The sequence below is a fragment of the Mytilus edulis genome, chromosome 6 (genome assembly GCF_963676685.1).
Source record: "Mytilus edulis chromosome 6, xbMytEdul2.2, whole genome shotgun sequence".
Taxonomy (NCBI): Eukaryota; Metazoa; Mollusca; class Bivalvia; order Mytilida; family Mytilidae; genus Mytilus; species Mytilus edulis.
In genome coordinates, this window is record NC_092349.1 from 10211520 (window position 1) to 10283608 (window position 72089).

Genomic DNA, 72089 nt, shown 5'->3' on the forward strand with positions numbered 1-72089 from the left:
TATAAAAAACGAGAAACACTTATAAACCACATCAATAAACTACAAACACTGACCATGAGATTCCTGACTTAGGACAGGTTAATTCTAATGAAACAACTAGATGTTAAACAATTCTATTGGGTTGATAGGCATGGAATAATTCAAATGATTCAGTTAATTTTCATTAAAATTCAAGAAAGGAAAAATAACCCTGCAAATATACAATCTAATTCAAATTAAATCCTTGAAATCCTTGAAATGTTACATTCTAACATATCATGCATCATATCACAGCGGGAGCAGTTGAAGGATTTAATTTTAATTAAATTGTCAAATTTATACCCAGTGATGAATAACCCTATCAATTAATTAGAAGAATAGCCATTTCAACTGTTAGTTATCTCCAATAATAGCAAAATTGAAATGGCTTAACTCAATCAAAAGACATATCAAAACAAACAGGTTAATACACACTGAACGAATTAATGTAATCTATGACGCAACTTAAATACGAAATCAATAAAACAAGGGGTAAGATGTTTCAGATAAACAGCAATAACTTTGAACAAAATGCCGCCAAATGGAATAATGTACACAGGTATATGAAAATAATAATTTTGTTGTAAGGTTTACAGTTAATTAAGAACGGAAATGATTTTTTAGGGAAAGTATCTCTCTTGGATGTTGGCTTCAGTTAATGCATGGATTATTATCTTAATATTATAATAAAATTGAGAAAGGAAATGGAGAATGTGTCAAAGCGACAACAACCCGACCACAGAGCAGACAACAGCCGAAGGCCACCAATGGGTCTTCAATTTAGCGAGAATTCCCTCACCCGTAGGTGTCCTTCAGCTGGCCCCTAAAAATATGTATACTAGTACAGTGATAATGGACGTCATACTAAACCCTTTAATATTATACACAAGAAACTAAAATTAAAAATCATACAAGACTAACAAAGGCCAGAGGCTCCTGACTTGGGACAGGCGCAACATTGCGGCGGGGTTAAACATGTTTATGAGATCTCAACACTCCCCTTATATCTCTAGACAATGTAGAAAAGTAAACGCATAACAATACGCACATTAAAATTCAGTTCAAGAGAAGTCCGAGTCCGATGTCAAAAGATGTAACAAAAGAAAAAAATAAAATGACAATAATACATAAATAACAACAGACTACTAGCAGTTAACTGACATGCCAGCTCCTGACCTCAATTAAACTGATTAAAGATTATGTCTTCCATATGGATATCAGGCACAATCCCTCTCGTTAGGGGTTTAGTATCATACTATCATAAGATATATAAAAAAAACATAACCCGTGTCATGCCAATAACTGTTTAAAAAAAATATGTTTAGTTCCGATGCAAAGACCCTATATGTGAATCAATATTAAAGTTATACGAAACCTCAAATTAAAAAAATAATGCATATGTTTTTTTATAACTCAGTGGATAGTTTTCATTATAAAACTAGTGTACATATACTTTTTTCTGAAGAAAATTCTTTAATTTATTCATATTTAGAAGAAGTTTACTTTATTTCAATTGCTAGGAAGCATTGACAGGAAGCAATTCCCCCGATATATTATCCGTATGCAAAGTGACCTCAGTGTGACCCATCTCGTTAAAATCCGGTGATCGAAATACGCATGGATGTCCTTAAAATAAACTATTATCTGAATTTACATGTTAAACACGTGATCAATTTCCATGCATTTTTGTTGATTTTTTGTTGATTGTTGACAAACAGGTGACAATCGTTAAACTTCGGCTTCAAAACACGAACTTTAATTACCTGCCATATTTTCACAACAACACTGACCGATTGAAAGAAAAATTGACGATTATACGAAATTTATGCGAAAAAAATGAAAAAATCTTGAACAGGAGACTAAGTTTATGATGTTTGTATGCATTGGTTCAAGAATTGGAAGAACTTTATTTTCACCGGTCACTCGTTTCTTATGACTTTAAAGATATGTTTATTTTTCGTACTTGTGTCCATCCTATTTGTTATCAAGTGTGTTTACCTTAAGGACTTGTCCTGCACCGATTTTTGTGTATGATCTTTTACTTTTGTTTCGTAAAAACAATCGAGCCGTCCAATGTGAGGGTTCTGATCGAATTAATGATGATTGAGTTTTGGAGAGTTTTCTCATAGGCCACCAAACCCCATTTCCTTTGTGCTTCATATTTTAGTAAATATGCAAAATCTGCTGCTGAAAATCTAGCTATAAAACCAGGTTCAATCCACCATTTTCTACAGTTGTTATCCATTCGTTTGATGTGTTTGAGCTTTTGAGTTTGCCATTTGATTAGCGTTTTTCCGGTTTGATTTTTCCTCGGAGCTCATCATTTTTGTGATTTTATTTTTATTCCCCAATTGAATCCAATAATTCAAGCAATAAAATGAAGCAAAAAGTTTTTATTCTATGAAAACTACCAGTATAAGATACAAAATTTAATACAACTATAAGCATGAAGATACATTTTCAACACAGGCTAAATCATATAAAGCGTTATATTAAACCAAATTCATAGTTTTCAATCACCCATATTTCTCTAAAAAAACATTTGATTGACTAAAATAAGTATCCCTTATCACATGTGTCACATGATATTTGTTAAAAGGTAAAAATTCTTTCTCAAATATTTGTTTGGAAAATGTCTTTGTTGTTCTATTCTTCATACTGTTAAAATAGGTGTAATAAAATACTAAAGTTAAAAAAAAAGTGTCTTTGCTTGAATTTATCACTTTAAAGAGATTATAGAATTGGTCACACCCAATGTTCTATTGAATGAAAAATACATCTTTGTTGTTGTCTGGGAATAAAAATGACTGAGTTTCAATCATACATTCACCTTTCAGTGTACAGACATTTGTGTTCTTGTCATACTCTGCAGCAGCACAGGCTGTTTCTGTGAAGCAAATTATTGTACAATGAATGTTACTGTCCGCTACAGATGTTCCTATGACAGGACCTTCGTATCTGTACCCGATATATCCACATGCATAGGCAGTAACAATCCTTGAAGAATCTTTAATGGAAAAAAAACATCGTTAAAATAGAAAATATGCATGTTTTAATAACAGAGACTTGCAAGAGATGTCATAGCCTTCATGTACATAGTGAGCATTCTTCCCCAGACAGAGGAGACCATACGCCCTTCTTAATAACAGACACTTGCAGGGTATGTTATATTTTGGTTCTATATTGACACAGGTATCCGTCGACGACATTTGAAACATATAAAAGTGTTAATGATTATGATGGAATTGTATTTAAAGCTTTTAGCCAACTTGTGATGCATATAATGGATTATCCATTGTTCATGCAGTACGGTGATCTGTGAATGTATAATAAGTATTTGTAAATGTATGATATGAATCTGTCAATCAAGCTCTCAGTTTGATCAAGTTAAGTTTTTATTAAATGGAGGATTTATGCTCAATTCCACTGCAAAATAAAGGATAAATTTGAATATATGTTTGTACAAATGGTCGATAAGTACCGATTACAAAATCAATATGCAGATAACCTGATAATCGATTAATCGGGCTGTATTTGCGTCTTTTGGAAGTGTTTTCTTAGTTTCATCAGCAAACTGGAAGGGGACTTGATAAGTACGGGTAAAACTTATCAACGTTGGTTCAAACATTATGACGTCGCTGATATGTCCGGATCAAAGTTATTAAGGCTGGGTCAACGTATTTGACGTCACAAAGCCGGGATATTGAAACATATTAAGAGCTGAGCTGAGTGATATGGACAGTGGGACGACCGATAATAGATTTTAATGATAAATTACATCAATTTCTTATCAAGAAACATGTCATCTTAACGGATTCAATATACCAAATTCAACTGACCATTCTTTGATTTTTCTGATTGCTGCACGATTAAAATGTACACTAAATATCCAAAAAAAAATAAGATTGGCTTTTCTTGACTACCTGATTTATTGAGGCTGTTTACTGTATCCCTATAGACCTCTACTTCACATATTGTAAGGTATTCCGTATCTTTACGTTTAATCCGGACAAACCTCCCTCTTGTGTTAGGGGGGCACGTTATAGTGACTCTCGGTTGTGCCGTGGCCTGATAGTGACAGTGAATTACATCTCCTTCATCTAAATTGGTCCACCTATTACATGAACATGATGGCATGATAACTTCGACATCAAAATTGGCCAGTTGGTCAACTAAAAAATATGATTGTATTATAGAAAGTTCATATTCAATATGGATTCATTATATAACATGTAGATGATTACTGATTTGACACGTATCTACAAAGATTTGTAAGTATCTAACTTGTTAATACAATATTAATAGTTGGTATTTGGTTTCTTGAGAAGAAATATCTAGAAAGTAAGGTAAGTATTTGCCTCGTTGAGACACTAATATATAAAGTAATGTTATAACTAGATTATTAATTGACACAAATACCAAATAATAATGGTAAGTGCGTAGTTTGTAGAGACGAGTACCGTCTAAGTAAGGTAAGCATTTGATTCGTTATAAGGAGAACCCACTAATGAAGATAGGTTTATGGTTCGTTGAGACAAGTATCTGCAAGTAAAGGACATTTTCTGATAGATGAACAGTACCGATTTAAATAAGGCAAGTGTTTGGTTCTTTGAAGTAGGTATCTACAAAGTAAGATTGGTATTTGGTTCTTTGAAGTAGGTATCAACAAAGTAAGATTGGTATTTGGTCCTTTGAAGTAGGTATCTACAAAGTAAGATTGGTATTTGGTTCTTTGAGGTAGGTATCTACAAAGTAAGATTGGTATTTGGTTCTTTGAAGTAGGTATCTACAAAGTAAGATTGGTATTTGGTTCTTTGAGGTAGGTATCTACAAAGTAAGATTGGTATTTGGTTCTTTGAAGTAGGTATCTACAAAGTAAGATTGGTATTTGGTTCTTTGAGGTAGGTATCTACAAAGTAAGATTGGTATTTGATTCTTTGAAGTAGGTATCTACAAAGTAAGATTGGTATTTGGTTCTTTAAAGTAGGTATCTACAAAGTAAGATTGGTATTTGGTTCGTAGAGACAATTACTTACTATGTTAGGTTAGTATATGTTTCATTGAGACACATATCGACTAAGTGAGGTTTTAATTGATTCGTTGTTTCAACTATTCCATTATTATGGTTAGTATTTATTTATAAACAGAGTAAGAAATTGGTTTGTTGAGACAAGTATCCTCTACGAAAAGTAAGTATTTTGGTGTGGTGAGACAAGTATATACAAACAAGGTAAGTATTTGGTTTGTTGAGACAAGTATCCTCTACGAAAAGTAAGTATTTTGGTGAGGTGAGACAAGTATATACAAACAAGGTAAGTAATTGGTTTGTTGAGACAAGTATCCTCTACGGAAAGTAAGTATTTTGGTGTGGTGAGACAAGTATATACAAACAAGGTAAGTATTTGGTTTGTTGAGACAAGTATCCTCTACGGAAAGTAAGTATTTTGGTGTGGTGAGACAAGTATATACAAACAAGATAAGTATTTGGCTTGTTGAGACAAGAATCCTCTACGGAAAGTAAGTATTTTGGTGTGGTGAGACAAGTATATACAAACAAGGTAAGTATTTGGTTTGTTGAGACAAGTATCCTCTACGGAAAGTAGGTATTTTGGTGCGGTAAGACAAGTATATACAAACAAGGTAAGTATTTGGTTTGTTGAGACAAGTATCCTCTACGGAAAGTAAGTATTTTGGTGTGGTGAGACAAGTATATACAAACAAGGTAAGTATTTGGTTTGTTGAGACAAGTATCCTCTACGGAAAGTAAGTATTTTGGTGTGGTGTGACAAGTTTATACAAACAAGGTAAGTAATTGGTTTGTTGAGACAAGTATCCTCTACGGAAAGTAAGTATTTTGGTGTGGTGAGACAAGTATATACAAACAAGGTAAGTATTTGGTTTGTTGAGACAAGTATCCTCTACGGAAAGTAAGTATTTTGGTGTGGTGAGACAAGTATATACAAACAAGATAAGTATTTGGCTTGTTGAGACAAGAATCCTCTACGGAAAGTAAGTATTTTGGTGTGGTGAGACAAGTATATACAAACAAGGTAAGTATTTGGTTTGTTGAGACAAGTATCCTCTACGGAAAGTAGGTATTTTGGTGCGGTAAGACAAGTATATACAAACAAGGTAAGTATTTGGTTTGTTGAGACAAGTATCCTCTACGGAAAGTAAGTATTTTGGTGTGGTGAGACAAGTATATACAAACAAGGTAAGTATTTGGTTTGTTGAGACAAGTATCCTCTACGGAAAGTAAGTATTTTGGTGTGGCGAGACAAGTTTATACAAACAAGGTAAGTATTTGGTTTGTTGAGACAAGTATCCTCTACGGAAAGTAAGTATTTTGGTGTGGTGAGACAAGTATATACAAACAAGGTAAGTATTTGGTTTGTTGAGACAGGTTTCCAAAAGTAAGGTACGTAGTTGGTTAGTTAGGATACTTGTCTACAAAGTAAGGTTAGTATTTAGATCAGTTTGAAAAGTACTAATAAGTAAGATTAGTGCTTTGTTCTTTGAGACAAGAATCCACGAAGAAAGATAAGTATTTACAAACTGAGGTACGTATTTGATTCGTTGAAATAATTAGTCGTCTATGAGCAAGGTAAGTATTTTTAGGTAAATGTAGCTGTTGCTTTTTTTCCTTTGGCCTATCTTGTTTTCCTCCTCCCTCTCGAGTTATAAGTATCCCATGAGAATTCACTCATATATTATCTTATTTCCCTTGGGATATCTTTTTAAATTTTAAGTGATATAATTAAATCACGTGATGCAGAACAGTGGAAAAGAGCATAACAAAATGTTTTGCAGATAGAAGATGATTGAACGAAAAGATTTGGAAAATGGCATTGTATCATTGAGTGGCAAATATTATATTACATGCATATCATGCATGTTTAGGTATACTGTCACAAGATATACCTTCCATTTATTGATTTTTATTTCAAGAGTGTGACCTACCGAATTAGACTTATTCCTGGGTTTGTTATCACATGAACAACACAATAGGTGCCACATATGAAGCATGATCTGCTTACCCTTCCGGAGCACTTGACATCATTCCCAGTTGTTTTAGAGGTTCGTGTTCTCATTTCTATGTTGTGTTCTGTGTATTATCTCTTAATTGTCTATTTGTCTTTTTTCTTTTTTAGCAATGGCGTTGTTTGTCTATTTTCAATATCCCATATAAAAAAGACGATGTGGTATGATTACCAATCTGACAACTCTACACAAGAGACCAACATGACACAGAAAATAACATCTATAGGTCACCGTACGGCCTTCAACAATGAGCAAAGCCCCTTTATGGAGCTACTTTTATAGTTGATATAAATTTTTTACTGTTTCACTCCAAAGGTTGACCAGTTTGCACCCCATTTTCAAAATCCTGGATTCTCATCTGAGTGGGGCACTCAAATCATATTTAAAATGCACATTAGGTTATTAGCACTTTTGAATATAAATTGAACAAATAATTTTCTTGTTAAAATTTTAAACGGATAAAGATTCGTGTTGTTAAAATTGTTTAAAAAGTAAAAAAAAATCATTTGTAATATTAACATGTATAAAATGAAACCGGAAAAGGGACAACTTACGATCATTAGATGTCCGTCCAAAAATATCTATCACATCTATTTTGTAAACATTTTGTAAGTCGACTGCCCACCATGCCTGCTGATTAGCTACTCTGACTGCAACTGTGCAAAAAAAATCGCCTTGAATATACGCCAAATTTGTCTTGTCTCCATCGACTGCATATGTAGAGTTACAACACAGATAATCTTTTCCCTCGGTAATTCTAGGATCATGAGTAGAAGAAACTTTTGTAGGTTTCTTTAAAGCAATATTTACATCAGCAAAGGCTAAAACAAAATACATCGATAATATAGTTATACACATTGAAAATACACGTTCATGTCACAGTAAAAATTATAATTCAGTTTGATCCAGAATCCTCCTTCTACAATTACAATCCCAATATCTACGAGTATGAATTATAATTTTTATCAATACTAACTTAAATCCAGTATACCTCACAATTTCAATATCTACTACTAGAAATGTCGGTATCCAGAGGTTTCGGAGATTCTTTATTGAATAAGTTATGTTAAGAAACCAAGGTTTCAACCCCCCAGGCAAAGTTGGCATTATATTAATTTGGCTATTAATATTAGGTAGGTTTTACATATAGCTTTTCAACGGTTTCGGTACTTATACATCTGCGGATTTCAAATGTTTAGCTTTGAGCGTACCCGATGAATGTAAATCCAGAAAAGCGCCTTGTGGACGCAAGAAATTATTAAACGTGTTGTTTTCAATTTTTTGTAGGATCAAGAACATTTTGCGTAAATTTACAGGATTGTCTTCTAAATATTTTGAGACAAAACTGAAATGTCATCAACGTATATACATATATTTATCATTTTCTATTTTATAAGCAATACCTAAACTATTACCTAAAAGTATGAGTGAAGGCTCTGGGTATCTATGATTAACAGTTATAGATTACATAATCATCATTTGTTGTGTTGTTTGAACTACAAAGCACTTCCTTATGCTACTGCAACCCTTTGAAAAATGCTCTGTTGTGAAATAAATTCATAGTTATTTGGTCGTCAATTTTGCTTTTGTCGAAATAACAAGATGTCGAAAACTCTCCTTCAAAGTCACAACTTATAAAAGTAAACTATTAAAGTTCAAAGTACAGCCTAAATCACGGAGCCTTGGGTCACATCGAAAATCAAGCTATAAATGGCCCCCAAAATGTCTAGTGTAAAACTTTTCAAACAGGAAAACCAACGGACTTATTTAAAATTTGAATATCAACATTTATAAATATAATTTTAAATATATTTATTACCGATTGTTTATCATATTTACGATGTGGAATTGTAACGGACGTCTCGTTTTTTCGTATTTCCACCCTATTCGGGTGCGGAAACTGAATTTTCGAGTTATGATTCAAAACAGCATGGTACAAAATTACCAAATAAGTTGTAAGTGTTTGTGTTTATATGATAATTGAAGGCACCAATGATTTAAGTTTGCAATATTCCTTTTTTTTGCTTCGGTACCACTCATGGATTTCAAATATACACAGTATTTAAGATTAGATACTTTTCATTCTCTTTATTTGATGCAAAATACATATAAGAACCACTTGTGTGCATACCAAAAAAAATATCAATTGTACTGTTTATATTAACTCTTGCAAATCTCGTTGCCTTAAATCGTGTTGAATTGTTGAAAACGTTATTGGCGGCACTGATGACAACTCGGAGCATAACATTTTAAGATGTTCATGGTTTTTCAAGTGGAATATTTCGGCGAGTAACAATTATCGGAGCCGTTTTAGGAGATTTGGGATTTATGTAGACATTCGGCAAAAAAAGACACGTGTAATGGTGTTGGGCACGTTTTTGAAATGAGAATGTTTGGGAGTTTTGCATTTACACTTATGACATTGATTTCCAAAGGTTGATAACATTAAAACGTAGATAATACAACTAAAAATGTTAAATACTGTTATCCTATAATATAAAGGTACATCAGTGAAATAATTAAAAATATTACCACAGCAGATGAATGAAAAAAACAATCCTACAAGATCTTTGCACATCATCACAAAATATGTTTCTCACTGTTGGACAATAAATCCCACTTAAGCTACAAAATCAATAATTAACTTCTTTGTTTTGATTGGATGCCAATGAAGTAAAGGCATGAAGGGATCCGAAAAAGGAAATATTGCAAATGCATATTAAAATAATCTCTTTTATTTTAGATTGATAACACAAAATATAATGTTGAAATGGAACCACCAGTAACAATCCGTTTCAAGCACATGAATATTTTAAATCCTATTATTTTCATACAGGTATTCTGTAGCTGCTTTGATTTCAACACGGGATGTTCTATTTGATGTCGCAATCATGAAGTTCAGTAGTTTGTTGCAAAGCGAATATTACGTAATGCAAAGAGAAAGACACAAAGTTGAAAAAATAAATGATTTGTTTGTTTCATCCTTAGTAAAAAATATGCAATTCTTCTGTTTGTTTCGTCTGACCTTTAAAGTGTCTATTTTGCATTTCACTGCAAAATGAAATAATTTTCCGATACAAAACACTGACCGAATGACTAATTTTTATTTGAATACAATTATTTTCACAAAAAAAAGAGGTATAATTTTCGAAATTAGGAACAGACAATTAGAAATATATTTCTGCCTAATAATGTGAATGCTACAGGAGCTTCCTCTGTATTGTGAACATTTAAAACATTATTCAATTCATATTTGAAAAACAATTACATCTCCTTAGTATATAGTTTAAAATTTTAAAAAGTGCTGTCCTTAGCTAAGTACAATCTATAGAAAAATCTGATCAGCTATGTATTTTCCAACTGCTATTCACATATGTCTCTCTTATCTCTCGCTTTAACACGGTGTTCTAGGTTAGGAGATGGTTTGCGCTTAACCCGCAATACTCTTTATGTTAAAAGAAGGAGCATGTAATCCAGTGATTGTAGTACGTTGTTGTCTATCATTATTGTTTTGTGCTAATGATTTTTGCATTATTTGATTCGTTTGTTTTCCCTTGTTTTAAAGCATTGCTTTCCTACATTTGAAAATGTCTGTACCAGGTCAAGAATATGATAGTTCTTGTCCATTCGTTTTTTGTGTGTTTTGTTATTTGATTTTGAAATGTGATTATGGACTTTCCGATTAGATTTCAGTTCAAAAGTTCAGTATTTTTGTGATTTTACTCTTCAGAAAGTGACTTTTTTTTATACATTCTTTTGAGATAAAAAGTGCAACGAGTCGAGGAATAGACATGTAAGAAAGTTACATCTGTGTAGTGATTTACCAGCAAAATGTTGACAATTATACTCAAAATATGTCAAACTAGATTTTAGAGAAAGTTGACAATTTCTTTTTAATTTCTTTCACGTTTTGTCCAAGTAAACTATAAGTGAAAGATTTAAATGAATGTTTAAATTAGATAAGTGATTTGTACATGGTGTCAAAATGTCACAATGTTTTTTTTGTGTGTGTGACATTAACTGCTACGCAATTGTTCTGTTTTTCGACTGTTACACTTATTATGTTCACATCTATTCTTTCAAAAACATCCACATTTTATAAAATCCTGTCCATCAGAAACGAAAAACACGTAATCTGATTGTCGAAAAGATATGAGATAGTTAACAGTTATAGCTTACGGACTCGAACACAGATAATCAGTGGGTTCTATTGTGTTTCTTATGTATGACCCTTGGTAGCACACCGGGGTTACTTAGGGATAATTATTGTTACTATTGGTTTCACTCCGACTGATAGTCAAGGCTTCACTAAAGTCTATCATCCGTTTTGCTCAGCGGGATGTACATGTTCGCAGCCACCTCTAACCAGAATACAAAACATCGAGTAAAGAGAGTACTATACGTTAAAATTACGTGAGGAATATCTAATTTTAGTAGATGTTTAAACTCTTGAGTTTGGAGCATATAAATTCTGAAAATATGCTGCACAGCCCTATGATTTGACCGTCTTTAACGTCACAGTGGCGCAGTTTTAGCCGCAAAGCGAGTTTATATTATAAATTTTATTGTCTGCATTTACCGAAATGCAGCATATAAACAAGTTTTTTTTAACAAATGTTTTGTTTTCACAAATTCACTGAATCTAATCAGTTAATTTATAATGCAAAATTCCTCAAATTTACTGTAACATATATACATGTATTTTTGTTTGCCATATTAGTCATCTTATAAATTACAAGGACACGGCAAACGTTAATTTGGTTAGATGAAACATGTCTGCGCAAAATTAAAAACTATTTCCATCATCCATGTCTACTGTATTCAGCCCACACAGGTTTACGTATGCTCGGATTAATCCGACGGGTCTATATCTTTATCAACATGTTTTATTTATCCAAACATAAATCATACATTAAACAAAGACGATGTGGTAATATTTTCAATGACATAACTCTCCACAAGAGACAAAATGACACAAAGAAATAAAATAAATAAGTCATCGTATGACCTTTAACTACGAACAAAGCCCATGCCTCATAATCAGCTATATAAAGTACCGCGATGACATTATTAAAACTTTTAAAATATGTAAAACGGGGAAAACTAACGGCTTAATGTTGATTCCAAAGAGTAATTTTAAACAATGTGGGCAATCTTTGATTTAATGTATTAATTCTATTCATGAATTATTTGTGATGGAAACAGTATTTCTGTCAACACATACAGGTGATATTGAGACGGTTGAATAGATGTATCGTTTTTCGTTTTTCTTTTATTTAGGTAGACTGGGCATTCTATATATTGCAATTACTTGCTGTTTTGGTAGTAATACATTTTTTAAACACCAGTTTTAGGTTATATGATGGAACATGGAGTTAGCAACACATAAACACCAGGTTTAGGTTATATGATGGAACATGGAGTTAGCAACACATAAACACCAGTTTTAGGTATTGTAAATACGTTTGCTGATAGAATAACAATAAGTTAATTAGTTGTCCTATCATCATATGAAAATTAATCACAATCCCTCCTGTTAGGGGTTAGAATCACAATCACAATTGAAATTTGTATAAAACAAAACCCGTATCATGCCAACAACTGTTTTTTGTAATAAATGTGTTTATTTTTAGTGCAAAAAATCCTTGACAGAATCAATAGTAACTCTATCGTATTGCATGTGTAATGACTTGAAAAAAACAGTATCTTAAGTATATCCATTGTGAACAAGTCTACTAAAATGTTAGGTTAGCTACCAGACCTTCAGAGTGTAAAAAGAAAATTGCAGTATCAAAAGGTTAGCTATTTGATAATTTTGTTACAATACTTCGCGTTACAACGTTTGTAACTTAACTTTTCAAAACCACCACAAAAACAATATAATTGTAATACTAGTATTCTTTTTCCTATTTGTCTTTACGGATATCTAATCCTTTCTTCCATGAGTCATAATGACTTTAAGTCTTTTATAATCTTACAAACTCGTTGTCATACATCGGTTTGAATTGTTGAAATTGTTATCAGCGTAACTTATGAAATCTTGATTAGAGCATACATTTCTAAGACGTTCTGAGTTTTCAAGTGGACATGTTTCGAAGAGTTACATCTTAACCAATGTATTTTACACTATATCGTTGTACAATATTTCCCACTTAATAAACAAACCAATATATAACTTTTTTTATTTGATTGACTGCGAAAGAAGTAAAGGCATAAAGGAAAGAAGAACATTTGGAAATGCATTTGAACATATTCCCTTTCATTTGACTAAAATGATAAGTTACTGATTAATAAATAAGCATTGGTAAAAATATATTGTAGAAACGCAATCATTCGTAACAATTCGTATCGCATACTTGAAAACATTTAATCTGATAGTTTTTATAAAGATATTCTGTCGCTGCTTTGAAAATATTTTGAATTTCAATAAATTTATTTTCTAGTTCATTTCAAAACGGGATATTCTATTTGATGAATCGTCATTACATTCGAATTATGTAATACTTGTATTTCTGCAAGAAATTGGCTTGATAGATTATTTTTATTTGCCAATGTATATATTCTCATAACATAAAAACAGCAGTATCATTTTCGAGGTAAAATCAAACAGTCTTAAACATACTCCTACTTTACTATGGCAAGCCGTTCTCGTCAAAACTATGTTTAAACCATTTTTCGAAAAATTTACACAATGAGACTTACAACAAAGCACACTGAGATTTAAAAACTTCAAAACACACACTGAGAATTAAAAATTACACACTGAGATTCCATAAAGACTCACTGAGATTACAAACATGAAAAACACACTGATAATTGACAATTACAATCTGAGAATTGAAAATTACACACTGAGAATTGAAAATTACACACTGAGATTTCAAAAAGACTCACTGAGAATAAATAAACTGAAAACACACACTGAGAATTTGAAATTACACACTGAGAATTTAAAATTACACACTGAGATTTATGCGCACTTTTTATGCGCACATATCTAATTAGCATACTTAATCTGAGTCTATTACAAGCTTAAAACAACTAGGGGACAGAACTCGTTAGTCCGTCGATTTGGTTCCAAATTATTTATAAAAAAAACTTTAGAAATACAAGAACAAGAAAAATACCCACTTACTCTTAATACAAAATATAACCAAATGGTGAAAAACTCGATTAAAATTATAAGAATGTAGTGAAATTTTTACTCGTGTCTATTATAGCATATCAACGTAACAAAAACATGAAAGATTACCTTGCGAAATCAGGAAAACAGTTGGAAGACTTTTGAAAAGGGACCCATACTTAAACGATTTTAAGTTAAAAAAAATCCCGATACACTGGTAGTAAGGCGTTAATGAACTTTTGAATATGAGCGATGTTAAGTCTTGAAATTTATTACGAATGTTGGTTGACTGAGGAATCGCATTTCATTATAATGACAAGAGTTCTTGAGATCAAGATATTAATATGTTGAATTATTCATCTCATGAATATTCATTAGTAATTTGCATATTAATCTCAGTGTGTATTTTTGAAATCTCAGTGTGTAATTAACAATTCTCAGTGTGTGTTTTTCAATTTATTTCATCTTAGTGTGTCTTTTTAAAATCTCAGTGTGTAATTTTGAATTTTCAGTGTATGTTTCTTATTCATTTGAATCTCAGTGTGTAATTTCGATTTCTCAGTGTGTTATCTTAGGTTTTTAAATCTCAGTGTGTATTTTTTTTCGGAAAAAGAGTATAAACATAGTTTTGACGAGAACGGCTTGCCATACTTTACCGTCTGAAACCTACAAGATCGCTTTCTGTATTGTCAAAAAATCTTTGATACATCATTTTATTTACAAACATATGAAACATCTGATTGAAGTTTTAAAAAGAGCTTTCAGTGAGCTTTGTAAAAACGTAATGAGTTAAGGTAGATTTCACGTTAAACTGACATCATCTTTGATTGGACAATAGTAGTACATAATCTGTCTTCATTTCTGCCTGAATCAGCAATTTGAGGACAGATTTGCAATTTATGTGTAGAACGCTTATTTGAATGAATAAAAACAAGGGATTTCTTGGGCAATGTCTAAAATATTTCAAAATTTACTCCCATCGAACTAGGGATAAAGAATACGACATATACAGTTTAATCTGCCTCATATCCTGACTTACATATAAAAATTGACAATGAGGGTCGGTTGAAAACTAAACTTTACACGACAAAAGACATTACTTCAGCCTCCCAATTGTGAACTTTCCATGTATTATTATGTAGCACCATTCTTGCAGCGACTGCATACGGAGTATATATCTCTCCTTGATACGATATTCCCGGGCTTTTATTTCCTAGTATGATTTCTTCGTAAGAGGGTTGCTGCTCACAAGGAAACTATCAAACCAAGAGTTTCAAATGGTGAAGTTGAAATTATTCATTCGTAAATTAAACGGATGCCAACACGAGTTGGTTGACCGTTATGTAATAACCGTTTCAAAGATAATATCGGATATGTTCTTTATGTCGTAACAACAATCCACTTCCCTATTCACCACGAATGTGACTTATTGAATTAGACTTTTTACCGGGTTTTAAATAAAATGAGCAACACGACAGGTGCCACATGTGGAGCAGGATCTGCTTACCATTCCAGAGCACCTGAGATCAACCCTAGTTGCTGACGAGTTTCGTGTTGCTAAGTCTTTAGTTTTCCATGTTGTGTCTTCTGGACTATTGTTTTGATATAGAAAGATGAGATATGAGTGCCAATAAGACAACTCTCCATCCAAGTTACAATTTATAAAAGTAAACCAATATAGGTATTTTTCTGTTTGTCTTTTTATTTATTAGCCATGGATCTGTCAATTTATTTTCGAATTATGAATTTAACTGTCCAACTGGTATCTTTTGCCCCTTCAAATAGCTAGATATCGTCATAGTTATACAAAACTATTTTGTATCCCTTTAAATGGATCACTTGTATACAGTAAGGGCGTTGAGAGAACATCAGGAATAACATTTATCAACATAGTAACGTTTACCATGATAATATTGATAACAACAACTTACAAACACTGTGAAAATGTGTGACCCGATGGGAAAAACGTTAATGAAGGCATTAACCATCTGCATTGAATGTGTGTTAACAATGGCAAACACAACTATATGGTAATAAAAACAAAACACGTACACTTTGTACACGTATACGTGTATACGTATATCCGTATACCGAAACAAAACATAAAAAAAATTTAAGCAGCAGTGTTACAAGATCTAGAATCATTTTTTATAGCAGCGTGAACAACCAAAATACTTATGCTGATTATACAAATGAATACTTGACCAATAATTTTATTTAAACTCAGAGGTTTTAAATTAAAAAAAAATAGTATTGTACACGCAGGTGTAAGAGAAGAAATTAAAGATCAAGTATTCAAAATTTGAATCAACACAAAAGGTTTAGTTCTGATAGTAATCCGTTTTATTTGTTTTTCAATTAGGCGTTTAGAACCTATGGCGACCCAACAATTCAAATGTCTATTACACGTACGATATTACAAGTGGGCGTCATAGATTAGCATTCACCTAAACTGATCCAGTCAATTGATAACCTAAGCGCGCCAAGAAATGGTCTTGTCCACACTGTTACGAAGTTGATTCTATATTGATTGTAATGATTTACAAACGCAATGTTCATTTTAATATTTATCAGTTTTAAGGTGTGTAACATGGAAAACTACTGAATTCGTTGTCCTAAAGATAACCATATTGACTAAGACTGACTGATTTACATAAAAGATTATCATGAGTGTAACAAATGTAAAACCAAATGAGTTATATAGAGCAACATAAGGTCTCCAAATGTAATATACGTCACTACAATATATCAAGTTCTTAGCCTTTCAAAGTCTATAAAATTTGTGAATAGGTTGATTGAAACATTAAAAGACCGACGATATCACACCTTTTGACAGACAAATGCAAAATATGGGGATGTTCAACTGAAGTTGTTAACATCTTTTGAATATTAAGTAATCGCTTTATATACAAAATATGTAAGACGAACCAGATATTGTAAAGATATATTGTAAATTACTATCACATATTTGGGAAAAGTTTTAGTTTTACGTTTACACAAGTTTGTTTTCTTTTTCTATGTTGGCCATATGTTGTAAAACCTTAGTCATACTATGCCATCAGTGACGATTTTTTTTTAATAGTTATTTTTTCATGAATTCATGTGCATATTGCATTGTTTGAAACTGTATTTTTAAATTTCCAATCGGTGCTCTTGATCCGCAATCAGAAGATTAAATGATACCAGAAGATTAAGATAAACTCATCTAAAGATTGAGTCGAAAACATTTGGTGTGGCTATATCAATAGATTCATACTGCATGAATAAAGTAATAACATTAGAAAACAAATCTTCCTTTTTGCTTTCGTGTGTTCATATTTAATTATTTTTATCATGTTTATCTTAAGAATCTTTTTCTCAATTCCTTATCGTCATGAAGTATCTAAATCAATTTTTTCATATTGAGACAACATTTTAACTCAATTAAACTCAATTGAACTTTAATTGCAAATAAACGTGATAACCACAAACTATTAACACAGGCCAATTTTGACAATATTTTTCTGTATGATCAAATAATGGACCGATTAGGGCAATACATTGACTGGTTAGACCAACACGTCATTTTCGTGTAGAGTTGTCTAGATAATGTGATATATGTTTCTTTGCAATATTGTTTAACTGTGAGTCATAGTAACTTTCATAGTTTGAACTGACAGTTTCAATGAGACTCGATTGTTTTTACGATAAAAATCTCCTAAACAGATTTAAGAATTCAAATATTATTTATTCAATCAGAACCCTCCCAATGATCGATTCGGTTGTTTTTACGACACAAAAGTATAAGATCATCCTGGAAAATATGTATTGAAGATTCAAAATTCCAAAAAGTTGTGCCAAATACGGCTAAGGTAATCTAAGCCTAGGATAGAAAAGTCCTTATTTTTTTCGAAAAATTCAAAGTTTTGTAAACAGGAAACTTATAAAAATGACCACATTATTGATATTCATGTCAACACTTTATCACTTAAGTTTATCCACCAGCAGTGGCATCGACCCAGTGGTGTAAATAGCTATTAAAGGTACCAGGATTATAATTTAGTACGCAAGGCGCGCATTTCGTCTAGACAAGTCTCATCCGTGACGCTCATATCAAAATATTTATAAAGCCAAACAAGTACAAAGTTGCAGAGCATATAAGATCAGAAAACATCTACAAGTTTATATTTAAAGTTAGACCAAACATGCCAAGCGACCATATACGGCTAGCGGAAACCTAAACTAAACTAAGCACATTTTGGAAAACAAGCTAATAAATTTTTTTCAAAATTGAAAGTCCCAGAAAAATATATCTATATGAATAACAATTGTGTATGTGTGAAGACAAAACAATGCCTATTTTTATCTTCACTTTTTAAAATTAAAAGTGCGCTAAGAAAGGAAAGAATAAGAAACCACCTAAGATTAGAATAAAAATAATAAACAACTTTAAAATTTTAATGAATGGCACTAAAAGTAACCAAACAGCTTTTAACAACTTATCCATCGGGCTTTCATGTGTTACACCTTTAGAATTTATCAACAATGAAAGTAATTACGAGTCAGTCAAGCGTACTTTAAATAGAATGAATAACAAATTCAAAAACTATCAATCTGATAAAAGACATCCATATATGTACGCTTAATGTTAAAGGCTCAGAGATAGAGAGAAAAGAACAAGATTTTATCAATGGATAAAAAATTAAAAAAAAAGTCTTATAATTTTTATAAAAGAAAGTCACTTTGATGAAAATCTTGAAAAAAAATATATACTGAAACTAGTAAAGTTATCTTTTTTAGTAATGATACAACCCAACGTAAAGGTGTAGCCATTATAATTGATAATAAGTTAGAATGTAAAGTAATCTATTAAAACAAAGACAAAGACGGTATAATTTTAATGTTAAACATAGAAATGGAAAACAAAATGTATTCGCTCGTTAACATATATGCACCAAAAATAGAAAAGGAAAGAAACAAGTTCTTTAAAAATCTGTCTGATTTCATAAGTAATTATACAATTGGAACGGTAATAATAGGCGGTGATATGAACGATGCACTGTAAAACTTACTGATGGAAAACGATAAAATATAAAATATAAAAGAGTAAATAGTTTAAAATCTTTAATTAAAATACACAATTTAATAGATATGGCGATATTTAAATCCAAACATACACAGTTTACCTGGAAAAGACTAAAACTTTAGTCAAGCAAGCCGAATTGATTACTTTTTAATTAATAAAGATTTTGTGCTCAATACAAAATCAAGCGACATACGACCTGCATTAATAAAAAGTACAGACCACCAAGGCGTTTCTCTTAAATTACAAAGCGTAACAGCCGAAAGAAGGGGTCAAGGATACTGGAAATTAAATAATTCTATTTTAGAAGAAAAACTAATACTGTAAAGAAATAGAAAAAATAATTACAAAATACAAAACCATAATGCAACTACGGATGTGCATCTTTTTGGGACGAGATTAAACTTGATAGTAAACTGTTTAAAATAAATTATTGCAAAAGTAGAGCTTACAATAAAAATAATAAAATAAAGCAAATGAAAAAAAAAATTAAACATCTTAACTGAAAAATAACAGAAAAAATTAAAACAACGATATTTTGCAACAAACAAATCAAATTAAAAATCAGTTAGAAAAACATTATGAATATAAAGCTAAAGGCGCCCAATTAAGATCGAAACAAGATTGGGTAGAAAAAAGGCGAAACAAATACAGCTTACTTTTAAGGCCTAGAAAAAATAAACAAACAAAAAAAACCAATAATAAAACTAAAAGATGATCAAGGAAATATTGTTACAGATCAAAGATAAATACTTCCAATTGAAAAGAAATTTTACGAAAAACTATATTCAAAAGAAAATGAAAACATTGCCCCATCATGGGAATATATTAACAGTACCGAAGTAAAATATAAATTATCAAAACATGAAAATCATACGTGTGACGGATATGTTACAATAGAAGAATTAACACTAGCAGTAAATAATTTAAAACCCAATAAAAGCCCAGGTAAAGAAGGTATCACAACAAATTTCTATAAAAAGTTTTGGCAATCATTAGGCCCAATCATAAGAATTAAGGAGTGATTATAACATTTAAGGTTTTGAAATCAAACTTGACCCTAAATAACATAATTTGAAAATTTCCCAGGTAGCAGATGATACCACTTTGTTTCTTAAATCAAAAAATTAAGTTAACGCATCATTAAACGTTACTGAAATATTTGGCACATTTTCTGTTCTGAAATTAAATAAAAACAAAACGGGAGGTATTAGGAAAACTTAAAAATGGTACAGATAAAGTAGATTATATAAAATTCACAGATAAACCCGTTAAAGTGTTAGGATTGTATTTCGGCACAAATAAAGCAGAATGCCAAAACTATATTGGGAAAATAAGTTTGAAAAAGCAAAAAAAAATCATGAAATCTTGGGAAAGACATCTTGCTATCATCGGTAAAATTCTTATAATCGAATCACTTATTATTCCACAGTTCACATACTTAGCAAGTATAACAATCATAAATAAAATGTATTGTGACAATCTAGAAAGAGAAATTTGTAATTGTATTAAGAACGTTAAACAAGACAAAGTAAAAAGGTCAACTCTCATAGCAGATAACAGTACAGGAGAACTCAATATGATTGATATCGACAGTTACTTTAACACACTTAAAATTAAATGGGTATCAAGATTAATTGAGTCAAAACATGAAAATTGGTCAATTATTCTGAGATTCTTTTTTGATAAATACGGAGAAAACTTCCTTATCTTCAAAATGAGTTTAGAACAACTTAAAATTACAACTGAATTGCCAGAATTTTATCTTGATATTGTACAATGTTAGATACGGAAAGGTGGAGGTCAAACCAAATCACCCACTTACTTTAGAGAAATACTCAAAGAATTTATATGGGGTAATAAAAACATAAAAATAAAAAATAAACCATTTGGATCAGAAGCAATATAATATATGTTAATGAACTTATTGACGAAAACGGTTAAATCAACGAAAAGACAATACTGCGTAAGTTAGAAATAAAACATAACTGGATAGCCGAACTATCAATACTAAATAAAGCTATTCCACAAAGGACAGATATCCTGAAAACAAATAAATCTGTTAAAACCCGATATAGTATTAAAGAAAAAATAATCAGAATGAATGAAACAGAAATAAATTTGGCAGATCTTGGTAACAAAACCAATATTTCATAAAAAAAAACAAAATATCTCCAAATATTGGAATAATAAAATGGCAAAGAATATTAGGCGTAAAACCATTACATATTAGACACTCCTTATTCTTTACAAACAAAGACATATACATAAACAAACTTAAAGCTTATAAATAGAAATTATTTAGCTACATATTACTGAACACAGAAAATATCTAATACCTCAGAGAGTGCTTTATGTAAATGCACAGACAATTATCAACATTTTTTTATCGATTGTAAATTTTTAAAAGACTTGTGGAATAAAATAACAGAAAAAATGAATATGATAAACTTCTGTAAGAAAATAAACTTAATAGAGATAGTCTTTGGATATAAAATCGGAGACCGACATTATAACGTTGATAGGTTTTTCAATTTACAAATCATTTTACGTCGGAACAAATTTTTTTGAAGTTAACAGATTTGTAAACAAACGTTAAAGTAATCTAATTCGCAAATTTAAAAAAAATCCTTAAAACATAACGTAGAAAATATTTACTCATGTCTTTAAAATGAAATACAACAAATGCAAAATAAAAATTGACACCTAACGTCCGTAAAGAAAACCTTTAAATTACACCTATTCTAAAACTTTAAATCACAACACAATAACGTATACATTATTGTGAAAGACAATAAATTTATATTTCGATAAAAATAAACATATAATATCTTACCTATAGATAATGATCCAAAAGCGAAAAGATTATATTATCCTTCAACCATGTAATGTTACGATTATTTGATCACACTAGACACACGCACGATTTTTCTAAACGAGCAATATGTGTCAGGTAGATGTATCCAATAATAAGGATGTAAAAGTAAAGGTCAAATACGGAACAAAATTACGTAATTATAAATATGACTGATATATGCTTATAGCTTATATTGTAATATATTTCTATTTTTAATTGACTACAATTAGTTGGATATATTATAATTTATAAATGTATGTATTACAGACAAATTAAACTAACTCATTAGTCCATTCCAATTCGTCCGAACCAGGTAGATGTTGTTTATATGTTCACGTATGACTGCCTGTCCATAACACTATCACCTTAATATGCAGTTTGTTTGGTAAGGTCAAACAGTGCAGCTATGGCGTACAGAATTGTGTCACACTGCCTTTGTTCGCTTACAAACAATTCAAGCCTGGATTCATTGACAAAAATGTCGTTGAGTGTCTGCCGTGCATAACTACAACAAATGCCTCTATCAACGACATATCAGCTTCACTGACCAATGTAGATTTCTACCTCAATCGCCCAAACACCTCAGTTTCCCACGTTTGCCATGCCGACTTTTTTCCCTTTACACGAAAATGAAAGAGAGTATCACTTCCAGTGAAAAAAAACGACAAAACCGCTGATTAAGAACCAATAGTATGATCAATTTCGTGAATGGAAAGCTATCTCCCTGGTCATTTCATTTTTCAAATGCAAATAGCTTTTCACTTAAAATGTCCCAAAAAATGAGCTGATTATCAGTGTCGACTTACACCCCCTTTCAGTTGTATTCTTTATATGAACAAATATCATTGCGTCTATTTCCATGTGATACAAGGACCACTCAAACTTATTCTGTAAACTCATGATACGATAGTCGTAGTTTAGAATGGCAATATGAGTAACATCCTCGTCAGTTGAGGATGAGTTGCGGCCCCTGACTAAGGTAACAGGTCTGTGAGTAGCTCAGCAAAAAATTGATTTTAAGTATCAATTCTCGATGAATATTGAATGCAGATTATTTAAAATAGTAAATTCTACAAGCAATGATAATCTTTCACTCGTTAAATTGCATTTGCCATTTATAACTACCAAGATATTTTAGTGAACATGACCAAATCATACACTCAAGAAGAATCCAATATGGCGTCGTTTGCCGAGGTATTTAAAAGAGGTCCTAAATCACACACAACTGACTCTGTCCTCAGTAAAACCTGTGTTTGTGGAAGAATCATATGTCTTTAGTCATATCCCTAAAGAAGCCACTAGAGACTTTTTTTTAACCATATCTGAAATGTACCAGGCTGTAGGTGCAGTCGTGCCAGACAGATCAGGTATGGGCCTTCAGAGAATTAAAGGTCTGTGGAGAGTTTATCTTGACACATTAAAAGGAAAAGAATTTCTCCTTTCAGAAGGTCTTGAAATTCGAGGCAAATCTATATCTATATACTCTATGAATCCTTGAGTTCGCATACAAGAAAATTCAACAGATGTGAAAATTCGGATTAAAAATGTACCACTCTCGGCTGACGATGGACAGATTTTGAGAGCCTTAGAGGGGTCCAATTGTGTAATTTTGAAGCACTTAAGAGAAAGGTTACGTTACAATGACATAACAAACTGTCAAACTGGTGACAGAATAGTTTATTGTGAAGGTCCATTGATCTCTGCTATTCCAAAGTCTATTCCAATTGGGAAATATAGAGCAACGGTTATTTACAGAGGTCAACAAAATGACAACATTAAATGCAACAAGTGCATGGAACTTGGACACACAACCAAAAATTGTGAAAATGATTGGAAGTGTAGAATCTGTGGTGAATCAGGCCACAGGCAAAATGAATGCACCAGTGAAACGATCGGAGCAGGAGCAAGAAGGTGCCACGAGCGCACATCATGAAAATCATTATGAGCCGAGTGACGTAAACATACAACAACTAACAAACAATAATGAAACCTTGATGCTATGCAACCAAATGAAAATGAAGCACATGCAGAAAATGATTCTGTCTCAAATACAGTCACTTACGATGATTCAATAAGATCACAATCAATCTTGACTGAGGACCAGAGCTCGAGCCCTCTATGTGAACAACAAAATCAACCTCCGGTAGCAAAACCGAAAAAAAAACCAGGTCGAAGGAAAACGAACAAACCATCACATACATCCAATGAGGCTACAAGTAGAAATTCCCGTGGTCAATCACAAATCACCAGTTTCATTTACGGTCTAAATCAGTCTACACGTAGAAACCAACATCAAGATACTCCAGTAAAAACTTCAAACAGAAGTGGTTTAGAGAAGTCTCCAGTGACGCCTACAGAGAAACTACATGATGGTGCCAGTAACAACACAAATAAAAAATCAAAAACAACAAAAATCTAACTTAAGTTTTGTAGATATCATATATATTGAACATTGCAATTAACACTAAACTATTTCAATTTAGTTGATATTATTTTTTATCATATAAAAAAAAATATTAAAAAATGTCACTATATATAGCACTTTTCACTTTTTCTTTTCTCATTGCTGGTATATATTAAGGATGTAATCCGTTGTATTCTAATTTTCTGATTTTGGCAAGTGATACCTATCACGGATTAAAAAGTAAAGAAACTGTAAAATACACAGCATTTAATTGGTATGAAACTGCTTATTTTTCACAATCATTATTAAGCATACTGTCAAATGCTTCTAGTAAAGCTTCATTGAAAAAAATCCAATTTTTAGTAATCTATTCATATTCCTTCATTCAAAACCAGTCAGAGAGGTCTTCTTATCCTAAAAATAAAAATAAATATCTTTTACAATGCATGTATATAAATATTGTTCTTTTTTTAAAAATTGATTTGAATAAGTATTTCAATATGAAACACATAAATAATTGTACTTGTATTGGTTTAACAAACATTGAGTGTGCTAAAATTAAGAGGCACATGTCAATGTCTGTTTTTGAAGTCACGTGGAAGACCCAACTAATGACTCATGGGGTATATGTAAAAGAAAACAATAGATTTTATTTATCCATGAATGTATATGTTACTTGCTATTGTATGTTTTTAATAGAAAAAAATTGTGCTAACACTTTACTTGTGAATACATGTAACAAGAGTGCACACGCTGAAATGTCTCGCCTTCTATACTAATCATTGATATTATGTTGATAGTCCTAAGTATAAAGATTTATTACAACTGTCACATAAACTTAACATTAACCAAGATAACTAAACAAAGACCAACGAACCTTGAAAATGAGGTCAAGGTCAGATGAACCATGCCAGGCAGACATGAACAGCTAACAATGCTCCTATACAACATATATAGTTGACCTATTACTTATAGTTTCAGAAAAAAACACAAATACTTAACACTGTGCAATGAACTGTGAAAATGAGGTCAAGGTCAAATAAAACCTGCGCGACTGACATAAAGATAATAAAATATTTCCATACATCAAATATAGTTGACCTATGGCATATAGTATTAGATAAAAAGACCAAAACTCAAAAACTTAACTTTAACCACTGAACCATGAAAATGAGGTCAAGGACACATGACATCTGCCCGCTAGACATGTACACCTTACAATCATTCCATACAACAAATATAGTAGACCTATTGCATATAGTATGAGAAAAACAGACCAAAACACAAAAATTTAACTATAACCACTGAACCATGAAAATGAGGTCAAGGTCAGATGCCACCTGCCAGTTGGACATGTGCACCTTACAGTCCTTCCATACACCGAATATACTAGCCCTATTGCTTATAGTATCTGAGATATGGACTTGACCACCAAAACTTAACCTTGTTCACTGATCCATGAAATGAGGTCGAGGTCAAGTGAAAACTGTCTGACGGATATGAGGACCTTGCAAGGTACGCACATACCAAATATAGTTATCCAATTACTTATAATAAGAGAGAAATTAACATTACAAAAAATCTTAACTTTTTTTTCAAGTAGTCACTGAACCATGAAAATGAGGTCAAGGACATTGGACATGTGACTGACGGAAAGTTCGTAACATGAGTCATCTATATACATAGTATGAAGCATACAGGTCTTCTTACTTCTAAAATATAAAGCTTTTAAGAAGTTAGCTAACACCGCCGCCGCCGCCGGATCACTATCCCTATGTCGAGCTTTCTGCAACAAAAGTTGCAAGCTCGACAAAAATATTCAAACGAAATACGCATTTCATCATTTTTACAAAAGGATTGTAAATACAAATACAGGTAAAAAATTTATAAACATTATTTACAAAACTAACAATCATGACAATCTTAACATTGTCAATTGTAAAAATTGTATACACTATAAAATAAACAATTTAAGTTTCAAATGTGAAAGAAAAACCAATAGCTTATGCTTATTCATAAGACAAATCATAGATAAATGTCCTAGAACAGAGAAAAGTGATAAAAATAAAACAACCAAAAAGATGTATATTTATCATGTTTATAGTCTCGTGCTCTGTGAAGGTCACTTCAGTTTGACCTAATTGTATAACTCAACGGGAATTTACCTATGTTAACTTTTAAAATACACATAACACCGTAAACACGGTAGGTAAAGTGTCCGGCTAGGATCGTGGTTTTTCGAGTGATTTGGTCCATTTTTTTCGAGTGTAGTTCGGGCTTTGTCGAGTGATAAAACATGCGATAAGTTCAATTAACGGATATTTCGTAATTATAACAGTTTTCAACCTTTTCAACTTTTGATCTTCAGTGCTGTACAACTTTGTACCTTTTTCACTTTCGATCTTTTATATCTGGGCGTTATGTATTCGGGTTTAGTTTTCTGTAATTAGTTAATACTTCAGTTTCTTTATGTATATCTCTTTCATATTCATTTGATAAAATTTACTGTTTGCAATAGCATGAATTGTTCTATATAATAAGAATGTTCTTATCCCGGGCATAAAAACAATGCCGTATTTGGCGAAACCTTTTCAACTTTTTATCTCCAGTGCTGTACAACTTTGTACTTTTTTCACTTTCGATCTTTTATATCTGGGCGTCACTTGTAAGTCCTGTGTGGACAAGGCGCGTTTTTGGCGTATTGAATTTTAAACCTGATGCTTTTTGTTATCTATTAATCATGTTTTTCTTTGTCTAATATGTTCTCCTATTTATTTGTATTGTAGTCCTGTAATATTATGTTGTCATTTCAATGTTATATTTAACTTTGCCATTAAAGTGCGAGGTTTGGCATGCCACAAAACCAGGTTCAACCCACCACTTTTATTCCCCTTTAAAAGTGTCCTGTACCAAGTCAGGAAGATGGCCATTGTTATATTATTGTTCGTTTCTGTGTGTGTTGCATTTTAACGTTGAGTTGTTTGTGTTTTCTCTTATTTTTGAGATATTGAGATCAGACGTGGCACGGTACTTGTCTATCCCAAATTCATGTATTTGGTTTTCTTGTTATATTTGTTATTCTCGTGGTGTTTTGTCTGATGCTTGGTCTGTTTCTGTGTGCGTTACGTTTCGGTGTTATGTCGTTGTTCTCCTCTTATATTTAATGCGTTTCCCTCGGTTTTAGTTTGTTACCCCGATTTTGTTTTTTGTCCCTGGATTTATGAGTTTTGAACAGCGGTATACTACTGTTGCCTTTATTTAACATTACTACCCATCTTATATTGAATACTATATATGTTTTGATCAACAAAGAAGCTCAATTTCCTTGTATTAATAAATAAATCAGTGTTTGTTATTGTCCGGGTTTTTTCGAGAGCAACTGTGAATTCGTCCGGGTTTTTAGACAAATGGTCTGGGATTTTTTTTACAGAAAATTGAAGGTATTCTAGGCTTTACAAAACGACTTTTTTCTAGTTTTTAACTGTAATTAAGTGAAGGACAATATTATATATTCCCAATAAGTCATCAAAAACATATCAAAATGAATATTTTTTTTTCAATTTAATGCAAATATTCTGTTTGGTGAGCGTTATACAAATATTTTCCAGTGTTCATTTAGAAATTATAACTTGATCCTTAACAAAACGGTGTCTAGAACATTATACAGGGATCTCATATTCATTTTAACTTCATTTCATGCTACTTTTGATTTTACGGTTAATAATATTTCTTGTGGTGAACTCCGGAAATTAATAACAGAAACCTATTAATAATATAAAAAAAACCACACACACTTAATTCATCCAATTTTTATTGCCATTAAACACAAAATTTAAAAAAAAATTCAGATAAAATCAACAATGAAATGAATACATGTAGTTCATTAGCCTAAATATGATCCTTTAGCAGTGATAGACAAATACAAAATGTGTATAACATATGCTATCACCAGCTAGATTGTCCAGTGCTTCGAACGACACCAGGAACAACATGTAATGTCTTGATTAATATTCATAGTTTCTACTTTTTATACCCTTTTCTTTTACTGAAAGGAAGTTATGGTGTTTAGTTGCTGTATGACAAATTATTATATATTGTACAATCAGACTCCTCCTCACAGTTGTAGCATTTAGTCATTTTCGGTTTCCATTTCTTAAACAATAAAATAAATAATACAAGAAACAAGACAAATAGATCATGAAATATCTAAGATGCATACTCTTTTAAGAACATACACCTCATCTTATACAAAATATGTATGTACGTCTTAATTCAAATTGCCTATGCTTATGTTCCTGACCATATGAGTAATAGGACCATACGCGTATGGTCACGACCATATGCGTATTTTCTTATGGTCAAACTGTAGCGTATGGTCGGACCATATGATAGATAAAGGAAGATGTGGTATAATTGCCGATGAGACAACTCTCCATCCAAATAACATAATAAAGGTATATCATTATAGGCCAAGGTAGGACTTCAACACGGGGCCTTGGCTCATACCGAACAGCAAGCTATGAAGGGCCCCTAAAATAACTAGTTCAAAACCATTCAAACGGAAAAACTAACGGTTTAGGAGTGGGATAGGATAGAACAAAAAATTTAAACGAAAGATATATTTATGTTACTTGGCAAAAAAAGTAACAAAGTGGCGAAAAATATATTGTTTTGGCGAAAGAGGTGACGAAAAAATAAGTGCCCAAGGGGAAACCCAATTTGGAACCATATAGGTATATCTTCTCATATATGTTATGATGGTATGATACTAAACCCCTAACGGGTAGGATTGTGCCTGATATTCATATGATGAAGACATAATCTTTCAATCAGTTTAAATGAAGTCTAGAGCTGGCATGTCAGTTAACAGCATGCTAGTAGTTTGTTGTTATTTATGTATTATTGTCATTTTGTTAATTTTCTTTGGTTACATCTTTTGACATCAGACTCGGACCTCTCTTGAACTGAATTTTAATGTGCGTATTGTTATGCGTTTACTATTCTACATTGGCTAGAGGTATAGGAGGAGGGTTGAGATATCATAAACATGTTTAACCTCGCCGCATTTTTGTCGCCTGTCCCAAGTCAGGAGCCTCTGGCCTTTGTTAGTCTTGTATTATTTTTAATTTTAGTTTCTTGTGTACAATTTTGTTAGTATGGCGTTACTTATCACTGAACTAGTATATTTATTTGTTTAGGGGCCAGCTGAAGGACGCCTCCGGGTGCGGGAATTTCTCGCTGCATTGAAGACCTGTTGATACTTACATTTACATATACCTACCAGTTCATCTACATATATGATCAATTTTGAAGATTGTTTATGCCAGGGTAATCATGTCGACTAGTACAACAAGTTTTGATTCAGCTTTCTCACGGGAATTATTTATAAACTTGCCAGCAGTTACAACAAATGAATATTATTAATTGACTTAAAAATTTAGCTCATTTGGACAGTGAAGTGATTTTGACGTGTATTGAAGTAGACATTAAACATGTTAAATATTCAAATTGATATAAAATTATGTGTAAATGCAGCATTAATTGATTTAAGAAATTAAGAATATAGAAATATTAAAAAAAAGATGGACAAAATATTTGTATTAAATTTGTTGGAATTTTTGTCTTGCCAAAGATGACAGAGTCAAAAAGATAGGCATATATATATAAAGATGTGTTGTTTTGGCAGCATCAACAATGTATTACAAACATGTAGTTTGTGATTTTGTGATTAGGTCTAGTTTATGGGAGGTCTTTGATATTTGGTAACCAGTTGTGTTAGCATAGACCTGTATATCTCATTACCAGAATATTTAGCCCCACCCCCTTTATCATTGTCTATTGACTCTGAAACTTAGTTTACATGTATTAGTTTTTGATTAGGTCAGTTATTGGGGAACCACTAGTGAACGGTCAATGATATTTTGGTGTGCAGTTGTATAAAACTTGTCACTTTCAATTTCTATTGAGGATATTTGGCCCTGCCCCCTCAATTATTCTCTTTTTACTTGGAAGCTTATGTTACTTTGAAATTTTATTTAGCTTTTGATAATTTTATAATGAGGGAAACCAATCGTCGTAAGTCAATGATGATTGCCATGCAGGTGAAGAAGCATTAGTACATCTTACATAGAGGATATTTGGTCCTTACCCCTCAGTCATATGCATGATCTATTGACTTTGAACTTTTAACTAGTTTACTTGAATTAGTTTGTTATTATTATAATTATGTCAGTTTAAGATATCAGTTATCTTAAGTCAAAGCCATTTGGTATGCAAACATATTGGTATTTAAAAGTTTCATTTCCATGGATATTATATAACCCCACCCTCTCATTATTGTTCATTGATTGTCTTAGAAATTAGATATGTGTTAAGGTTTGTTTAAAGGGGACAACTTATGAAAAGTTAATGGCATTTGCATTGGTAAGCAGTTGTATAAGTGTTAGCACATCTTATTTCCATAAGGATTGTCCAGCCCTGTACAATCAGTCATGGATCATTGTCTTTGAATATATTTTACATGTTAATATAAAAAAGAAGATTTTGTATGATTGCCAATGAGACAACTATCCACAAAAGACCAAATTTATACAAACAATAGGTCACCGTACGGCCTTCAACAATGAGCAAAGCCCATACCGCATAGTCAGCTATAAAAGGCCTCGATAAGACAATGTAAAGCAATTCAAACGAGAAAACTAACAGCCTTAGTTATGTAAAAAAAATGAATGAAAAACAAATATGTAACATATAAACAAACGACAACCACTGAATTACAGGCGCCTGCCTTGGGACAGGCACATACACAAATAATGTGGCGGGGTTAAACATGTTAGCGGGATCCAAACCCTCCCCCTAACCTGGGACAGTGGTATAACAGTACAACATAAGAACGAACTATAAAAATCAGTTGAGAAGGCTTAACTCACCAGATAGACAAAAAAATACAAGTGGACATGGCCGGGTAATGCATTTCTATTTTAATTGTATTATTTGCATTATCAAGATAACAAATAGGCAAAGCATGTCTCTGCATTAAGAGCTGATTATAGATAAGACATGTACAATTATTATAAAGATAAGAAGATGTGGAATGATAGCCAATGCATCATTATGAGACAACTATATATATGTATATATCCAACAAAATTCAAATGAAGAAAGTAAGCAGTTATAGTTAGGCAACCTTACAGGCTTCAAAAAATGTTGTATCATTGCTAGGCCATTATAACAACATCAGCATTTATTGTAATATAACTTACAAGAAAATTACACCACTTCAGATAGTTTCAGCTATGATTTGATGATCGTGCATACAATGTAGGTGCACCAGCTGATTCAACTTAAACTGCTTATATGGCATACTCATACTCTAGAATATAGTTAAATTAAACCATACACCACTGCTGGACCCCATTATTGAAATTATTATTCTGAAAGAATATTCCTCCATGCAGCTTGTAATTATTAGCAAAACCTACATGTAGACTGCATATTAAGCTTAAAAAGACCAGTAAATTACAAATGTAAAACAATAAAACTAAAGCAACCTGATTGATGTACAAAACAATTATGAAAAATGGATATGATATACAGCTACAATTACCAAATTACTAGGTCCTCAATATGGACATGCACAAACTCTCCCCTTACATGGGACAGTGTACATACAGTATGTGTATAATCACAGATATTGAAAATTTAAAAAAATAATTGGACAATTTTGAAAGTGGCAGGATTGGATAGTGAAAACTTTAGCATGTTTAGGGTACAAACATTATTCAATACTTGAGAAATAGCAGAGATAAATATTTTGACCAATTTTTCCACAATATTCTTCTTAACTTCTGCCAAGTTTGCCTCTACTTTTTTTACCTAACTGCCTACAGCGCTTTTGGTGTTTTGATTTAGTCATGGTGGCCATCTTGCTTGATGTGTCGGGTCATCGGACACATTTCATAAATTATACACACTAAGTATGATTAGATTAAGGCCAAGTTTAGTTCAGTTTGGCAAAGTAGTTTCAGAGAAGCAGATTTTGTAAAAAAAAGTTGACTTTAAAGGACAATAACTCTTAAAGGTGTCAATTGACAATTTTGAACTTTTGTCTTATTTGTAGATCCTATTTAGCCGAAAATATTGCTGTTAACAGTTTATCTCTATCAATTATAATATTCAAGATAATAAAAAAAGGGAAGATGGAACTTGATCTGATTAACATTGTTTCTTGTCAGATTTGCACTTAAGGCTTTATTTAGTGTCAAAGCTTGAAGCCAAACACTGCAATTTTTTGTTCAGCCATGGCAGCCATCTTGGTTGATGGGCGGGGTCATTGGACACATTTTTAAAACTAAATAAGGATGGTTTAGGCAAAATTTGGTTCTATTTGGCCCAGTAGTTTCAGAGGAGAAGATTTTTGTAAAAGTTAACGGACAACGACGACGACCGACGACGGACGATGACGGACGACTCTGGACACAAAGTGAGGTCGAAAAGATCTCTCCTTTGTTGAGAATGCTTTAAACGAGTCGAGTATGGTTCAGTCTGAAAACATGTTCGTTTGGGTATTGGTTAGGTACAGGTCAATAACAGGTTAAGACTGTTTTAGATTGGTCGAGTAATAGTTAAGACTATTTTCAATGGCAAAGATAAGGATCTTGACATTTTCCTTGTAATATAATCAATTCAACTAACCTTTTCCAAATCCGGCTAATAGTCTAGATAAACTTCATCGATTCGCACTTTTTACACAGTGCATTTAATTCATATATTGATACGGCTAGGTAACAACATGAGTGAACATGAACAATGATAGATACTTTTATTTACACACTTCCGCTGATCACGGATAAATGTATGACAATTGTTTACTTAAAAAATGATAATTATATTGTTATTCAATTACAAGAATGTAAATAAGAAATGGAAATCGTTAAATTTAAAATTTGCTTTCGGTTTCAACAATGTCAACCTATATATCTCTAAATTGTTTCGTTACAATGATTATAATACTAAATAACGCTAAAGTTTTGAAACCATACAATTCTTTTAAAAATAATGACAGTGGCAGCTGTATACAAGTTATAAGTTATAATTTATAGTTTATCGTTGACAACATTACGTACACACTTACCCGATTTAAGAGGTCTGAACTAAGTCCAAGTTCAAGTTTTTTGTATGGAAAGCTATACGAAACAAATTTCTCCCTAAATTTAAATTAGTAACTGTATATATAAGACAGCTGTAATTAATAAGTACCTTTTACCTTGAAAAATAAAAAAAACAAATCTCACAAATTGAGTAAAAGGAACACATAATAAACTCATTTTGAAATATCTTGAACCTTTATGAATTGCTAATCAAAACCATTGAGTTAGCAAAGAAAAGCAAGTAACTTATTTTAATTGTTTAGCAAGATATTTAATGGGTTCAATAATCAGCCACCCTCATTCTTAAATCTTCATATTTTATATGTATTTCACAATTGGGAGTAAGATTGGCATTAAACGGGATCTGTAACACAGAGTGCTCGGCACCAAACAGACACGATGCATTAGATGCAGCATCACCATATGCATTCTCTTGTAAACCTCTGGTTTGTATTAACAAAAAGGGAAGAGGGTATGACACGTCATAAAAGTAATATATTAAGAAAATCCATGTTAAGTATAATTGAAAGTATCTGTACAAACTATGAAAGTTACTATGGACCATAATAAAACTATTTATACTAGAAGATCAATGCAATTAAAAAGATGTCACACGTCTGCGAGAATATGTTGTGTGTTGATAATAAGTCAATGTATTACTGTAATCAGTCAATGATGGATAACATGTTTTCATTATTGGTCGTTGTTAAAAGTGTGTTATCACGTTTATTTTAAGTTCAATTGAGTTACAAATATTCATCTTGACATACAAGTCTAATCTGTATTTGAACCAATTGTGCACCTTTAATGATTTTGAAATGGTGACTTAATACGAAAACAATGATTATGATACTTCATGACGAAGAGAAAATAAGTAAAAAAGGTATTCAACATATAGGAAAAGAATTTAGATATGAACGCACGATAAAAAAAGAGATTTTTTTCAATGTAATTATTTTAGAAAAAAAAATGGTTTATTCCCTATAAAACAATTCTGTATATGATTATTTTTTTTATTTCTTTTTTACCTTTTTACCTTCCCTTATGTTGTTTATGTAGATGCATGTATGAAACATATTGTGTACTGCTATTGAAATGCAGGCGGCAGTATACAATTAATCTATGGTAGGGCATTATATGTGCACTGAATATTGTACTTATCTTTACGGAAAGCTCTTTTTTAAAATTTCAAACTATAAATTGAAAAAAATTTGTAAATAAAATGAGATTTAAAATAATTTTCACTGTATAGAGAGCGATCTTGTGGGGTTTGGACGATCAAATAGGGAATTGTTTAAAACTATCTGTTTTACATCAAAAATGTTAATCCTATTTGTCCTTTACGAGAATATATACATAGAAATTATCTATAAAGTGATTTTTAGAAATATATAAGTATTACATAATCGAACGTAACATCTAATCATCAAATAGAATATCTCGTTTTGAAATAATTTAGAAACTTAATACATTGGAATATGAAGTATTTTCAAAGCAACTTTAGATTCCCTTTATGCAAAAAATAAGATTTAAATTATCCAAGTCTGTGTTACAGAAAGTTACCGGTGAGATTTTTCTGTATCATGTTCTTGACAGGAGATTTAGTTTTGAAAAAAAATCAATCATACTGTCTCGGAAAATTGAATGAGCATTTATACGAAATAGTTACATAAAATGGAAACCTGTTTAATGCATTTCCAATATTTTCTTACATCCTTAATATTGTTTACTCATTCTCAGCCAATCAAAATTGTACAAGTTATTTGTTGGTTTTGTTTCTTAAATGGGAAATATTGTCCAAAAATATAGTGAACACTTTACTGATGATGTACACAAATTTTGTGGGATTGTTGTTTACATTAATCTGCTGTTATAAGGTATTATTTTTTTGACGCAATTTATATTGTAGGATGACTTTATTTATAATTTTTAGTTGTATTTTCTAAGTAATAATTCTATAAGCCTTTGGAAACTAATATATATGTAACACTCCCAAACGTGTCCTGTCCTCCAAACGTGTCCGATTCCCCTAAACGTGTCTAATCTCCCGAAACGTGTCCGTAATATCCAATATTCCCCAAATGTGTCCCATTTTATAACCCCCAAACGTGTCCGATAATTGTTATTCGCCAAAACGTGTCCACTATTAAACGCCAGGACGTCTCACGTCTTTTAGCGCTAATACATGAATAAAACCAATAACGTTTACGACAACTCTATAATGGGGGGCACAGTTGATGAAGTGGTCATTTATTAGTTTTAGTTGGTTCAATGCCGGTTGTTATTGCAAATTTAACCTGTAACATATAAATCAACTTTTGACTGAAATTGCTTATATTCCAGTTGCAAGTTTTATGCTCTTTTAGAGCGCACATTCATGTACAAACAATTCTAGTTCAGTTGAATAAATCGTTTACTATGCAATTATTCTGTACTAATAAACTCCGATGATGCCTTTTATATTACAGCTAATTTCCTACTGCATGTAGAACAAAACTTAGGTTAGCTTGCTTGCTAGGTTTTTATATTGTACAATCCAAAGGATAACACCCAATTAAATTCAAATATGATATATTCAGGATAAACAATGCCTATATATATTGTTTAAAGATGTCAATCTTATTTACAAAGCTTGTATTAACAATTATACAAACAATGCAAGCAAGCCTAACAAAGTTTTACTTTGAAAGCATTAGGAAATCAGCTGCAATCCGCGAATACTGCACGGCGGGCTTTTAAAAGGATTGACTTTCTTTTTTTTTCAACAGTTCTGATATTTTATTATCATACCGGGGATTTAGGATTGTTTTAAATTTGTTTACGATTATTCGGGATTAACATTAGTTAAACTTAAAAATCCAAAATGCCAGTAAAGACCGATTTTTTCATAATTTCACTAAGAAACTTAATTTGATTCTCTCAAAAAATAGAAAAAAAACTCTTAAAATTATAAACTGGTAGTAAGGTTTTGCATAATGAACTTTTGGTTTCGAGCATCACTTAAAAATACACGCAAACAAGAGACATTACGTCCAGTGGCAAATATTTCATGCATGGACAGGACGACAACATACTTTGGATAAGTTATATAATGAGATGCGGAAGAATATTTGCCGGAACTCTTGGATTGTACCTTAATTATTCCGGGAATTTGGGATTAGGCCTAAATGTGTACAGTTATAAGAATTTACACTTTACGGTTATTAAGAGTTTATACTAATTGTAACTCGGAATTAAATTAGTTTTTTTTTTGGAGCGGAAAAAGACAGTTTCATTTTTACGAAATATCAGTATAACAATCTTTTATTTCCCTTTATATTATAGGACAAGTTTGGGGAATTGAGCACGTTTGAAGGATTGGGCACGTTTGGGTGTTTATTAAAAACAAATGGACATGTTTAGGCGTTTGCATAATACAAATGACACGCTTTGACGCCCTTTTTACAACTAGACATGTTTTGCAGTTCAGTGACGTCGATATATAGACCTATATACATCAAACAGGAAAAATAATATCGCCATATTCTTACGTGAATGGTTTTGGTATTGTTACACATTTTAAATTGAGGCACTTCCGAAACAAGAATTAAACTATTGATTACAACTCCTGTTAGCGCCTTGTATCGTATAGGGTGCGAACGGAAGCCTTCCATCTGAGTCTGTCTGCTGCTTTGTGTTGTGCTTCTCCCCATATTCTCCATCCAAATTCTATTCTTTCCTTGTCTACCATTCTTCTCCATGTTTCTTTTGGTCTTCCTACATTTCTCTTTCCTGGTGGTGTCCACGTCAAGGCGATTCTTCAATCATTCCATGGGTCCATCCTGGTCTTCATGGTGTAGGTTATGCTGCATATGTTGGCTCTTTGCGGCAGTTCTGTGTTGGATATCATAGTTGGACAAAATATCTTGCAGATTCTACGCAAGTTTTTGGTGTTAAGGGTGTTAAGTCTTTCTCTATCTCTCTTGCTTACCTTCTAACATGCAGACCAATTTATCAACACTGATATAACATTGCTTTTGTAAATTTTCATTTTGGTGTTTCTGCTGTATTGGTTTGATGTCCAAATAGTCTACAATCTCAATTTCATCGTTGTCCAATTCAATAGGCTGGTTGATATTTGCCTTAACACACATTATTTTGCTCTTTATCCTGTTTATTTCTAATTCAGTTGTGTTCTTTATCTTTTAGTATCGTTTATTTTGGCTTGCAGTTGTGTTCTTGTTACTGAAAGGAGAGCAATATTATCTGCAAAATCAAGATCTTCTAATACCTCTAGCCTTTCCAAGTTGATACCACGCCTTTCCTGTGTTGTATGCTTCACTGTCCAGTCTATAACCAATAAGAAAAGGAATATAGACATGCGACATCCTTGCATGACTCCGGATTTAATGTGGAACCATTCCTCATGTTGGACTACACAACTAAAATGATCATAAAATGCTTGCACCATCCTGATTATTTTACCTGGTATTCCATGAATTGCAGTGATCTTTTTTAGTGCAGTGGTTTTGATATTGTTAAAAGTTTTAAATTGAGGCACTTAACAATCAAGAATTTAACTATCGATTAAGTGGTTATTTATTAACACTAGATAGTCCACAATGTAAACAACTGTTGGAGATATTTATATTGATTACAAATTAATTTGCAACACATACATTATTTATTAGTGGAATATGGTGCATATTTAGAGTGAACATAAAAAGCGCAATTCATTGGTCTTTGAAATTTAATATATCATTTTGTTAGTGGAAAAACACGCATTATAAACTACGCATCACATAAATAGATCAATGCCAAAAAAAAGTGATGTTTTAAAAATTTAATATATTCGTTTAATTTATAACGTACACGTACGAGAACATTAAATCGTAATATTTAAGTTATATTATTCTATGTATTTATCAACACAAATGTATGTATTTACTAACAATGAAACAAAATTAAAATGAAATTGTGTTTTAATGGTGTTAATATTTGTATGAGTCGTCGAAAATTGCCTACATTTGGTTAGATTGTTCATGAGAAAACACATTTGTGTGCATACAAATTTTCTATTAGATAGAATTTCGAAATAAATTGTGAGAAGATAGGTTTAATTGTATGTATTCTTGCTACAAGTAAAAATTTTAAAAAATCCATATACGTCCAGTATATATTTTTTATAAACAGAGTTTGGCACAACTTTTTGGAATTTTGGATCCTAAATGCTCTTCAACTTTTTACTTGTTTGGCTTTATAAATATTTTGATATGAGCGTCACTGATGAGTCTTAAGTAGACGAAACGCGCGTCTGGCGTACAAAATTATAATCCTGGTACTTTGATAACTATTTACACCACTGGGTCGATGCCACTGCTGGTGGACGTTTCGTCCCCGAGGGTATTACCAGCCCAGTAGTCAACACTTCGGTGTTGATATGAATATTAATATTGTGGTCATTTTTATAAATTTCCCGTTTACAAAACTGAATTTTTCGAAAAACTAAGGATTTTCTTATCCCAGGAATAGATTACCTTAGCCGTATTTGGCACAACTTTTTGGAATTTTGGATCCTAAATGCTCTTCAACTTTGTACTTGTTTGGCTTTATAAATATTTTGATATGAGCGTCACTGATGAGTCTTAAGTAGACGAAACGCGCGTCTGGCGTACAAAATTATAATCCTGGTACTTTGATAACTATTATCTCCCCTTAAATGTCTCATTGGAAAAAATGATTCTTAGAACCAAAAAACAAGTAATTTGTTTAAATATTTTGGATATAGCAATTAATCACCAAGTTTTCTTTATATAAATAAACAGTCTATTAAATTGCAAATCTGTCTCCAAATTTGCATATTTTGGAAAATTACTAGACCGATCTTGTACTGTGATTGTACAATCCAAGATGGCGGTATACCATCAATCTACCTTAAACTTAAAATCATATACATAAAATAGTAGCTTATTTATTTTATCTTAACTCTAATATACGATAAAGCATACGTTCCATAAAGAAGCAATTATGAATTCATAGCTTCAGTACCTTCTGAAAAGGATGTTAAACCGGTAATTTATGCACTTTGATGGGTAAACCTAACTGCGATCTTTTTCTTGCTGTTGTTTTCTGTTTCTAGTCTATATGTGTTAATTTGGTCTCTACAGTTCAAAATTGTTTTTTCTTAATTATTTCATATTCTTATTTTTCCTTCACGTGTTCTCTCCCAATACGTCTATATTTTGCGTTGTGCTGCCTGCAGTGTTTCAGGGAATTAATTATACCATTCTTTTTAGTTCAAACGACTTACAATACTGACGTAACTCATAAAGACTCTGTCTTTTTTCGTGTTATATAATTTATTCGAACAATAAACCAGACTTAGGACAGTGATAAAATAGAACATATATATATATATATATATATATATATATATATATATATATATATATATATATATATATATATATATATATATATATATATATCATGTAATAAATAACATCAATAAATATCTTACACTTTTCCTCAAATTTTGTATAGATTAAGCTACAATAATATTTTTTTGTCATGCATCCGATTTCACCTTGAGATATGCACACGCCTGATGATGCTAATTTGTTTAGCGAAATATTGCGTATTTCTATTTAAAATCTAATAAAACTTTTTAATGTATTAATTAGCGTATTTAAGTCATATTCTTAGACACTTATATAATTTTAATTCAGTAACTGTATCAGTTTTTTTTCACAAACTGATCCACGCTTAAATAGATTGAATGTTGATTGTTGCTTTTTTTAGACATTATATATCATATAATGGTATGTATAAGTATCAAGATATCTATAGATTTGGTCACTTGTTCATAAGTGGTATTCGCAACAACATCAAAAACAAGGTTATAAAAAAAGAAGATGTGGTATGATTGCCAATGAGACAACTATCCACAAAAGATCAAAATGACACAGACATTAACAACTATATGTCACCGTACAGCCTTCAACAATGAGCAAAGCCCATACCGCATAGTCAGCTATAAAAGGCCCCGATAAGACAATGTAAAACAGTTCAAATGAGAAAACTAACGGCCTTATTAATGTAAAAAAATGAACGAAAAACAAATATGTAACACATAAACAAACGACAACCATTGAATTTACAGGCTCCTGACTTGGGACAGGCACATACATAAATAAGTTAATATTTATCTTATAACACTGAAGCAAGTAGGTGTAGAAGTTACATAAATTTTGAGGTTTCAAACTGTCAGGCTTCTGCCGACATTAGGCCAACTAAAATTAATTAGTAGATTTTCATTCAAATTTTTGAGAGAAAAAATGGGGCGGGTGGGAGGACTTTATTTTTAAATTTTATTTCATATGAAACCTTCTTGTCACGTGTTATTCAATCTTATATGCAAGTGTAATGATAAGCTTACATCATGTAAATACATCCATAAGGTATCGTGTATCAGACAATAACAATCAAAACCAAGAAGTAACTAAAGACTCATAAAGCCAAAAGACATTTACATCATCAAAAGTTACAAATAATAAGTAGGAAACAACACAAACTCCACTACAAACCAGGAGTGACATCAGGTGCTCCGGAAGGGTAAGCATTTCCTGCACCGTATACGGCACCCGTCATGTTATTTCTTTGTTCACTTCGGTAATGATGGAAGGTTGTTATGACTGAGGAAGAATATCACTGAGATATGATTTCTGACACACTTTTGTCATCTTGGCCAATCAGCTCATGATGGCAACCATAAAATTGAGTGATGACCTTAATTTGATAATTCATATCCCTGTCTTAGCAACTTTTGAGAAAGCAGTATTCCTCGTTCAACAAAATCAATGTACTTTGAGCTAGCTCTAGAGTAACGTATCAATATTAAGACACATTTACTCCATATGCTGGTGCCGCTCTTTCAAATTCGTAAATATATATCTCTGATTGACAACCACTGTTCTACATGTTATTGCCGCTTTAGAAACCTATTTTATAGTAAACAGCAGAAATGTGAAGAAATGCTCTCTTCAGTTGGACTACCTACATCAAATGTATTTTGCTTTCTAAGCTATATTTTGTTGTCCTAATAAAATGAAGCAAATACATTGGTATGCAACACGAGTACGATAAGTACATAATAAAATGAAAACTCAAACAGTGTTGAAATAATAGGGTTAGTCCTTAATATGCAAGATGCAAATATTAATTCAATGTAGAACAGAAAGTTGTTTTATGATTCTATCGTGGGTATTGGGACAGAGGATGTTTGCTGATTTTTTTTTCTCAAAAAACGAAAGGCATGGCTTAATTTATTTCTAAGAGCTTGCTTTAAATAAATAAATTGAAAATGCGTATGTTTGTCGATTTTCTGAACTCAATATACGGGCATCAACCTAAAAAGTTCATGCTTGTGTCAATTTCTTTATTCCAGTCAAATGTGTTCCACGATTCTGACGCTTTTGGGTTTCCTTCACAGTCCAAATTTCTTGAAACGAAGTCATTGTATAAATAAAATAAATCCAAGGTGTTTTACTCACAAACATTTGTGTCATTTGTGACATAGTGTACGGCGATTTGCGTTCTTGGACACCGCGTATTACTCGTAACCCGAATATTTCACGCCCTTCTCGTAATCAATCTTTATTCTCGGTAAATGATGTTGTCATCATAGATCAGCAGAATATATCGACTTAATCATTCAGTTAGAATACTCTAAGAAATACGAAAACCGAAATTTGAAACAGGACGTTGTACACGAAACGAAATATTGACGATTACCGGTAACGGAAATACAAAATCCGGAAATCGTAATTTTTTCGAAAATAAAAAAAAAATCGGGGCGAGAAGATTTCAGAGGGGCGGTCGGTGATGAAAATCTATCAATTAATTTTATTTGGCCTTACAATTTCTGACAACACATCACAATATTCAAACTTGTGGATAACTTACAACTTTCTATGTAAAAAAATATAGTCCTTCATAATTTGACTTCCTAATCTATATATTATAGGAAAACACTGAAGACGGAATTTTTGTCTAGCATCGACGGTCACAGATAGACGGGTGGAGAACAATTATTGTATAAATCAACCCGGACCCCCGGACACTTTATTTTCTAGATTTAATACTCTTTATACATCAGACACAAAACGTGGACAACCGCAGCAAAGACACGTTATCTTCATTCATAAACATACCTGTCAGCGTAATATTAAGGTTTAACTACTTCCAAGCAGGTGGAAACCCGGTTGAAATAGAACAATAGAATCGAAGCTCTTTGTTAGAGAAGGCGATAAATGCTTACTGTAATGTTTACTATAGTAACAAAAAAATGAAAAGTTAATAGAAACAAATAAAATGACAATTTTCTTCTCAATTACGAAGTGTTCTATTTTAAAAACGCCATTTGCATAAGGTTTCAATTTATCTATCGCATAGTTAAGCAGAACAATTAGATATCAAGGGTATCTATCAAGTTGGATGTAGAAAATGCGTAACCTCCGATTTTTTTGAAAAAAAAAGATACCACGGACGGAGAATATATCAATCTATAAGTTCAGTAATTTTCGTGTCTCATGTGACTCAAGAAAAAATTCTAAAAAATAGAAACAATTGTATCGAAAAGAGAAAATCGAGTGCACCTTTCTATGTGAGGGCGAGTTTGAGTTAAATATTTTGTCTTGAAAACTTACAAACCAAGAATATTTGATACTTCATCTCGCTTCAGATTCTATCACGGTACTAAAAGATGAAATATATGAGTCAAGTGAAATACCTATCTAATGAATCATAAAAACAGTGTAGGTGAGTTCGAATAGCTATTTTTTTTTAATAAAAGTACTTGACGACAGTCTTTCAAGTTGGATGATGAAAATGCATATCTTCGAAAATTAATATTTTTTTGTGCGTGATAACTAAGGTTTATAGTCTTCAACCACTAAAAAAAATCTAGTCTGCCCTTCCACGAAATATTTAATTACATTGTTTTTAAATATTTATAAATTTTCAAAAATTCCACCTGACAACCGATTAGACAATAATTCTAAGTTGAATCAATGCAGACAAGATCATTAACTGATGCCCATTAGCTAGTAGATACATTTGTCTTTTAAAATACAACTGACATATAAGGATCGTAATGGTGCTATGCGGATAAATTTATCGGTCTTCAAGAGCAAAATTGGCCGCGCGTCATCCCTACAATGGCTTCCATTTCTACGATTGTGAAAATTAACTGGCGTAATGGGGAGATAATTTTGACGAAGTAGAATCCTGAGTGCATGGAACGTCGTTTACTGATTTTTAAACATAAAGAAGGATTAAGCTTTTACGTCGCATTCACACCTTACTGTAATAAATTGTATCATGATTTCATTAGTGAAGCTTAGTCTTATGAAACACACATATTACGTAACAAATTATAAAGTTAGTATTTATGAAAAGTTTTGAATACAAATGTGACATTTTGGTATTGGAATATAAGTAATGGGTGCAAATCTTCAAAATTGTAACAAAACAGTTATCAACCCAGTAATGACGTCATAACATTGACAGACTCTGTACCGTGATCTGAAACTATCTTCCTTTATCATCATTTACACACTCTGTACAATGGTCTAATACTATTATCTTTTTCAGATGAGCAAATGACCAATTTCCATGTCGTAGTTGTTATGCCAACATGTACATGTAATAGATGGACAACTTTATATGAGGGGGTTTATTTCACTGTCACTATCAGGCAACAGCAGACCCGAGAGTCACTATAATGTGCCCACTAACACAAGAGGGAGGTTTGTTTGGATTAAACGAAGGGATACGGAACACCTTACAATATGTGAAGTAGATGTCTATGGCGATAAATTGATCAGCCTCATTGAATCAGGTAATCAGCAAAGCAAATCCTTATTATTTTTGTAATTTGGTGCACCATTTTATCGTGCAGCATTTAGCAGTAAAATGAAAGAGTGGTCAGTAGAATTTTGAATGTTGAAATTATTGACATAATTTGTTCTTGATAAGAGATTGGTGTCATTAAACGTTAAATGCATATAGTACAAATATACATTTGAGTTTATCCTTCCTTTCGCAGCTGAACTGAGCATAAATCCACCAGTGAATCCAAGGTTAACTTTACCAAACTGAGAGCATGTTTAAAAAATCATATATAACATTTACCGATTCATCATTTGAAACAGAAGATGTAGTATGATGGTCAATGTTGATATCAATATTCTATATTTACAGATCCATATTATACAAATATGTAACTGAAGTGGTATTTAAACGGGCGTATCGCTCCCACGTCTGTGTATGACAATAATTATGTAACTGAAGGATTTGAAATAGCTTGCAGGTCTCTGATATTTTAACGGGCGCTACCTCTGATACCTAAATGAGTGTATCGCTCCACATCCCTTACAGGTATCTGGAATTTAAACGGGCGTATCACTTCTCCGTCCCTTGCAGGTCTCTGCTATGAAGAAAATCGTTTTAACAAAGGTTATTTCTTTATATTTAAAAATTTACAAGGATTGATGCTGCCTATGCATGTGGATATGCGGGCACGGATACGTAGGTCCTGTCATATGAACATCTGTAGCGGACAGTAACGTTCACTGTACAAAAATCTGCTTCACAAAAACAGCCTGTACAGCTGCAGAGTATGACAAGAACACAAATGTCTGTACACTGAAAGTTGAATGTATAGATGGAACTCAGTCATCTTTATTCCAAGAGAGCAACAGAGATGTATTTTTCATTCAATAGAACATCGAGTGATGACCAAATCTATATCCACTTTAAAGTGATGAAATTCAAGCAAAGACACTTTTTTTAACTTTAATATTCTATCACACCTATTTAAACAGTTTTAATGATAAAAAAACAGTTTCTTAACAAATAATGGTTGTAAAATGATGAATACTTATACACGGAAAGTATGGTGTCCGGATGATATTGTGTTTTTTCTCGTGTGAATTTTTCCATTTTTTTACGAGTGAATAATCATGCGATCATATCAATTTCCTGCTATTTGCCAGCTGAGACACCACTTTTGTATTATCTCTTTGCGTTGAAGCACCATTGGTGGATTTTTTCTACTCGTTAGTTCTCCACAAATCTCAGGCATATAAAAATGAATGTATTCACAAAATGTGTGCATGTTTTACTTTTTCAAAATTTGCATTAGTATGTGTAAACAATGACTTTATTCTATAACTTGGAATATAAGCACTGTCAGTCTAAATTTAATTTTTATAACACAAAATAGTGTATATAGCGCTGACAATATATATTATCACAAATACTTACTTAAGTTGTATGATCTTGTATATTAAGCTAAGTAATCTATTTTATGGGTTAGTTTTAGGGACAAAAACCGACATTTTCATCATATTCACTCGAAAATACATGGTCACACTCGAAAGTTTTTTTCTACCAATTAAATCACATGAAAGAACACGATCATAGTGAAACAACTTTTCTACTTGGAATATATTACCTCTATCATGTCTATAGTCAATTCTCCAAAGAAAAATCAACTTGTTATTGTCAGATTTAAACAATTTATTTTAAACGTTGACTTGATATTTTGAATGTTCCATCGCAGATCTTTCGCTTATCAAAGCTTTGGAGCTATCATATTTACCTTCTCCATTTTTCTTTTCGTATATAATTAATTCAAGGATTCATACATCAAATGTTTTACAATTGCTAGCAACACATTTATATATTCTGTTATTGTCATTTTTACATGTAGATGGTTTTGTTAATCGAGCGCGCGCGCGGCGACTTGATGAAGTTCCATTTTAACATTGTTTATATGTTTATAATTTAAATCATTGTTTGTGTATTAGTCATCTAATTCATCCAACCAGTGTTTTACTTTTCGACTTAATAAATATCACGTGACAACGATGCTTATTCAAGGGAATTCGAAAAAAATTGTTAGGATGAATGGGTGATTGATAGTTTATTAAATTGTGTATCGTGAACCACTACTTTTCATAGAATAAAACGTGTTTGCCTCATTTTATTAATTGATTTGTTCGATTTAATAAGAGATTGTCCCCAGCAGATTTTGCATATTTGCATATGAAGACATAAAAGTAATGCGGTATAGTTGCCTATGGAAGAACTATCATAAACCATTAAAGAGTTCAATCATCGTCAATTCGTCACAATGGTCAACTCGATTTACGTTTTATTAACTAAACAGAAGATCATACACAAAAATGTGTACAGGAAAAGTCCTGCAGGTAAACATAAATTTTAACTTCAAGTTCACCTAATTTAATTTTTGGTGGGTAGTTGTCGAGATTGCATCCGTTCCACGAATATTAACCTGCTGAGTATATATCACTCAACTTTCAGTTTATGAATTTAAAAGAAAAAAAAATAGTAGATCCTTGAGTTTTACTTTCTGACCTCAAGATGGTGTTCTGTCATTAAAATATTTAAATGTTGAGGATTCTGTTGAACGCATCGATCAAATAGATCTTGAAAAGTACAACATATATAGTAAAGTCTGCAGCATTTCTTGGCTTACAACTTAAGGTTGACAACGATGTTTAGTTGAAATCATACTTTACGATAAAAGGAATGATCTCATTTCCAAAAATCGCGAACTTTCTATTTCTTTGTGCAACATCTATTCAGCTCCTGAACACGGAGTATATATATCAATTGTGATCTACATTACCGCTATATCTTTTATACTACTATATCAACACCAAACTTACCAATCAATTGCGATAAACATTACAGCATTTATTTTATGAAACAGAGACCACTTCGTTGTTGGAGCAATCACTTGGTGTGTTTAAAGGCGGTAAAACAAAAGTGACAAGTATTGGTTGGTGTCAGGTCTATGATGGCACATGTACATGAACTGAAAGCAAATATGTCTGTGATGATACCAAAAAAGACAGCAAGGTAGCGATTAATATAACCAATGTACACAAATGGGTCTTCAACGCAATAGCTTAATTTTAAAAGCATAAATAGAAAAGAAACTGACAATTCAATTGCAAAAAACCTTTTTTTTTACAAATCCAAGACAAATATGAACAAGACTTACAAAAATGAAAACTGAAGATTCACCAGCACGAACACCACTCAAATCAAGGCAGATCTCAGGTGCAACGAAGAGGGTCAACATGTGACACCAGTCGGGTAGGTTCAGTACAAGTGATATGACTAATTCAGTATGTCACAATTGAGACAAAGAGGATAATACAATGATTTTACGGGAAACAATGTTGATGTTTCAGATGTGCATTGCTTAAATACCACGAAATCAACAAAAGAAGAGATATGAACTCATACTCTGCACATATGTGAACGGTTCAAGTTGTAAACTACTCTGACTGTCAGTGTGGCAAATAGAATATGTCTGTAAAATGTGTTGTGAACACTGATAGTCTTTCAATTGTTTTTCGCTTTGTTTTTTTACTTTTGTTAGTATAAATATTATGTTAAGCTCTACAATTAATGACATATATCAGAGCCAGCACATTTGGCGGAATAGTTACATAATTTCTGTTGAAATTGTATAATCTAATTAGAAAGTGTTACTTCTTATGTTAGACTTTTTGATGATAATGTTATATTATGCATTGATACTAGTCGAATGATGCTTTCAACATAACAGTACCAATATGTCTACAGCAGATACACGTTTCGACAATACCTTCCTCCTCATCTAGATCAAAATATTTGAAATTCCTAAACCAATGATATATTGGCGCCAGAAGCATTCCGATGTTCAAAGTCATAAATCGATAGAGAGAAAACAAATCCAAGTTACACAATATAACCGAGGGAAATACATCAACTATAACAGAAAAAAAAAGAACAACAAGAATACTGAAGTGCAACAAAACAAAATGCCATCATACATAATGGAACGCCACAGCTGTCTTATATGGAACTCTGATATTGCAATATGTTGTTTTATCATTACTTGATGATATTTTGTCTATACATTATATGGTTTTGTCATCGCGTAATGATGTTTTGATTTAACTCAATATGGAATAGTCACTACTTAACGATGTTACGATATTACACGATATGGTTTCGTATGGACTTGATATAGTTTTGTCATTTCTTAATATGGTTTTGTCATTACTAGATGTGGTTTCACAATTATTTAATGTGGTGTCATCAGGCAACGTGGTTTTAACATTACTTGATGCGATTGTGACTTAACGTAATGTAGTTGTTTCATTACATGATGTGGTTTTCTTATTTCTTAGCAAGGACCGATAACTATGCATGGGAGATTGAAAAAATGGATTTATAAATGCCTCAATGCCCTTGGATGAACATATTTCCAAGTTTTACCAGTTATTTTTGCCATTATATGTTTGGAAATACACTATATATCAATTGTTGTCTTTTTACAGTCCCCTGTTTGCGTACGCGAAGGATAGTATGTTTCTATTAAGGGCAGTTGTTTGTTCGATCTCTGTTCAAGTCAAACCGAAGATTTGTAAATTAAAATATTCAAATTCTCCACATCGCACTAATGATTTAGCAGTAATAGCTACAAGACCGTTGTCGTTTATGACCGCGTATAGAAATGTACATGTTAGTTTGTCGCTCAGTTGCTATAACAGTGATTATATTAACTTTTCCATTCGTTTGTACCTTTTATTTCAAAATGTATTATTTACTCGTTTGTATGAATCTTAATGTGGAGATTTAATTAGTTTTAAAGAATGTTGTGAAAAAAATGACCTTAATACCCCAGTCCAACTAGGCCAAGATCGCACTACGATCTGTGAAAAAATGCAAATTTTGATGATCGTGGTACGATCGTGTAGGTCGCAGTAAGGTCGTACCACGGTCGTGGTGAGGTCTTCAAGATCATGAAGAGCGTGGCCAACATTGAACATCTTCAAAACATTCGTGGTGCGGTCGTGGCGAAAATAGGTCGTAGTAGAAGCGTAGTGAGAGCGCACTAAGATCGTAGTAAGATCGCAAAGGTCGCTGTACAATCGTAGCGAGAGCGTAGCGAAAGCGTGATTCTATTAGGAGAGATTTCGCTACGATCTCACGTTATCACGACCTTACTACGACCATCACGTTCTCACCGCGACCCAACTACGCTTCCACTACGACTATACCACGCTGTTTACGACCATAGTACGATTCTAACACGCCCTTGTCGTCCTCATCACGCTCTTCTCACGACCTTACTACGTTCACACTACGACCATCATTTTTATTGTCATTTTCACATAAAATATATAAAAAAACTCCCTAGATTTTGTTTGTCTGAATGTATTTATCCATTTGCTCTAACGGCTCAACCTGCTTCTCGTTTTTACATAGATTAGACCGTTGGTTTTTCCCGTTTAAATGGTTTAACATTAGTATTTTTTGGGCCCTTTATAGCGTGCTGTTCGGTTTTAGCCAAGGCTCCGTATTGAAGGCTGTACCTTGGCATATAAAGGTTTGCTTTTATAGATTTGTACGTTGATGGAGAGTTGTCTCATTGGCACTCATACCACATCTTCTTATATATATTGACACATCTGTGTCATCTCTGCTATCGTTCACTAAAATATCGTCATTTGAGCTTTATGGACCAGCAATAGGTTGTAATTTAGATTTGATTGGTCGTTCCGACATCTCTTTATGACAAGTATTATACTACTTATGTGTATAGTATCAGTTTAATTGAAGTCTGGAGCTGGCATGTCAGTTTACTGCTAGTAGTCTGTTGTTATTTATGTATTATTGTCATTTTGTTTATTTTCTCTAGTCACATCTTCTGACATCAGACTCGGACTTCTCTTGAACTGAATTTTAATGTGCGTATTGTTTTGCGTTTACTTTTCTTCATTGGCTAGAGGTAAAGGGGGAGGGTTGAGATCTCACAAACATGTTTAACCCCGTTATTTTTGCGCCTGTCCAAAGTCAGGAGCCTCTGGCCTTTGTTAGTCTTGTACTATTTTTAATTTTAGTTTCTTGTGTACTATTTGGAGTTTAGTATGGCGTTCATACTTTGCTCCCTCTGCCTCTACATCAACCACTACCACCACGCCCACGTGTTCTAGTAGATTTTGGTGGCATGACTGTATTGTTTCCGAGAAATCTCCGTTTTAATCAGAAATAGAAGGAATGGAACTATATTGATATGAAACACGATATTGACGGTATTGCTGAGAACGTAGTAAGATCGCAGTATGAGCGTAGTATAATCGTGGTAAGAACGTGCTATAATCGCAGTAAGATCGTGTTGCAATCGGATAACTCGGGGTATGGTCGTAGTGAGAACGTGAAGAGCGTAGAAAGATCTTTATAAGCGTAGTGAGGTCGCAGAATAAGCGCGGTGAGAACGTGGTATAATCGTAGCGGGATCGTTGTAGAAGCGTAATTAGGACGTAGTAGCATCGTGAAAGCAACGAAAATTAACATTTTCATGCCGCTCATACCGCGACCTCACCACGATCTAAATTTATTTTAGATCGCGGTGAGTGTGGTGCGATCGTGGTCTAGTGGGACTGGGGCTTAATCGCAAGTGAAAAATCAGGATTCCAGATCTCATAAAATTAAAAAAAATAGATAAATATCAAAATCATTACATCTCTTGAAGTCAACTTGTAAGTTTTAATCAATATTTACCTGATCTTAAAGACAAAACTATGAAATATGAAACTTTACTTGAAATTGAAAATCATTATAATGGATATATATATTTTTACACAACTGTTTTAACAATTCATCATATGTTTGCATTTGTACACGTATACCGAATTCGAATCGTTATTAATAACAAACAGTTTTGTGAAGTCATTGTTAAAACACATTCCATACGGATATTCAATTCCATCTTCTTCGTTTATCATTTCTTCACAGTTTTTCCAATTTGATGTCATTCTATTTATGTTGCTGTCAAAGAACCCATCGTAATAAATGTTGCCCTGTCTATCGCATGCTAATCCTGCTAACCCCGAAACGTTCTTGCTATAAACGGGTGCTCCTTCTGAATTAATACATTGGAGTTTGTTAAGGCATCTAACAAAAAGGCTACTTATGACTATCATCGTACGACAGAAAGAAAATTTTACCAGATCCTTGTTGAAATGATTTTAGAATTGTCCCATTGTTGTCTAGTGTTTGAATAGAACCATGCGTACCACCAACATAAATCATCTCACGTCCAGCAGTGATACCATACCATGTGAATCCAATGTTAACTTTGTCGCCCTTTGTCATACTTTTGGTGTTCGCCGCGGTTGACAATGTTTTCTCGGGGTAAGTTAACAATATGCTCTATCACCCTCTCAGCTATGTGTGATTTATATAATATTGATTTCATCCAAGAATGGTCGCATATATCATGTGGATTCTGTTTAATTGCCATGAATGACACCAATTTGCCATCTACATTGGTAACCAGTATATAAATCAGAGATAAACTTCGTAATGTTACTAAACATCAGTAAGTAAAATATATTGGGATGGTAAAATGTAAAGAATAGAGAAAGAATAATGAGTAAGATAAATAAAATGTAGAGAAAAATGACATAACAATTTAAAGAATACAGAAATAAACAACACCCCCAAACCGGACTCATGGTATACACGAGAATCTGGATGGAGACGCAGAATATAGAATAATAGATAAGGACAGTAGAGAGTGATGCATTGCTAAAAAAGAGAAAAAAAATATTAATTGTTTAAGAATACAGACATGAAACACCCATGGGTGTTGAACCAATAACGGATTCTGATGTACTCATATTGGTGACAAATACTAGAGGTTTACATGCGGACAACTGTTGTTCTCCTCTGCAGTTATGTAGAAAGGAACTAAACGGAATGAAATGATTTAAAACTTAAGATAACCAAATGTAGCTGCATCTCCTTTCCGTTTACTTCTTTAGAATGATTTGTAAACAACATATGATTAAGTTATAGAAGAAAAGAACCAATTGGATGATGTTACGAATTAGAGTTTTACGTCCAGTGACAAATATCATGTGTATATGAGAACGACAACACGTTTTATGAACCCTTTGTTGTATTAATAAGACACTTTCAGTCGGATTTGAGAACGTGCTACTTTGAACAGACACAAAAAATAAGGATTGGACACGTTAATAATAAATTCATGCATACTCCATCCATATCACGCTATATTGACGTGACACACCATTCAATAAAATGCAAAGAAAGTCAAAATAAAAATGTTCTTACTAGAAGGATACTTTTGCACTGTATTGTCATTTGTTTTTACTCTAGAACATCTCATTCGTAACTTTTTCAATGGGAAAATATAAAGGTAGCAAAACTATTGTCGTGGCTAAATAACTCTTAACTGACACATTTTTGATTGTCCAAACCATTAACAGACTTTATTCCCATAATTTTCACTAAAACGTGGTATTATTCACGTTATATTACAATTATGAATTATTTACTAATGTCAATTTATTTTTTAGAACCAAAGTACTATTTTGTATTCTTTAAATGAAATCTAAAATTGTTTGTTTCGCCTTTTAACAAAAACGTTGCTATGAGTATAAGCATAATTACTTTACTGAAAACTGGGCAGACTCTGAAATGTTTTACGGGTGGAAAATGTTCTATGATAGATATCATTTTGTCAGACACTTTTCGTTTTTTGATTTGGTTCTTATAATATGCCAAAAATCTGTAAAGTTAATAGAATTTAACATTACATTGTGCGTTTTACTCTTAACAGACGTATAACCAACCCGATTAACAGACCAGTCGCCCATATAGCCGCATACTCAATATAGATTAACCGACCAATCTCTTGGTTAGCCGAGTGTCGGCCGTGTAGTTGAAACCGAAAGTAAACTGGAATTTAACTATTTCCATTTCCTTTTTACTTTCTTGTTATTGTATCACATTATAATTATCATTTATGAAGTAAACAATCTTCACACATTTATCTGTGATAGCCGAAAGGAAGTATATAAAAGTATCTATCATTGTTCATGTTATTTACCAAGCCGTATCAGTATATAAATTAAATGCACTATGTGAAATATGCGAATCGATAAAACGTACCAAAACTATTATCCTGCAGTGCATTTCGCATGTTCAGAAAAAGTGAAGTTACATAAAAAACTTTTTGTTTTACTTACAGCAAAGGGTTTTGGCAGTGATTCTCTGAACAACATTCATTGTAAGTACATGCTATAAGTTAATTTACTAGCCCCCATCTGTTTCAGTCAGTCAATCATCACAAGAATTCTTTAAATGCAAGATGAAGAAAATATCTTTTCCGGTTGCCTTTTTGTCTTTTTTCTGTGTATAAACATCAATTAATCAATGAATGTGAAAGTAGTGGCCAATTGGTTTTTGTTGTTACAAAGTCTACAATAGTATTCAATTTTGAGGTTGTTAAAAGACTAGGGGGATCTCATTGTTTTTTTCAGTTATCTCCGGTAGATTTTCACTATAAATTTTAAATATCAAACCAACACTTGGGCCCTCCCTAAACTAAGAAGACGAAAAAAGTACCCAAATTCCCTTTGATGAGATTTATACCTATATATCAACTAACTTTATGCATACTTTTATGGAAATTAAGAGATCAAGAAGATCCTTGGTCGTCGTTTTTGGATATAGCTTAATATTTAGTCATGTAAATATATATATATATATATATTTATTCTTGATTATATATCTATTGTTAAAAACATGTAGATCATAAGGCGAAATATTCGATTTACATAAGGGTTTATATTCATGGACAACGACAACTACGATAACTTGAATTGGTCACACCAAAAATTCCTATATTTCATAATTTTGCAGCTAATTGCTAGCTTTAAATGCTATCGAATGTTTAATTTGTTTCTTATATTCAACTTAGAATTTTTTTTATTTCGAAAAGCTAATAACGAACCGGCTTCCGATTTCACATTCACGGTTAAACAGTCTCGGGTTGAATTTAAAAAAAAAAACTTAAACTTTGTCAAACATTCATGAAACGCGCCATGATGAACTCACAAAGACACAAACATTCAGTTACTTTGATTTCTTAATCGCTATTTCTTGAGTGATGTTTTTTTTGTATTATTATTTTTGGAAAAACTTGAATCGTAACTTAATTCTCATGAAAATTCTTCTTAGAATGTTAATATGTCGGCAGTTTATGCAGTTTTGTATTGATTGTGAAGCTTACTACAAATATGATAGAGACAAAACTTAAAATTGATATATGCAGGTACTATCTATGAATTTCAAAAATATCCTTTCAAATGCAATTCCAACCGCTGTAGAAAATAGGCTACTTGGAGATACTTACAAAGCTCATATTGATCCATATTTTAACATAAAACTATGGTGTTTTACGAACAAAAAAAACCCCATCAATTTTCCAACATGTAGAAAATGGGGTGACAATTATCAATTAAGCTTTATGTTTGGACCCCTATATTTATATCAAGGATGCATTCTTCTGACGTTTCAGTCTTGTTTGAATATTGTTCTGGATTTATTAATAAAACATGCGATACAAGTTCAATATATATTTCAATGAAGTTTGAAAATATTATAATCCAACTTAATCCTGTAAAAGAAATGAGTATTTACAATAAGTAGTTTTTGAGTAATACAATATTCTTAACCAATGAAGTCATTTCTTTTCAAATGTTTTAGACATGAACTTTTGCAATCTTGTTTTACAAAGAATTTGAAATAATAAACTTTCTCTTCTAAAAAAAAGAGGAGAAAAATCCAAAATATACATAATTTGCAAAATAGTAAATCAACCTCAAAAAAGCTACAAAATCTTATATATTTTTTTAAGTTTAATTTATTCTGATTGGTCCGCTTCATCTTAAATGATAGTTTTTTTCGTGATAATCACCCAAAAATGGGTAAAAATTGATGAAAAGTGAGAAAATTATCATAATTTAGTACTTTCAAATATCATGAATATCTTTATCAAAGAACGAAGTGCACCAACATAGGATTATTTCTCCAATTATTTTCATAGTCATATAAACTCAAAGATCTAGTAAAGAAAACAATTATTCTAGAATTTTTTTGCTCCTCAATGTTTGAGTCCTTAACAACAAATTAGTGTTTTTTAGACTACTTCAATGGCTCCAGCGAGTTTTTGTGACCCATGCACTGAGGCTGATTCGGCACTACCAGCAACAAAGTATTTCTCCGATTGTAAAGAGCGACTGTGCACAGCCTGCGCTGAGTCACATTCACGGTTTAGAGCATTCAAATCTCATCATGTTATATCTTTGTCGTCTGTCGGTTCCAATATCACACTATCGGCGAAGAAAATCTGCAACGTTCATATAGATATGCTTTTAGATTATTATTGCACAGAGCATGATGTTGTTTGCTGTAGAGCATGCATTCCTCAAGCCCACAGAAAATGTGAAAATGTTCTTCCATTGGAACATGTATCGAAAGATGTCAAAAATTCTGCATTGTTCACCGAATTAATGGCGGAGATAAAGCATCTAAAAACAACATTACATGATTTACATGATAACAGAGAATTGAACGTACAATTACTTGCGAAAACTAAATCTGTAATAACCAAACAGATTCGTGACGTCAAATCTTGATTTTTGCAACAGATACATAATATAAAACGCAATCTGCATTCCGAACTGTTACTCTCAAACGGAAACATGAAACCGAAATCAATAAACAAAAAAAATAACGAAATATCACTAGTTCTGGACAGCTTAAAAGCAACTGAGAATGAAATTGATTTTCTGAAAGATCATGGATCAAATAATCAGCTATTTATAACCTTGCACCAACAAGTAACAAATGTACAAAACAACGAAGCAAAAGTTCTACAGAAAATATCCAATGCACATGAGATCGAAATAACCTTTGATGAAAAGAAAATTAAACAGATTGATTCTTTCAAACCGCTGTCAGAGACTGTTAACCCTTGACAGGTGCAATACGTTCCCACAAAATTTCAACAGGCCTAGATCATGGCAAAAAATTCAAAACGTATTGATTGGTTTGAAAAAGAAACAGAATTGAAACTTAAACCAGGCAAGGAATATGATTTGAGTGATGTATCAATAACAACTGATAATAAGATGATCATTACTGATTTTTCGACACTCTATGTGTATACCGACTGTAAGTATCATGAAACAGAGATTACATTTTCCGTAAGTCTTTTTGGTGTTGCTGTGATACCTGGCACACCCAGAGCTGTTGTTACCCTTCCTGGCGAAAATTCTATACAATTCGTCAACACCAAAAGTATGACAAAGGGCGACAAAGTTAACATTGGATTCACATGGTATGGTATCACTGCTGGACGTGAGATGATTTATGTTGGTGGTACGCATGGTTCTATTCAAACACTAGACAACAATGGGACAATTCTAAAATCATTTCAACAAGGATCTGGTAAAATCTTCTTTCTGTCGTACGATGATAGTCATAAGTAGCCTTTTTGTTAGATGCCTTAACAAACTCCAATGTATTAATTCAGAAGGAGCACCCGTTTATAGCAAGAACGTTTCGGGGTTAGCAGGATTAGCATGCGATAGACAAGGCAACATTTATTACGATGGGTTCTTTGACAGCAACATAAATAGAATGACATCAAATTGGAAAAACTGTGAAGAAATGATAAACGAAGAAGATGGAATTGAATATCCGTATGGAATGTGTTTTAACAATGACTTCACAAAACTGTTTGTTATTAATAACGATTCGAATTCGGTATACGTGTACAAATGCAAACATATGATGAATTGTTAAAACAGTTGTGTAAAAATATATATATCCATTATAATGATTTTCAATTTCAAGTAAAGTTTCATATTTCATAGTTTTGTCTTTAAGATCAGGTAAATATTGATTAAAACTTACAAGTTGACTTCAAGAGATGTAATGATTTTGATATTTATCTATTTTTTTAATTTTATGAGATCTGGAATCCTGATTTTTCACTTGCGATTAAGCCCCAGTCCCACTAGACCACGATCGCACCACACTCACCGCGATCTAAAATAAATTTAGATCGTGGTGAGGTCGCGGTATGAGCGGCATGAAAATGTTAATTTTCGTTGCTTTCACGATGCTACTACGTCCTAATTACGCTTCTACAACGATCCCGCTACGATTATACCACGTTCTCACCGCGCTTATTCTGCGACCTCACTACGCTTATAAAGATCTTTCTACGCTCTTCACGTTCTCACTACGACCATACCCCGAGTTATCCGATTGCAACACGATCTTACTGCGATTATAGCACGTTCTTACCACGATTATACTACGCTCATACTGCGATCTTACTACGTTCTCAGCAATACCGTCAATATCGTGTTTCATATCAATATAGTTCCATTCCTTCTATTTCTGATTAAAACGGAGATTTCTCGGAAACAATACAGTCATGCCACCAAAATCTACTAGAACACGTGGGCGTGGTGGTAGTGGTTGATGTAGAGGCAGAGGGAGCAAAGTATGAACGCCATACTAAACTCCAAATAGTACACAAGAAACTAAAATTAAAAATAGTACAAGACTAACAAAGGCCAGAGGCTCCTGACTTTGGACAGGCGCAAAAATAACGGGGTTAAACATGTTTGTGAGATCTCAACCCTCCCCCTTTACCTCTAGCCAATGAAGAAAAGTAAACGCAAAACAATACGCACATTAAAATTCAGTTCAAGAGAAGTCCGAGTCTGATGTCAGAAGATGTGACTAGAGAAAATAAACAAAATGACAATAATACATAAATAACAACAGACTACTAGCAGTAAACTGACATGCCAGCTCCAGACTTCAATTAAACTGATACTATACACATAAGTAGTATAATACTTGTCATAAAGAGATGTCGGAACGACCAATCAAATCTAAATTACAACCTATTGCTGGTCCATAAAGCTCAAATGACGATATTTTAGTGAACGATAGCAGAGATGACACAGATGTGTCAATATATATAAGAAGATGTGGTATGAGTGCCAATGAGACAACTCTCCATCAACGTACAAATCTATAAAAGCAAACCTTTATATGCCAAGGTACAGCCTTCAATACGGAGCCTTGGCTAAAACCGAACAGCACGCTATAAAGGGCCCAAAAAAATACTAATGTTAAACCATTTAAACGGGAAAAACCTACGGTCTAATCTATGTAAAAACGAGAAGCAGGTTGAGCCGTTAGAGCAAATGGATAAATACATTCAGACAAACAAAATCTAGGGAGTTTTTTTATATATTTTATGTGAAAATGACAATAAAAATGATGGTCGTAGTGTGAACGTAGTAAGGTCGTGGGAAGAGCGTGATGAGGACGACAAGGGCGTGTTAGAATTGTACTATGGTCGTAAACAGCGTGGTATAGTCGTAGTGGAAGCGTAGTTGGGTCGCGGTGAGAACGTGATGGTCGTAGTAAGGTCGTGATAACGTGAGATCGTAGCGAAATCTCTCCTAATAGAATCACGCTTTCGCTACGCTCTCGCTATGATTGTACAGCGACCTTTGCGATCTTACTACGATCTTAGTGCGCTCTCACTACGCTTCTACTACGACCTATTTTCGCCACGACCGCACCACGAATGTTTTGAAGATGTTCAATGTTGGCCACGCTCTTCATGATCTTGAAGACCTCACCACGACCGTGGTACGACCTTACTGCGACCTACACGATCTTACCACGATCATCAAAATTTGCATTTTTTTCACAGATCGTAGTGCGATCTTGGCCTAGTTGGACTGGGGTATTAAGGTCATTTTTTTCACAACATTCTTTAAAACTAATTAAATCTCCACATTAAGATTCATACAAACGAGTAAATAATACATTTTGAAATAAAAGGTACAAACGAATGGAAAAGTTAATATAATCACTGTTATAGCAACTGAGCGACAAACTAACATGTACATTTCTATACGCGGTCATAAACGACAACGGTCTTGTAGCTATTACTGCTAAATCATTAGTGCGATGTGGAGAATTTGAATATTTTAATTTACAAATCTTCGGTTTGACTTGAACAGAGATCGAACAAACAACTGCCCTTAATAGAAACATACTATCCTTCGCGTACGCAAACAGGGGACTGTAAAAAGACAACAATTGATATATAGTGTATTTCCAAACATATAATGGCAAAAATAACTGGTAAAACTTGGAAATATGTTCATCCAAGGGCATTGAGGCATTTATAAATCCATTTTTTCAATCTCCCATGCAATGTTATCGGTCCTTGCTAAGAAATAAGAAAACCACATCATGTAATGAAACAACTACATTACGTTAAGTCACAATCGCATCAAGTAATGTTAAAACCACGTTGCCTGATGACACCACATTAAATAATTGTGAAACCACATCTAGTAATGACAAAACCATATTAAGAAATGACAAAACTATATCAAGTCCATACGAAACCATATCGTGTAATATCGTAACATCGTTAAGTAGTGACTATTCCATATTGAGTTTAATCAAAACATCATTACGCGATGACAAAACCATATAATGTAAAGACAAAATATCATCAAGTAATGATAAAACAACATATTGCAATATCAGAGTTCCATATAAGACAGCTGTGGCGTTCCATTATGTATGATGGCATTTTGTTTTGTTGCACTTCAGTATTCTTGTTGTTCTTTTTTTTTCTGTTATAGTTGATGTATTTCCCTCGGTTATATTGTGTAACTTGGATTTGTTTTCTCTCTATCGATTTATGACTTTGAACATCGGAATGCTTCTGGCGCCAATATATCATTGGTTTAGGAATTTCAAATATTTTGATCTAGATGAGGAGGAAGGTATTGTCGAAACGTGTATCTGATGTAGACATATTGGTACTGTTATGTTGAAAGCATCATTCGACTAGTATCAATGCATAATATAACATTATCATCAAAAAGTCTAACATAAGAAGTAACACTTTCTAATTAGATTATACAATTTCAACAGAAATTATGTAACTATTCCGCCAAATGTGCTGGCTCTGATATATGTCATTAATTGTAGAGCTTAACATAATATTTATACTAACAAAAGTGAAAAAACAAAGCGAAAAACAATTGAAAGACTATCAGTGTTCACAACACATTTTACAGACATATTCTATTTGCCACACTGACAGTCATAGTAGTTTACAACTTGAACCGTTCACATATGTGCAGAGTATGAGTTCATATCTCTTCTTTTTTGATTTCATGGTATTTAAGCAATGCACATCTGAAACATCAACATTGTTTCCCGTAAAATCATTGTATTATCCTCTTTGTCTCAATTGTGACATACTGAATTAGTCATATCACTTGTACTGAACCTACCCGACTGGTGTCACATGTTGACCCTCTTCGTTGCACCTGAGATCTGCCTTGATTTGAGTGGTGTTCGTGCTGGTGAATCTTCAGTTTTCATTTTTGTAAGTCTTGTTCATATTTGTCTTGGATTTGTAAAAAAAAAGGTTTTTTGCAATTGAATTGTCAGTTTCTTTTCTATTTATGCTTTTAAAATTAAGCTATTGTGTTGAAGACCCATTTGTGTACATTGGTTATATTAATCGCTACCTTGCTGTCTTTTTTGGTATCATCACAGACATATTTGCTTTCAGTTCATGTAAATGTGCCATCATAGACCTGACACCAACCAATACTTGTCACTTTTGTTTTACCGCCTTTAAACACACCAAGTGATTGCTCCAACAACGAAGTGGTCTCTGTTTCATAAAATAAATGCTGTAATGTTTATCGCAATTGATTGGTAAGTTTGGTGTTGATATAGTAGTATAAAAGATATAGCGGTAATGTAGATCACAATTGATATATATACTCCGTGTTCAGGAGCTGAATAGATGTTGCACAAAGAAATAGAAAGTTCGCGATTTTTGGAAATGAGATCATTCCTTTTATCGTAAAGTATGATTTCAACAAAACATCGTTGTCAACCTTAAGTTGTAAGCCAAGAAATGCTGCAGACTTTACTATATATGTTGTACTTTTCAAGATCTATTTGATCGATGCGTTCAACAGAATCCTCAACATTTAAATATTTTAATGACAGAACACCATCTTGAGGTCAGAAAGTAAAACTCAAGGATCTACTATTTTTTTTTCTTTTAAATTCATAAACTGAAAGTTGAGTGATATATACTCAGCAGGTTAATATTCGTGGAACGGATGCAATCTCGACAACTACCCACCAAAAATTAAATTAGGTGAACTTGAAGTTAAAATTTATGTTTACCTGCAGGACTTTTCCTGTACACATTTTTGTGTATGATCTTCTGTTTAGTTAATAAAACGTAAATCGAGTTGACCATTGTGACGAATTGACGATGATTGAACTCTTTAATGGTTTATGATAGTTCTTCCATAGGCAACTATACCGCATTACTTTTATGTCTTCATATGCAAATATGCAAAATCTGCTGGGGACAATCTCTTATTAAATCGAACAAATCAATTAATAAAATGAGGCAAACACGTTTTATTCTATGAAAAGTAGTGGTTCACGATACACAATTTAATAAACTATCAATCACCCATTCATCCTAACAATTTTTTTCGAATTCCCTTGAATAAGCATCGTTGTCACGTGATATTTATTAAGTCGAAAAGTAAAACACTGGTTGGATGAATTAGATGACTAATACACAAACAATGATTTAAATTATAAACATATAAAGAATGTTAAAATGGAACTTCATCAAGTCGCCGCGCGCGCGCTCGATTAACAAAACCATCTACATGTAAAAATGACAATAACAGAATATATAAATGTGTTGCTAGCAATTGTAAAACATTTGATGTATGAATCCTTGAATTAATTATATACGAAAAGAAAAATGGAGAAGGTAAATATGATAGCTCCAAAGCTTTGATAAGCGAAAGATCTGCGATGGAACATTCAAAATATCAAGTCAACGTTTAAAATAAATTGTTTAAATCTGACAATAACAAGTTGATTTTTCTTTGGAGAATTGACTATAGACATGATAGGGGTAATATATTCCAAGTAGAAAAGTTGTTTCACTATGATCGTGTTCTTTCATGTGATTTAATTGGTAGAAAAAAACTTTCGAGTGTGACCATGTATTTTCGAGTGAATATGATGAAAATGTCGGTTTTTGTCCCTAAAACTAACCCATAAAATAGATTACTTAGCTTAATATACAAGATCATACAACTTAAGTAAGTATTTGTGATAATATATATTGTCAGCGCTATATACACTATTTTGTGTTATAAAAATTAAATTTAGACTGACAGTGCTTATATTCCAAGTTATAGAATAAAGTCATTGTTTACACATACTAATGCAAATTTTGAAAAAGTAAAACATGCACACATTTTGTGAATACATTCATTTTTATATGCCTGAGATTTGTGGAGAACTAACGAGTAGAAAAAATCCACCAATGGTGCTTCAACGCAAAGAGATAATACAAAACATCCAGGTGGGTCTCAGCTGGCAAATAGCAGGAAATTGATATGATCGCATGATTATTCACTCGTAAAAAAATGGAAAAATTCACACGAGAAAAAACACAATATCATCCGGACACCATACTTTCCGTGTATAAGTATTCATCATTTTACAACCATTATTTGTTAAGAAACTGTTTTTTTTTAATTTTATCATTAAAACTGTTTAAATAGGTGTGATAGAATATTAAAGTTAAAAAAGTGTCTTTGCTTGAATTTCATCACTTTAAAGTGGATATAGATTTGGTCATCACTCGATGTTCTATTGAATGAAAAATACATCTCTGTTGCTCTCTTGGAATAAAGATGACTGAGTTCCATCTATACATTCAACTTTCAGTGTACAGACATTTGTGTTCTTGTCATACTCTGCAGCTGTACAGGCTGTTTTTGTGAAGCAGATTTTTGTACAGTGAACGTTACTGTCCGCTACAGATGTTCCTATGACAGGACCTACGTATCCGTGCCCGCATATCCACATGCATAGGCAGCATCAATCCTTGTAAATTTTTAAATATAAAGAAATAACCTTTGTTAAAACGATTTTCTTCATAGCAGAGACCTGCAAGGGACGGAGAAGTGATACGCCCGTTTAAATTCCAGATACCTGTAATGTGCTGGCTCTGATATATGTCATTAATTGTAGAGCTTAACATAATATTTATACTAACAAAAGTAAAAAAACAAAGCGAAAAACAATTGAAAGACTATCAGTGTTCACAACACATTTTACAGACATATTCTATTTGCCACACTGACAGTCAGAGTAGTTTACAACTTGAACCGTTCACATATGTGCAGAGTATGAGTTCATATCTCTTCTTTTGTTGATTTCGTGGTATTTAAGCAATGCACATCTGAAACATCAACATTGTTTCCCGTAAAATCATTGTATTATCCTCTTTGTCTCAATTGTGACATACTGAATTAGTCATATCACTTGTACTGAACCTACCCGACTGGTGTCACATGTTGACCCTTCTTCGTTGCTGCCTTGATTGAGTGGTGTTCGTGCTTAATTTCAATTTCTATTTTGCGTGTTGTATACTGTTACATTGTTTATCTTTTGTACGCATCCCCCAGAGCTCTCTTTTCGGAAGCCCGAGCAAAAGCCCTTGTCTGCGATAGAAAATTTAATTACACTCTCATTTAAGATTGCTCGAATTCAACTCGAAATCTTGTTTATCGCTATGAGAGTTTAATTCAAATCTCACTCAAATTCTATCTCCAAAAATGACTCAAATTCAAGTTGTAACTAGAAATTTAGCTTGAAATGTGACTCTAGCTCGAAGTCCAACTCGAAACTCAATGCCAAGTAGAATTTTAATTCTAGTAATGGCCTGAATTCGAAATCGAAGACTAACTCAAAGTTTAACTCGAACAGTAACCCGAACTTTAATTTGAACTATAATTTGATGGTTGGCCATAACCATCCAAGGCACATACAACATGGAAATATATCTAAAAATAGAACATATTTTTTCTTAATTGGTCACGTGGTTTTACCTCATCAAAGAATGATACGACCACATCAAATAATGAAAAAACCCACATCAAGTAGTGTACATTCGTCAAATTTTGCATCATTACGTAATGTTAAAACCATATAAAGAATAGGCAACTCATCATTACGAAATAGCAAAACCTCATCATGTAATGAAACAACTACATAACGTTAAGTCACATTCACACCAATTAATATTAAAACCACATTGACTAATGACACAACCACATCGAATAATGACAAAACCATATTGAGTAATGACAAAACCATATTGAGTAATGACGAAATTATATCAAGTCAATACGGAATCATAACGTGTAATATCGAAACATCATTAATTAATGTCAAAACCATATTAAGTAAAGACAAAATATCATCAAATAATTTTAAAACAACATAAAGTAATATCAGAGTTCCACATTAGACAGCTGAGGCGTTCCATCGGTGTAGGTTAATCGAGTCGTTATAGATCCCAAATGACGTATTTAAAGGGTTTTTTTTACGCCTTCTTGCGCATGATCAAAGCAAACAATAAAACAGCCTTTTATAACTAGTTGGACTAATTACCTTTAAGTTTCCTGATCTTGTGTTTTACTTTGTTGTCAAACAATTATGCAGAATCCTCTTGAAACATCCATGCATAGTGACATTAACAAGGATTCATGAACAAATAATATCGAGGCCCAAGTAATAACGTAATCACAAATTATTTGCAAATATATTCACATAAACCTTGAAATTAGTATACATTTTGTTTATAAGTCAGCTGAAGCACGCTTCCGTGTACGGAAATTTCTCTCGCTGTATTGAAGACCCGTTAGTGGCTTTCGGCTGCTGTCTGCTCTTTGGTCGGGTTGTTGTGATTTTTTGGTACTTACACGCGGTGGTATTAGTTTCATTGAAGTTTCCGATCTAAGAGAACTTGATAGTTGATAGGTGTTGATTAGTTCCGCTAGATAGACAGGTGCTAGGCCATGTATGATTTTAAAAGTATACAAAAACATTTTCTGTTTTTTTTTGTACGGTACTGCACCGATATCCAATGAAGTGACACAAGAACTGGTGTAATATGATCGTGTTTATAGCAGCCGAATTCTGTACTCACTGTAGCTTGTTGACTAAAAATAATATTGCAGAGCGTTTCGTAGTCTAAACGTGACGTGACAAGCGAACAGACTAAAGTTCTACAGGCACCATCAGTGATATATTGCGGAATTCGACCAATGTTTCAAATTTGGAAGTAGCACGACTTTTTTACGGCATTGACCTGCGTTTTATGACCAATGATATACCAAAATAAACACCAAGTTTTTTGACCACAGATGCATTAGTTTAAACATATTTATTTATAGTGGATTAGGAAACACGTTTTGCCACATATATTAATCCTTTTCCACTTTGCAGGTGCGAGTGCTGCCTTGTAGCGGCAATCACGTGCTCTTTTTAGAAATCTACAAGAGTGTCTTTAACGTGCAAGAGATATGTCTCTCTCTTAACACAGGTCAGCCATTTATCGTCCCCATCCGATGGACTATCATCGTTTCCTCAAAACCATACTCGCAAATGGTGTCAAGGGAGATCCGAAAACTCAGTCCCTGCAATTTTCATCCTGGAACGGGATCGAACCAGGAACCTTTGTGTTAGTAGTTGGATGCACTAACCACTACACCACGGCTCTCATATGCATTACTAACTATTGATCCATCAAATGATGAATGGCAATTCGAGAATTTCTGCACACCAGTTTGTCAGGTTTTTGGTGTAAATAAAATCAGTTCCGCTTTGTATTGGTTCAGTTTCAGCATGTTTAAGAATATCTGTTTACTTATGTCAGGTAAAATGTCTCTAAACGTGAAGATATGTTGTCCCAATTATCGAGTGGTTTGATAACTAGATGGACGTGAGTGACATTAGCATACCCATGATAGCTAAAGTTGTGTCGCCGACATATTGCACTGATAAGTTTTGCAAAAATACAATACAAACGGGATCCAATGACCGAATCTTGCGGATAGTCATATTTGATGTTAATTACATCTGACAATACGGAGCCAATTGCAACACGTTGAGTTCGACTATGAAGATAGGATCTCATCCATGACAACGCTGAGCCAGTTGTGCCATACGAGTATTCTAACCGATTTACCAGGATGGGATGGTCGATAGTGTCGAATGCAGCGGATAGATCTAGCATTACAAGTACCGCACAACAGTTATTGTCGAGTGCCAATGCTATATCATGGTGGACCATAAGTAGAACTGTTGCTGTTGAATGACAGGCGTAAATAAGGCCGTTACAATAAATAAGGCCGTAAGTTTTCTCGTTTGAATTGTTTTACATTGTCTTATCGGGGCCTATTATAGCTGACTATGCGGTGTGGGCTTTGCTCATTGTTGAAGACCGCACGGTGACCTATAGTTGTTTTAACATTAAAATGTCTGTGGATAATTGTCTCATTAGCAATCATACCACATCTTATTTTTTATATGATATGCTGCCTACATGTTGTCGAAAAGTGAGTTTGCTTCAAGATGCTGATCGAAGCGAGTTTCACTCACCTTTTCCAAGATCTTTGACGTAAAAGGCAAGTTCGAAACGGTACGATCGTTTTTTTAACTCATCAACGTAAAGACAAAGTTCTTAAAACTGCTTCCTTGTAAAATGCTGGAACATACGATTCTGTCATTGAAGTGTTTATTATCTTGGTTATGATAGGTAGTAAGCTGTCGATGCATGATTTTAAGAGATGAGAAGAATCGGGTCGAGTTCGCATGACTTTAAATATATTAACTGCATACATAACTACGAATGAATAAGCAAATTTTTCACATTTGCCACGTGGGATTGGGACTTCGAATATTATTGCAGGTGTGTGCCGTTTTTGCCACCCCTCAAAAAAAAAATTAATGTACTCATTTTTAAGTAACATTCACTAATATTTAGTATTTTATTTATGTTCAATATGAAAGAATGGCCTTTACTTATATACACTATTTTACTTTTGAAATATATAGATTCAGTAACTTTATATTCATGGAAATACAAAGTCTCTGATGGATTCAAATACCTCAATTGGCCATTAATATAAGATTTGAAAAATAATTATTTATATACGAGAAGTAGAACATAATGTAAATCTATATAAATTGATGAAAGAGCAATGCAGACACGAAATATACGTCTATTTTCCTTAAACACCAATTAAATTAGTCGCGAAATTAATTAGAAGAAGATTAAATATACTATGACAAGAAGTAAAAAGATTAAAGAAGTTTAAAGCTGATAATTCAAATATTAAAGTTGAAAACTGAAAGATAAAAATGAATAATGATAATAATTCAGTTAATAACTCCAAGATTAAAGAGGGGCATTTCGTACAATTATCATTGATATGGTAATAGTTATAAATAAACTGTCTACTACACTTAATTTTTGATCGAAAAACTAAGGATTTGTTTCCTCACGAAGAGATCACCTAAGATCTTTTTGGTAAAACCTTTTGAATTTGAGCCCTCAATGCTCTTAAACTTTGTACTTAATTTGACCTTATTCACTTTTTGATTCGACCGTCACTAATGAGTCTTGTGCAGACGAAACGTGCATCTGACATACAAAAACGTTTAACCTGAAATTGCTGATTAGTTTATCTACAAAGTGTAAATCAAAAAGTGATCATATTATCCTGCAACATTTTCCTCAGATCTGATGTTTGACATTTCATTTTGAAGTTACCTGAAAAATGGTCACTTCGACAATAACAAAACGACAGCTGTACGACCAACAAAATGAATAATTTAATTGAAAACTGTCTACAAGTTAAACGATTCGAGTTCACTAATGAAAGCTTTTTATTTCTAGAGAGATCTATAAAACTACAAACAATTGAAAAGAGGGTATTGTACCGCCGAGAAAAGAAAAATTAATCATTGACAAGTTAAAATCGCAATGTTTGAAAGAAATTCAAGTATGAAGTCGTCCAACTGAGTCAATACTACAACAACCAGTGAACTATAGGCTTCCGGCTTTGGACAGGCACATATAACGAATGTTGCTGGGTTAAACATATCTGTGAGCGCTTGATCCTTTAACTAACCTGTGACAGTGGTGGTTTTGCATCACAATATGAAAATAAGTTGATTAGGAATTAACTCATCAGATCGATATAAAGTAGAACAGCACCAGACAAGATCGGACATGGTTCACCTTCGATGCAAGCACTCACTAAAAGGTAGATTTGTTTGTTTGCGAAAAATATCAATACATATATCCGACAGTGAAATAAACAAAAAATTGCTTGATGGTTTTGTCTCCATTTTTCCATTATAAATTGATTAACGAATTCCGCTTTATATAATGTAGTCGATATTTCGTTTAACCATTGGAATTACAAACTGAAAGCGTAGAAAAATCTAGACATTACTGCATTGTGATTAATTATCTTAAGAATATTTTAGTTTTACATCAGAGACTGGTTGTACAAAGATCGTAATATTTTTTCTTAACGTCTTACTATACTGTAGTACAAATGGTGTTGATGATTTTAATTAGACGTTTTGTAGAAGATCTTCGTGACATGGCTATATATCATATACTGAATAATAAATGAATATGGCATATCCATTAAGGAGATGAAACCTTTGCATTATCCTTGTTAATATTTGAAATATCTAAGAAATTGTAATTTCCCAAAGAGAAAATTAAAAAAAGGGAGATTAACGAAGATACTAAGGTGCAATGCACCAAGTTCATGTCAGTTAAACAGATGAATTCTTGTGTATCAGTTCATTTCAATATTTCTAAAAGCTAGATTCAAAAGATGGTGTCGACATTTTTTTGTTTCGTAACGAAAATCGTTAATGAAAAAATGCTTTAATTTAAATTTACCAGAAAATGAGAAACATTCACTTCATTTCAGTTATAGTGGAAAGTTTGTTACAATTTGATTAAATAAGTAACAATTAGAAACTATCAGTTTATGACACGTTGAAAGGCCATCCATAATTCAATTTTCATCGTATTTAATACCCGGACAATATAAGTATATACGCATACGGTCTTGACCATACGCATATAGTCTAAGTACTCATATGGCCCAGAACATTGATACTTATTTATAATCATTCATGTTATTCTTTTTCTGCCTTTCTCTGTACTAATACGACCTGCCTGATTTTATGTCTGTAAACTGGAATTTGATGATTGTACAGACAAGATATTCTAACATTACATTTGCAAATCATTACTTTCCTGCGCAAAATAAATCAAAAGATTTATTTGATTTACAAGTATTATTTTTATGAGTGGCTTAAATCTAAGTCATTACTAGTAGTACAACTTCAAAATGTATTTGATGTTACTGATTACAAAATATGGTCATATTAAGAAGGTTGTAACAACACTCTGATTCGAGGGAAATGATTACCGAAATTGACAAGGATAAAATGCTGGATTATTTCTATTGACAATATTTGATATTAGTAATATTAATATGACTGGTTTTATTATTCTTATGAAGCACAAGGTTGTGCTGAAAAACAGTCAGTATTATCCTTCAACTTTACTTTCCGCTGAATACCAGAAGTTGCTGTCCTGTCAATAAATATAAGTTCGGTGACTATGTTAACTGAATACGTCCCAATGCACTTGAAAAAGAGGTATACTTTTAGATAATAGAAGGTGTAGTAGGAGTGCAAATGACACAACTCTCCTTCCAAATACACAACTTGTGAAAGTAAATCCTTATAGGTCAATGTAAGGCCTTTGCTCACATCGTACAAGAACCTATAAAGGGCCTAATAATGACTGGTATAAAACCATTCAAACAGGACAACCAATTGTCTAATCTATATAAAAAACGAGAAACACTTATAAACCACATCAAAAAACTACAAACACTGACCATGCGATTCCTGACTTAGGACAGGTTAATTCTAATGAAACAACTAGATGTTGAACAATTCTATTAGGTTGATAGGCATGGAATAATTCAAATGATTCAGTTAATTTTCATTAAAATTCAAGAAAGGACAAATAACCCTGCAAATATACAATCTAATTCAAATTAAATCCTTGAAATCCTTGAAATGTTACATTCTAACATGTCATGCATCATATCAGAGCGGGAGCAGTTGAAGGATTTAATTTTAATTAAATTGTCAAATTTATACCCAGTGATGAATAACCCTATCAATTAATTAGATGAATAGCCATTTCAACTGTAAGTTATCTCCAATAATAGCAAAATTGAAATGGCGTAACTCAATCAAAAGACATATCAAAACAAACAGGTTAATACACACTGAACGAATTAATGTAATCTATGACGCAACTTAAATACGAAATCAATAAAACAAGGGGTCAGATGTTTCAGATAAACAGCAATAACTTTGAACAAAATGCCGCCAAATGGAATAATGTACACAGGTATATGAAAATAATAATTTTGTTGTAAGGTTTACAGTTAATTAAGAACGGAAATTATTTTTTAGGGAAAGTATCTCTCTTGGATGTTGGCTTCAGTTAATGCATGGATTATTATCTTAATATTATAATAAAATTGAGAAAGGAAATGGAGAATGTGTCAAAGCGACAACAACCCGACCACAGAGCAGACAACAGCCGAAGGCCATCAATGGGTCTTCAATGAAGCGAAAATTCCCGCACCCGTAGGTGTCCTTCAGCTGGCCCCTAAAAATATGTATACTAGTACAGTGATAATGGACATCATACTAAACCCTTTCATATGATACACAAGAAACTAAAATTAAAAATCATACAAGACTAACAAAGGTCAGAGGCTCCTGACTTGGGACAGGCGCAACATTGCGGCGGGGTTAAACATGTTTATGAGATCTCAACCCTCCCCCTATATCTCTAGCCAATGTAGAAAAGTAAACGCATAACAATACGCACATTAAAATTCAGTTCAAGAGAGGTCCGAGTCCGATGTCAAAAGATGTAACAAAAGAAAATAAATAAAATGACAATAATACATAAAGAACAACAGACTACTAGCAGTTAACTGACATGCCAGCTCCAGACCTCAATTAAACTGATTGAAAGATTATGTCTTCCATATGAATATCAGGCACAATCCCTCCCGTTAGGGGTTTAGTATCATACTATTATAAGATATATGAGAAGAACATAACCCGTGTCATGCCAATAACTGTTTAAAAAAATATGTTTAGTTCCGATGCAAAGACCCTATAAGTGAATCAATATTAAAGTCATAAGAAACCTCAAATTAAAAAAAATAATGCATATGTTTTTTTTATAACTCAATGGATAGTTTTCATTATAAAACTAATGTACATATACTTTTTTCTGAAGAAAATTCTTTAATTTATTCATATTTACATGATTTAGAAGAAGTTTACTTTATTTTAATTGCTAGGAAGCGTTGCCAGGAAGCAATTCCCCGATATATTTTCCGTATGCAAAGTGACCATAGTGTGACCCATCTCGTTAA

General features: G+C 32.6%; 2 protein-coding genes and 1 long non-coding RNA gene across 3 annotated transcripts; 1 reads left to right on the forward strand and 2 right to left on the reverse strand.

Moving 5' to 3' along the window:
• Nucleotides 1-2509: 2509 nt before the first annotated feature.
• Nucleotides 2510-7896, reverse strand: LOC139526188 (uncharacterized). The gene is made up of 3 exons (XM_071321314.1): nt 7614-7896; nt 3942-4190; nt 2510-3025 (listed from the first exon to the last, which is right to left on the reverse strand). Exons 1-3 carry the CDS (start codon nt 7894-7896, stop codon nt 2778-2780), a joined length of 780 nt encoding a protein of 259 aa, XP_071177415.1. The 3' UTR covers nt 2510-2777.
• Nucleotides 7897-24521: 16625 nt separating this feature from the next.
• Nucleotides 24522-33679, reverse strand: LOC139525978 (uncharacterized). Its single transcript, XR_011665071.1, has 2 exons — nt 33639-33679; nt 24522-24919 (listed from the first exon to the last, which is right to left on the reverse strand). It is a non-coding gene; the product is annotated as an uncharacterized lncRNA (long non-coding RNA).
• A 22069-nt stretch (nt 33680-55748) lies between these two features.
• LOC139526189 (E3 ubiquitin-protein ligase TRIM71-like) lies at nt 55749-56234 on the forward strand. Its single transcript, XM_071321315.1, has one exon. It carries the CDS (start codon nt 55749-55751, stop codon nt 56232-56234), a length of 486 nt encoding a protein of 161 aa, XP_071177416.1.
• Nucleotides 56235-72089: the final 15855 nt, after the last annotated feature.

Excerpts from the sequence above, each read along its gene's own strand:
- LOC139526189 (XM_071321315.1), top strand. The coding sequence starts at position 55,749 with ATGGCTCCAGCGAGTTTTTGTGACCCATGCACTGAGGCTGATTCGGCA.
- LOC139526188 (XM_071321314.1), bottom strand. The coding sequence starts at position 7,896 with ATGTATTTTGTTTTAGCCTTTGCTGATGTAAATATTGCTTTAAAGAAA. Across the intron at positions 4,191-7,613 it reads TGGACGGACATCTAATGATC|TTGACCAACTGGCCAATTTT; the intron begins GTAAGTTGTCCC and ends CATATTTTTTAG. Across the intron at positions 3,026-3,941 it reads AAACAGCCTCAATAAATCAG|ATTCTTCAAGGATTGTTACT; the intron begins GTAGTCAAGAAA and ends TTTCCATTAAAG.